General features: G+C 43.4%; 5 protein-coding genes across 6 annotated transcripts; 2 read left to right on the forward strand and 3 right to left on the reverse strand.

Annotated features, from left to right (window-relative positions):
- Positions 1–5897: 5897 nt before the first annotated feature.
- Positions 5898–7559, reverse strand: LOC120110831 (fasciclin-like arabinogalactan protein 8). Its single transcript, XM_039126655.1, has one exon. The coding sequence runs from the start codon at positions 7423–7425 to the stop codon at positions 6160–6162; it is 1266 nt and encodes a 421-aa protein (XP_038982583.1). The 5' UTR covers positions 7426–7559; the 3' UTR covers positions 5898–6159.
- Positions 7560–21500: 13941 nt separating this feature from the next.
- Positions 21501–23627, forward strand: LOC120103910 (growth-regulating factor 10-like). Of its 2 annotated transcripts, none has more exons than XM_039126657.1 (3): positions 21501–21864; positions 21973–22211; positions 22807–23627. In XM_039126657.1, the coding sequence occupies exons 2-3, from the start codon at positions 21995–21997 to the stop codon at positions 23262–23264; spliced, it is 675 nt and encodes a 224-aa protein (XP_038982585.1). In that variant the 5' UTR covers positions 21501–21864; positions 21973–21994; the 3' UTR covers positions 23265–23627. The 2 variants fall into 2 exon arrangements, with proteins under 2 accessions (XP_038982585.1, XP_038982584.1); XM_039126656.1 differs by having other exon boundaries at positions 21984–22211.
- Positions 23628–33399: 9772 nt separating this feature from the next.
- Positions 33400–38736, forward strand: LOC103716889 (probable aminotransferase ACS12). Its single transcript, XM_008805078.4, has 4 exons — positions 33400–34029; positions 34110–34244; positions 36989–37149; positions 37239–38736. The coding sequence occupies exons 1-4, from the start codon at positions 33568–33570 to the stop codon at positions 38092–38094; spliced, it is 1614 nt and encodes a 537-aa protein (XP_008803300.2). The 5' UTR covers positions 33400–33567; the 3' UTR covers positions 38095–38736.
- Positions 38737–39600: 864 nt separating this feature from the next.
- On the reverse strand, positions 39601–42929 carry LOC120110832 (probable LRR receptor-like serine/threonine-protein kinase At1g12460). Its single transcript, XM_039126658.1, has 2 exons — positions 41296–42929; positions 39601–41194 (listed from the first exon to the last, which is right to left on the reverse strand). The coding sequence occupies exons 1-2, from the start codon at positions 42480–42482 to the stop codon at positions 39715–39717; spliced, it is 2667 nt and encodes an 888-aa protein (XP_038982586.1). The 5' UTR covers positions 42483–42929; the 3' UTR covers positions 39601–39714.
- Positions 42930–48540: 5611 nt separating this feature from the next.
- LOC103716892 (TVP38/TMEM64 family membrane protein slr0305-like) lies at positions 48541–59417 on the reverse strand. Its single transcript, XM_008805080.4, has 4 exons — positions 58872–59417; positions 54351–54587; positions 54034–54251; positions 48541–49102 (listed from the first exon to the last, which is right to left on the reverse strand). The coding sequence occupies exons 1-4, from the start codon at positions 59121–59123 to the stop codon at positions 48928–48930; spliced, it is 882 nt and encodes a 293-aa protein (XP_008803302.2). The 5' UTR covers positions 59124–59417; the 3' UTR covers positions 48541–48927.
- Between the last annotated feature and the right edge of the window lie 11345 nt (positions 59418–70762).

The following is a 70762-nucleotide window of genomic DNA, read 5'->3' on the forward strand; positions in this document are numbered from 1 at the left end:
CTCCCCCTCCTTCTGTTTGATGTCCAGGAGGGAGTCTGACGTCTGTCGTTGGCGTCGGCTGGCAGCAAAGTTGGTGGCAAACTGCCTGCCGAGCTGCTCAAAAGAGGATACCGTGTTCGGCTTCAGTCCAGAGAACCAAAGCCGAGCGGCCCCTCGGAGGGTTGCTGGGAAGGCCTTGCAAAATATGGCCTCCGAGGACCCTTGTAGGGCCATAAGGGCCCTATAACTCTCCAAGTGGTCGAGAGGGTCGGTGATTCCGCTGTAGGGTTCCACCTGAGGCATTTTGAACCTTGCGGGAACCGGCTCATCCTCGATCTGGCGGGAGAAGGGGGACTTGATAGTGAACTCAAAATCCCTCTCTTGTCTTGCCTTCTTGCTGTGGAGTGCCGCAATCTGGCGCTCCAAATGCTCAACTTTTCGGTCGAGCTCCCCCACCCATGGGATCGTCGCTGTGGTTTGCGTCGGCTCACGGTGGCCTGGGGCTGATTCTGCTTCAGAAGGCTGGAGCCTCCGGTCGAAGTCTTCCCCCGGGAGCTCCCTCCGGGGAGAAGCTCGTTCTCCGTTGTTGGCTCTGGAGGAGCCATGCAGGTTCTGGCTTGGGAAGGCCGGGCCGTTGGGGAGGCACTCCGGCGGGACCTGGGCCCGCGGGGGAAGCGTAGGTAAGGCCTCCTCGCACCGTAGGCCTTGAACGGCGGCGGCCAGGGCCTGGACTTGCTGTACCAGGGCATCGAACTGTTCCGGCTGGACCTGAGGAATCGGGTCAGCCGGAGTTGGAGAATTCTGGACGGAGCGTCCAGGGCTTTGCGGGGGGCGCCGGGAGACGTTGGAGGCTCCCTTACTTCTCAACTTCATGATCGCTACTCGGGCCCTTCCTCTAGCGCCAACTGTTGCTGGAAATTGGACCCGGGGGCAATCTTCGGTCGAGGAGAGGGAGTGGCGAGGGGTCACCACGGCGGGACGGCGACCGGTCGGCGGGACGGCGACCGGTCGGCGGGCGGCGCCCTCCTTCTGGGGCGGTCGGAGAGAGGGAGCAGCAAGTCCACACGGCGGGGCGGCAATCCGTCGGCGAGCGGCGTCCTCCGTCTAGGGTGCCTGCAAACAAGCCGGTGGCCGGGTCTTCCGGCGCCGGCCCTCCGACGCTCAAGTCAGGGAGGGGGCAAATTATGTTGAAGAGGAGCCAAAGTGTTTTTAGAGTATCTAATTTTTCCAACCCCCCGCCTGAGAAGCCAAGGTTCCCTTTTATAGGCGGGGGTCGGTGTACCTGTGATGTAACGGGGCGAGGCCGTAGTACGGCTCGGCATGCTGTCCAGGTCGGCGCACGATCAGGCGAATTATTGCGTCGGTGTCGGAGGTATGGCCGAGATCAGAGACTTATCACAGTCGACTAGACTCTGCTGGGCTAATTTGCCGTGGAGAGCTGAGAATCCGTAGATGACAGGAGCCATGCGCATTAAATGTGGAGTAAGCCGGAGATCCGCATTAATTGTGGAGTAAGCCGGGGATCCGCATTAATTGTGGAGTAAGCCGGGGATCCGCATTAATTGTGGAGTAAGCCGGAGATCCGCATTAATTGTGGAGTGAACCGGAGGGTTACAGTAGCCATACGCAATAAATGCCGGAGGGGCGTCAGGGTATGGTCCTCGGCCGGACCTCAGGGGGGTATGACCGTAGTAGGTGGCTGCCAAGAGTAGATTTTGAATATCAAGGTTTTCCCAGACCGGAGTCCTCGAGGTCGGCCGTCTTGAGGTCGGGCGTTCCGAGGTCGGACGCCGACTTCGGCTGTCCAGGGTCGGTGATTATGTGGCTTCTTAGGGGCATTTGTGTCATTTGGAGAAAAATCTTATTCCCCCAACAGATGCATTAATATCTTTTTCTTTATTAAGAAAATAACAAATATTTTATATAATTTTTTTAGAAAATAAATGCTCAACCAATTATAAGCAATTCTAAAATGTGCCATTTTCTCATAATCCACCAAAAATTACAAAATTACTTTCTTAGATATCATCTATTCAGACATCAATTTTTTTAAAAAAGATATTTTAATTAAAAAAATCTTCCTCTAGCATCCAAAGCATGCCGATTTCATTATTCCTTCTTGTGCCGTAGCTTAAAGTGGGTATACTACTGCAGTGGTTCTAGTATGAAAGAATGTGAGAATAAATCCCAACCCTCTCAAGACAGCTAAGGATTCACAAAGCGATGGATTATGCGCAAGAGCCAAGGCGACGAGAATCGTGGCTCCACAGGCTGGTGTTTGTCGTGACTCATGGACGCATCAGACCATAAAATCGCATCCAACGCATACTGGACCCACCATCAGTTTATCATCCGACAACGCGTTTTTCTGCGGAGGGCCGCAAAGGTTGAAACCACCACTCATCCTAAAAACTTAAACTAATAAAATAAAATAAATTTATTTATATTTTTTTATTTTTTATGCTTTAATATTTTATTAAAATTACTACTTATTTCAAAAGCTTAGCTCAGCATCGATCTCCTACGGCTATAGCATGACCGGTCTCAAGTGGAAGAGGGGCCTCAGTAACTAGCCTCTCATCATGGCAGGCCAAAATCCGTTCAGGGTCCGGTTGGGATGGCCTCAAGAGAATGCTTGCAAGTTTTATTAGCTGACGAATTGTTGGGTTGGCTTCTCTACATGATGACATAATCCTGCTTCAAAAGTCTTTTATGCTCTCAAGCACAACTCTAAACAAGTGTTGATGGAGCTTGGGCATGAAGGAAATTGACAAGCAGTGAGATTAACTATCTTGTTATGAGATTGACTGATTTAAATTTTATTTTTTTCTCAATATAATTGATTCAGTATTATAAATAAAGAAAGAGGATTAAGAAATCTCTAGCTGATATCTTGACATATGTCGAATTATATTGTTTAAGCTAAACAAAGGCCAAGATGTCAATTATATTATGCATGGTCTACCATATTGTCTGAATCGGATGATATGGAACGTATCATATCGTACCAGTTTGGTATAGTATAAGACATACTGATAATCGGTACGTCAAAAAAATTTCATATTGTACTATACCAAAACAATACTAATATGGCACTGGTGTTGAAATGACGAAGTTTGATATTATGTAAGTATCCAATGACCATACAAACCGTAACGAGGGAGGCGGAAACTAAGAGAAACCGTAAGCCCAGACACCTACACGGCTGCAGTAAGGTCTCAGGTTGAGTTTCTCTCTTTGTTCTGGTTTTCTACCCCGTAAGAAGAAAAGGGTGAACATAGAGTGATTTTACTGATGAACCAAATCATGTCTCCGGAACGTCCCAAATTTAGCTGGACTTGTCAGTTTGTTATTCTTCTCGCTTCCTCTAACTTCTTTTCTTTTTTGTTTCCTTGCATATTCCTAATGCTCTCTCTCTTCACTCAACCTTAAAAAATAAATAAACAAAGTCTAAATCTAGCCTCAGGCTTGGAAATTAATCCCTTCAGTCAGGTCTACATTTGAGCTTGTTCCAGGCTGAGCCTGGACTCCAAGAGTCTCCGTTTTTAGCCTTGGCCAATTTAATTCCCAGAGAGCGGTTGGGGCGTTCGGAAAGGCTAATGTTTCCGCGGATTGCGCCAGGAATGGAACAAAAGTTTGTATTAAGGACTGGAGGCTCTTCACGTAATATTAGGCTATCTTCATTGATTGTCTGGAATTTTGAGGGAATCTTAGATGATACACTTTAGATCCATGGATTTCTTAATCCCGACACATAATTAGACAACAATGCATTGATGAGGAATTACTGGATGCTTGGTGGGATTAACTTTAGTCATCGAAAGGCAGCCCTAGCATGTACACAAATAAATAATTGAATCTGGTCTGATGCAAAAGTTTCTTGATCTAAGCAGTTGCATGAAGATCGTCCTCTTTATTGCATATATTGATGGCTTTCTTTTAAATAGTTTTATTTCAAAATGCACTGAGATATACATATATTGATATTTTCATTCTTCATTCTTTTTTTAATATTTTAAACTTTTGGTTAAATCTTCGACTATTCTCCAAAAATTTTAATTCTATATCTCTTGCCAAATTTTCTGAATGTGAAGCTTGTGACCATGCTCATAGCCAATATAATCACAACATCGCTGGAGGAGAATAAGAGTATGATGCTTACTGTCCATCTTTAATGCATTTAAAGAGTGTCATTCCTTTTTCCATTATTAAAACGACTGATGAGTTGACAAATCAAAAGGTAGGGATTTGATAAATAATTATGATTGCGTGAATGAGTGGTGCAACATTTTACCTTTTCCTTACAGCCCTCAATTCTACCGTTGTTTAGCATTGAGCTCCTAGCCAAATTTCTTATTGAAGAAATCTCCTTCATTTCTTAGTAACCGACAGCGGCGTATTACCATCGAATAATTAGCAATCCATGTAAAAAAAATGTTAATAAGCTTAGTTGAATACTACATGGACTTATTTGGTTAACCATAAATAATTTTTGTCATCAAAATATTTTTTTTCTAAAAAAATAATTTTTGAAAATAATACATTTTAAAACGGCTTAGTATCTATTTTTTAAAAAATATAAATATTTATTATATTTTTTTAAAAAAAATATTTTATTTATAAATTTTTATAATTCAAAAATAATTTAAACAGAAATCTCAAATATCAACATGAAATGATATATCCCAAAACAATAAAACGAGAGCGCGGGAGACATAAAGATCAAATCAAGACGAAGCGCTTCGCGAGCCGGAGCCACGTGGGAAGAAAAGAGAGGGGAGACCAAAAGCGAATGATATCCACAGACCATGATTCTTCCCCCGCCCCATCCTCCTCAAAACACGACAAAATCTAACACCAAATCGAACCAAACCACGGTAAAACCCGCATTATTGAAATAAAAGGCCAGTATTATTAAAATTAAAGAAAAAGGGTTTTTCTATAGTCCTTCAAATCCATATACAGGATAATCTTTCAAATTCCTGGCCCGTTAGAGAAGCGACTAAGCGAGTGGGCCCACCCCGTCTAGGCACGCACATGGCCTCCTGAGAGATCCCGCCGCTGCTGTCTCACGTGCAGCTGCACTCCCCGGTCCCTTCATATCCACAAAGCTTCCAATCCTTTTTATTTCTTCAAAAACCCATTTATCATAAAAACCAAAATAAATTACGCACATCCCCCCTCCCAACGTCACTTAAAAAAAAAAAATTACGGGCTGCATGAGCAGATCTTCGATATATAGGCCAGCCCTATCATTATGAAAAATAACTCGACCACATTAACAAAATACATTTAGAGAAACCCAGGTGGATTGGAAGGACTATCCGTGATTCAAGATATATAAATGATGAAAAAAAATGAAGAAGTCTTCTAGACCAAACATGTATTCTGCACGTGCGCGCATATATATATATATATATATATATATATATATATATATAATTTTTATATAAATATTTTTTTAAATATTAAATTTTATATAAATATTTTTTCAAAAATAATGTTTACATGTATAGCTTATAAAAAACTTATTTTACTATTATATTTTTTTATTTTTATTTTTTATATATATTCATATAAAAATTAATAATTTTAAATTAAAATAACTAAAATATCCTTGATAGCTAAATATGTAAATAAATCATAATCCTAATAACAAAAAAAAAATTAAAATTTTACTTTATTTTTAATTAATATAGATATAATTTTTCGTAGAACAACCGTTATACCGTTATATTATGGGCATTTTACCGTTATATTATGGGCATTTGTTATTTATATACGAAGACATGTAATATTATTATATAAAAGCACAATAATTATCAGTCGTCTTCCATTATCTCCGTGGAAAAAGTAGTAAAACGAAGAGTGATAAGACGTAGAAGAAGAAACGGTGCCTTTCAGCTAGCAACATCATGGATTAAAATAGACAGCTCTCATAATGAGAAATCCAAATATAAATGAAGACAAAGAACAAGATAACAAATTCATGAACATGCCAAGTGCGAGACAAAACCAGGAACAGCATCATCTCTCGACTAACAAAAAAAAAAAAAAAATCAGCTAACCAGAGAGAACACAGATGGAGTTGAAGAGTGAGTGAGAAAGAAAGCGATGATGAACTGCTCTTCGCTCACTCGCTCCACTCAAATCCACTTAAGATTCCATTAAAAGCTCGGCTTACAAGACGGAAGCCAGCGCCACCAACGTGGAGACCGCCGCGGCTGCCGACAGTGTCCCCAGCAGCCTCACCGCATCCGACTTCTCGTCCGCTACCTTGTCCGCGGCCGACTGCGGAGATCCCACCGGCGACCCCTCGGAGGCGGACGTCGGCGGGGCCGGCGGGGACCGATGCCTATGCTTGGGCGCCTTGGCCTTCGGGGTCGGTGCCGGTGCCTCCTTGGCCGGGAGGGGAGACGGGGACGGCGTCAGCGCCGCGGGCCCCGGCGCCGGGGCCGGCGCTCTGCCGAATAGCTCGGAGGGGAGGAGGAGGTTGTCGACGGTGAGGACGCAGACAGGCGTGTCGTCGAGTACGGTGCTGGCGACGCGGGAGGTGTCGACGCCGGTGTCGAGGGAGACATCGTCGCCGCGGGAGACGACGGAGAAGTCGTACTTGCCGGCGCCAGTGGAGGCCATGGTGGCGATCCGGCCCTTGGCGCTTTTGAGCGAAGATTTGGGGGTGTAGGTGGGGAGGGCGTGGTACTGGAGGAGGGTGACGAGCTCGGCGCTGGAGAGAGAGTGGAGATCGGGGACGCCGGAGGCCTTGAAGGCCTCGTCGTTGGGGGCGAAGAGGGTGAGGCCTTTATCCATGGCGGACTGGAAGATCTTAAGGACGCCAGACGAGGCGAGGAGGGAGGCGAAGGTCTTGCAGCCGGCCTTCTCGAGAAGGGCGGTGAGGTTGGAGGAGGCGGCGGAGGGGGCGTCGAGGAGGCCAGGGAAGACGATGGGCGCAGATATCTCAAGGACAGAGAGGTTGTAGGGGACCTCGCGGACGGTCTTGGTGTAGGAGGAGTCGAGCTTGGAGCCATGGGCGGCGGCAGAGAAGGCGACGCGGCCGCCCCGGAGGTTGGTGATGTTGACGAAGCCGGAGTTGCCGGGGGCGTTGCCGGTGGTCTGGTAGAGGGTGGTGGTGAGGGTGGAGCCGTGGGGGATATCATGGAGCTTCTGGGGGTCGAAATAGTCGAGGAGGGTGAGGAGGCGGAGGGCGTTCTTGATGCCGGCCAGGGATTGCTTGGCGGCGAGGGCGGACATTGCGGCGTTAGGGAGGACCAGAGACGTCACCGTCTCCCGGGAGTTGATCTCGTCGCACACCTTCGTCCGGCTCAGGTAGCTGTTGTACACCGAGTACTCCGGAAACCCGTCCAAAATCGCCGTTATGTTGTGCCCCTCCGCCGGGGCCAACCAAACCATGAAGGCGAACAGCAGAGGGAGGTGGAGAGAAGCCATTGAGGGGCTCTCTCTCTTTCTCTCTCTACTGCTACTTTTTTTTCTATACTACACTCTCACTACCTATCTACAGTGGTTGGGCTGTGAGTTGATAGGGGCGGTGAGGCTGGAGAATAGGGAATGGGGAATGGGGAACAGCGAGACGATAGAGACGATAAAAGGAAGGAGTGTGGGCTTAAAGTAACCATGGTGGGTTAACATAACCAGGGTTTGGATACGGGCTTCGCAGCTGCAGCAGCAGCAGCAGCAGCAGTACTCGGAGTAGGCACGTGCCGTCGCTGAATGAGGAGTAGGGGGCGACCAAGGCGATCGAGCCGTTGGGAGAGATATATCCCGTTCAGGGCGCGTGTATGTGAATTTATATGCGGATGCGCAAACTGTCTCCTCGTACGCTAATCAGGCGGCTGATTCTGTTCCCGTATAGATGTGTCCGTGAGTCTCATCGTACCTCCATGTGGGGGGGAAGGCGTCGGTTGGTCACAGCTGGGATTTCTTTTTGGGTGGGGTGGGTTTCTCGGGGTATGGTGTTCTCCAAGCAGTCGGTGGGACGGGTGCTTGGGTGAGAGAAACGTGGGACTGAATGATGTTTGAGATTACATGATATGGGTTACAGAAGGACGGCTGCATGTTTTTGTGGTGCCTAAAGTCTAAAGTTTGTAATTTATGAACAGTTTCTATTAAAAATCTACAAGTAATTCTTTGTAATGGAAGTTAGATTTTTTTCTTTCAGGAAATAGTAATAAGTGAGAATCGTATCATTCTCTCTTCTTTTTAATCTCTCTGTATTATTCTTTTATTTTCTTAGAAAAAACCATGGGAGTGTGACGATCCATGCCTTATTGTCATCACAGTAAATGTTGTTAACGTAGCTCTGATATGACGCGGGAATGCGAAGAATCGTGGCAGAAAGAGGAAAAGATGCGTGTGATCTGTGGACCATCGGAGAAGTTTGGTTTCCGAAGCAGCACGTCTAATTTTCTATGCTATAGTTAGAGAGACAAATAGAAGATGGATGCACACGTAATTGGCTAGAAAGTAGAATGTGAGGTGGGTGGCCACCCAGCTAGGCGTGAGCATCTCATGCATGTGGAACTTTGAAGAGCAAGCCTCGTCAGACCCAATTTGTGTAATCATGGTGTTATGCCTTTTAGAATTCTAATTTCTATAAGAGCATAAGAGCGGACCTTGGCGATCGAAAAATTATACCAATATGGTCATCCACCACGCCAATCATCTCGTTTTCTTATTGTGGGTCAATCATTGAGATAAATATATAATAAATGGAGTCTATAGAAAGAAGATGAGATTATTGATGTGGTACATGGCCATGTAGTGCATATGGTATAATGCATGACCGTGCCACGTATCAACTCAGAAAGAGAATATAGAGCACGACAATAAGTTGGGAGCCAGATTGTCCACGCATGATCATCCTCGCCATGCAAAGCCACGTACAAGTACATACTTGATAGTTGGAGGTAGTTTCTAATCCTTTAAATCATTTGTGCTTGCAATCCGCTGTATATTTTCAATCAAAATATTTAATCGGTGTAGTTTCAACACATGATAGCTAATGACTCGCGGGACCCGATATGCTATGATAAGTGACTACTAACTAGTGTGTTGGAGTTGGAATGGGGCTGTCTAGCCTAACTTGATCTAGAGTGGGTGTTAAACAATACAAAGTGATAAATCATGGAAATTTTAACAGGTCGAAATCAATAGTTGTGTGATATTTCTGCTGCTCTGAATAGTTTAGAAAGCAAACATGATTAAGCAAAGATAGCCCACCTATTATATTATTTGAGATGTACCGTGCTTCATTTATTAACAACGTTGGCTTGATCATCAAGCCTTTCACCATTATGTGTGGGGCAAGCCCTAGACTGTTTGTTCCTAGAGTGATTAGCTTGCTTATTATACAGCCTTCTTTACAGTGGGGTATCCTATCTCAACCTTCCAGAGAGAGACATACAGGAAAAGATACGTTGAAGCAGAGTTCAAATGTAAAAGAAGTCGCTCCTTGAAATTGCAAGCTTTGGCTCAAGTTGAGAAAGCCAACCTAGGTTCAATTGAGTCGTAAAAAATAGCCAAGACAGTGCTCTTCGTAACCATTAATACATCCAGTTGCAGAACTAAAAGCCACTCCAACTCCAAATATTCGACCCAAGCATATAATGTGGGTTGGGTTAGATTGGTTCAATCAATGTCTAGGTTAGGGTTGGGTGGGGGCTTAATTGTGAATATAATTACGATATACAACTTTGGTTCAGGTTTGTTGTATTTCCCAAACTTTCGGCCTAAGTCCAACATGACCTAAAATCAGTTGACATTTTTAAAACCAAAAGCCAGCCCAGATTACATAAACCATGGCCCAGGCCAATGCAAAATACTTGTTGGCTTGGGATGAGACTTTGTTTAATCCGGCCTAATTTGAACTTCTCTATTCATGTCTGGAGAAAATTTGAGCACCTTTGATATACATTCCCTTTTATTTTTCAAGTCACATAATTGATACATTAAGGAAGGAACTTAATTCTCCAAAATTGTGAACTCTATTAGTTCTCAAATGTAGGACCTTCTTAAAACGACAGGTGCAGAGGCTTGTTGAATTACAAAATTCTAATTTTGTATTTTACTTGCTTAGCAGCAAGTTGAGGTCCTGACGTAAGAATCCAAGTCTTGTGACTACATACTGCAAAATTCTTTTTGTTAAACCTTGTGTGCAAAATTCTTTGTGTATATATATATATATATATATATATATATATATATATATATATATATATATATATATATATATATATATATATATATATATATCTTAGTTTCTTGGAATGACCTTTAAGATTTGACATTTAAGTATATAAAGAATTGCAAATTCAAAAGATCTTGTCACATCTCCTTAAACCACGGAGGTCTCATTGAATTACATTAAAAATATTACAAAAGAAATTTGCACGAGTTACACCTTGTCTTATTATTACATGATGGATATTACTATTATTTTTTAATATCGAGATGAGATGTATATTAACTTTTTTTTTTTCTTTTTTTTTTTTAATGGCTACGCATTTCATATAACTTTAACGTGAGTACAACCTGCTAAATCGTGGGAAAGTAAAAAATGCAAATAAGGGTGAACGTCAGAGACAGACGTCCAAGTAAAATCCCCAGAATGCCGAGCAACATAAGAGGCAACCCAGTCTGCAGCCCTGTTCGCCTCCCTGAACACGTGTCCTATCTGAACATCGCCCAACAACTGCACCACCCTACGGGTCTCCCGGATGAGGGGGTGACCATCCCCAAACCGATCCGCCCCTCGGAGCCAGTCGATAACCACAGATGAATCTCCCTCAAGGCAGACCCGTTCCACACCAAGTACCTGCCACGCATAGAATATACCCTCCCAGGCAGCCTGCAGCTCTGCCCCGACCACTGTGAGTCCTGGCGTGCGCCGCCCACCTGTTGCTATCAACCTGCCAAGGTGGTCCCTAATTACAAATCCAACCCCTCCAGCCATACCATCTACTGACCGACTATCGTCGAAATTTACTTTGAGATAGCCAAGAGGTGGGGGTACCCAAGAAACAAGGGCAAACCGGGGCGCTGAAGCAGCGTTGAGAGTACCCCAGGTGTCCCTGACTATCCCAGAAGAAAATCGAACGGTAGCCACTAGGACCTCCCTCGCATATAGCGTCGCTCTATCCACCACCTTCTTCGGGGACAACCTCCTCCCCTCAAATAGGTTGGCATTCATGTCCAACCAAATGTGGTAAAACAAGTATGCCATCAAAATCCCTACCTCTGTGGATCGGGGGCTCTGCGTGGAAGCTCTCAGCATCTGAATCATATCCTTCGCAGAGACTATCGAGTCGGGTAGAAGGACCGGTGACCTCCTCCATATCTCTCTGGCTCTAGGGCACTGCAGAAGGACATGCTCAGTCGTCTCCTCAATATCTGCACACTCCTTACAGTACTAAGAGACCGCCATGCCACGCCGGGCTAACAAGCTCCTCGTAGGAAGGCAGCCCCAGGCCACCTTCCAGATGAATAACGCCACTCGCGGGTGAATCCGCAACCTCCATATCCAACCATCCTCAATCTGACGAGCTGGCTCCCTATCGATCAATGCATGGAGATCACTGGCACGCACCCGCGTCCGTCCCGTCGGGACCCATACTAGCCTATCGGCCCCCCCACCACCGGGAACCGGAAGAGACAGAACCGACTCCGCCAGCTGCTCCCCAAAGACCTCCCGGACCATCTCCTTCCTCCATCGACCCCCCTCTGAGGTCAACAGCTCGCTAACTCTGCAACCATCTAATCTCGACGAATACACCATGGTCGGCATGCGACAAATCGGCAGCTTGGTCACCCAGCTATCCTCCAGCACATCAATAGACCGGCCGTCCCCTATGATCCATCTAATCTCTGGAAGCACCACTCCTGCTCTAGTGCAAATCTTCCTCCAGATCGGTGAGTGGTGACGACCAGCTCGCACCCCAATAGCCAAGGCACCATACTTGGCCCTCATCAGTGAGGACCACATACTCTCGGGCTCAAGCACAAATCTAACTGCATGTCTAGCCGACAAATCGGCAGCTCGGTCACCCAGCTATATTAACTCTCTTGGAATCAATCTATTAACTAATGTATTTAATTTGTTTTTTCAAACAATAAGATGAAATAGATGCTTACCCAATAGTAAGTTGAAGCCAGTAATTGTCTCTGGAACCACATATACCAAATCAAAACCAAACCAAACTTCTCATTCTGATAACTTATATTGAAATAAATGTAAATTTTACTGAACCTACCAACCCATAGACACACATAGCGGGCCAAAGACAGTTATGTGTTCCAAGCTTAAAATTCTTTTAAACACAATTTCAAACTTCTGAGAATTTCCAACCAAGTCAGGATTGAAGTGGGTTTGGTGGGGCTCAATCCAACTAGCACTTTGAACACGAAAGCCCACCCTTGAATCCATATCCAACTAGCGCCCGCCTCTCCTCTCTCCCTTCCTCCTCTCTTCGCAATGCTTCCCTCAAATCCCTAAATCCCCTCGCTCTCCTCCCGCCGAAGGGTACATAGGATCAAATTGAAGTCCACCAAAGTATATGCCATACATAAGGATCTCTGACCTCTAATAAGGAACATAAGATGGTGCAATAGAGATTCTTTGATATCTATTCACCTGCTGCCAGTTGTTTGGCTTGTTTAGCAACATAACAGATCCTTCAATTTTTTTTCATCCTGTTAAATCTAAGAAAAGATGCAATGGTTCTTTAATCCCCATTCAGCTTCTGACTGTTGTTTGCATTGCTCAGCAACCAGATCCATTGTCAAGGATTCCTAGTTTTGTTATTTTCTTCACTTTTATGTTTTATTGCTTATACATGTCCTTCTGTCCTCTGAGCTTCTTCAATTCAGCTTGACAACACTATCTAAAGTTAATATTGCACTAAGTTTGCAGACAAATGAGCCCTATCTTTTAGCCTCGGTGGCTTTTGAATATCATGCGGCAAATTGTATGCATCTGTTACTAGTTCTTGTTGAGCATTAAACCAGACCTATGGATGATCGTTGGTGCATAACATTAAAACCTCTTAGTGGTCCTCTCATTGACTTGATGGCACCTTGACAATGTGAATAAAATTGCTTTGACTTCATAGGTTCTGATCTCTGTTTGACGGCAAACACTGAGCAACAAGGAGAATGAAATAAGTTGTTGTGAAGTGAATTAATGGCGAAGTAAATCAATGTGAAAAATTCTCATGAACTCTTGTCTTGCCACTAAAGTAATTCACCAAAGCTTCCTGAATCAATCTGAGCCTTAGAATAATTCAGCTTGTCTGAAGCATGCTGATTTGGGGCAACTTGTATAGAATTAATTTGTCAGATGTTCATTGTGTAGAGTTTCAGTCAACACGATAAACGATATAAAATTACTGTACTAACATGAATGCTTGAGTAAATTTTTCCTGAAGTTATCTCCTGGAGAACCTTCCTACTTCCAGAGTATTTTCATTCTCTGTAACTTTACTCCAATACATGCAAACGGCTTCACATCGCATATGGCTTTTCAAACCTACTTGCACCTTTAACAGTTAGCACTAGAGGCCAATCAAAACATAAAACACCAATCAAGTTATTGTCAGTTCTAGTATTTGACATGTAAATAAAATTTCATATCAATGGTTCAGTTCTCAAGCCAACCCTTTCATGTTCGATGGATTAGGTGAGTTCAGTTGATTGAGACTCATGAGAGAAGAGAGAGGAAGAAGGCGGATGCTTCATGCTTGAGAAGAGGGTAATAATAAAAGACTATGGAGTATTAATTTAGCTATCAGTTTCGTTGTTGCATAGAGGATAAACACTTGTCTCCTAGCTCATTCTGCCCTCGCTATTTCCTTTTGAGGTTATAAACTGCTTCAAGCCCATGGCGATGATTCTAGGCTATTTCGATGGTGAATATTTTGTCAACTTGCATATATTTTCGCTCCAAATAATTTATTTTTGTTGTTTTGGATTTTGCTGGAATCTTATTACATTCTTTGTTGTGCTTTTAGTCTCACGTCCCTGTACTTTATTCCAAATGTCACACTTTTAGCCTTTTTTCCCCTGTTTAACTAATTAAAGCTTTTCTTTTTCTGTTTTAGAATACAAACCTGATAGTCCACAAGCTATATCATCTATCAAATCTGGGAATACCTAGATTTTAAACCCTAAGAAGGAGGAGCTCCATCATGCTAAATCTTCACAAGGACTTTAGGAACATGAAATCCACAACACAGAAGGAAGGCAATAACTTGTTAATCTTCATCCCAAATGTCTCCAGATTTCAGAACTGAATACTCCAGTCGTGTATCCTGTTTATGCTTTAAATGCTTTCCAAGCTTTCTTACTATGAACACAACCCCAATGAACCTAAGAGATAGTTACTTCTTGAGCATAAACTGCAGCATAACCTCTTCAATTGATGTCGTTTTTACTTTGTTTTGTTGGACAAACTCATTAAGCTGAAGGATTTCCAGACAGCAAGCAAAACAAAATATCTTCTTTTCTACCTTTGTAATGCAGAGCTTGTTAAAGCCTGGCAGTTGTTATGATTATTCCCTCCTGGTGTATTTTCCATGATAAATTCACTCAGTGCAGTGATAAGTTAGGCCTAGGTCTTGAGTTGGGGTCATTTGTTGCAGGAGTCAAGATATCGACCACTGACTCTGCACAGGATACTTTCGAACAGGTGAGCTTCTCCTTCGTGTATTATGTCAAATTATACCATTCAGATTTGATCTATCTTTAAGATTCTTTATACTTATTACAGTATGATATTTGTTGTTCATCTTTTTTTAAGCTATTTCATTCTACACATTGTTGATTTATTTGCAAGCTGTATAGGAGCACATCCACATTTCAGGACACGATTAAATTATTTTCACACTTCTCTTTCATTAACTCATAAAAAGGCCAAAAGATGGAACTAAAAGGGCATGTTTGGTGTTGCTTCTGTTTTTTCAAAAAGCTCTTGCAAGCGAAGAAGCTAGAAACTAGGTTCTCTAGCTTTGACTAAAAGTATTTTTTTGAATTTTTCTTGTAGAAGCACTTCAGGGATAATATTACCAAATTCCTTTTTGTTTTTTTTGAGAAAGTACATTTTTGCTTGAAAAGCTATAAAACACTTTTTTAAACAAAGCCAAACAGACTGGAAAAATCAGACTCTAGGAAGTAATTGTTTCAATATTCTCATTATGCACCTTCTTATTAAATCCAGATGCCATAATCTTCTGCAGAAAAACTAAAGGCTGGGGACAGTAAAAGAAATGTAGCAGTACCACTTCTAGAGCTCCCCTTGGTATAAAACTACCTCAACCTTGGGAGAAGAGGGTGCCAGAATATTGATGTCATTAATTACCACTGTAGTATAGCCCAACTAGATTTTCTAATTCATCAATAATTTACAGATGCTCCTTGATCATAATCAAGCGAGAGAGAAGAAGAGGGGTCTTCACTCCATCCTCTGGGGTTGCCATAGAAATCTTTGTTATGAAATTCAGAGTTTACAATATGTTACTGATGAAAATACTGGCCTATAATGGATGTTTTCGTTGATGCAATTTGTTAACTCCTGTCTACTTGTAGATTTTGACTTGCCTTCTTGAAAAAGGTAGGTGTCAACTATGACATCACTCGATTTTCTTTATTCAACTCACACAAGAATAATTGAAGCATGCTGATCATAAATATGATATTATCAGAGTTTGAGTTATACATTTTGAGCTTAGTTAAAGTGAATTTTTCATATTTAGGGCTGATTGACAATACTTGTGAGGACTCGTGCGGGCGTATGTTTAGTCCTATATCGGTTATTTGCTGGGTAGATCATAGGTACTTATACAGGATTAAAAGATCCAAATAATACATTCCAACTAGCCATTTTGGATGAAATCCTGGATTGTTACAAATGGTATCAGAGCCAATCCGACCCATAGCCTATGTGGGCTAGGGGACACTATAGCACGGGTCCATTGGGGCTGGCCACGGGCCGATCATGGTATTTGTGATTCAATTTGAATGGATTTGAATATTTAGCCTGACGAGAACGTCAGGACTTAAACGAGGGAGGTATGCGAGGACCCGTGTGGACATGTGTTTAGTCCCACATCGGTTATTTGCTGGATAGATCTTGGGTACTTATATAGGATCAAGAAACTCAAATAATACCTTCCGACTAGCCATTTTGGATGAGGTCTTAGGTTGTTACAGTACTAGTTCATTTTTTGAACTGCAAGTTTATTATTTGGGTAAGCAGATTGATTGCTTTACGCTCGAACATTTTATTATACTTATGCCAGGTGTATGATACAATATAACTGATTAGATTTTTATTGCTTTCCTGCTTTCAAGGTGAGAGCAATCCATAGCCTCTTTGCAGCGCTATTCCTTGCTTGCATTGGCATTCTCATACATGTGCACTTTCTTTGGAACCATGTCGATCGCATCTGCCATACTGGTTGTGATGGTTAAAACAGTTGCGGTAACCATGGTGATCAAGGCTTTTGGATTCAAAACCAGAACATCATTTCTTGTGAGTATTGCTGATAGCACTATTTGATTGAACTAATAATTGTTGATCATGTAATGATTAAGCATCCCTTTTATGATGCCCTTCACTTTGTTTTGCATTTGTTCTCTTGAGCAGTGCCTCAAAGCTTCATCTCGTGGAGGTAACTTCTCTCACCCTCAAATGATTATGCATCTGCGAGATACTAGATTATTCTTTTTGTGCGATTTACTGCTATATTTTTTTTTTGATACAGTACTATATTTTTTTTTAATAATAGATAGTTAGGTAGTGAAGTGCAAATATAATATTTTATTTATTTTGAAACTAATCCTTAACATTCATCAACAGAATTTTGTAATGCTGTACCTAGACATCCTTAATATGCAAAAGGTGGACTTGGCAGCAAAATATTTAAGTAACTATTGCTGATGAAAATCTGTCCTAAAGGCCTATATTTATATGGTTATGTAGGGTATGTTTGGACAACGAAATCACGTAATTCCATGATCTGCATGTTTTTTGAAATTAAGTCCTGATTTTCTGATATTGGGAGTTTAAGTTGTTTAATGAGATCATGCAAGAACGCCCAAAAAATTACAAAGTTGAAATTTTCTATTTTCAGTATAAATTTTTAGTTCATGTTTCTTCTGTCATTATCATCTGATAGTTCTATTTTTGGATCTTTTATTTATTTAAAACTAACAGCCTTTTAGAACATGTCAAGACTATACCCAACAAAAATAAAAAAAACAAGATTTAAAAATTAAAATTTATTATCATGGAAAAGAACAAAATCATGATTTTGAAATTACAAACCTCCAAATATAGCTCTAGTCCTCGTCTGGTTTTGAGCCCCCTAGATTTGTCATCTCAACATTGCAATACATGTTTGAAATATCATGTGCTTGACGGATAACATATTTGAGCTGCTGTAATTATCAGTTTTGTTTATGAAGAAGGGTTCTATGAGCTTGTGTTTTCTGATTTTATTGGGTGTATTCGTAAATGCATTGTATGATGAATCTACCAAAAAAAAAAAAAAAACCAAAGGTTCTATGTGGTCTTATTATAAGATTTATGCACAATCCCTCCCTGGTCACTTTGATATTAGTCTTGCTTTGGTAGTTTCTCATTTGTTTAAGCTCTTGCATTCTCCTCTTATGCACGTTTTCTATATAGTCCCTGTTAGGTCTTTCAGACTGGTAGCGTACTTATCAGAGTCTTCATACTTCTGGGAACGACAGCTCTTAGTTTGATAAGCTTTTTTCCGACATCAATTCCCCTATCTGATCAAAGCCTTTTGTTTTCAAGGTTTATATTTATTTACTGTCTTCCATTTGCTGTAGGTAACCACTTCTCTCATGTTCAAATTAATCCCTGCTGTGATGCACCTTGGCATTCTCATGCACTGGTTTCCTGCAGAAAGCAACTTTGTAGAATGAGGTGCGTTCACTTGTTATATTATTTTGTGGCCAGTAAACTATCAAGTTACTGATCTAAAACCAAAACTTGGTTGTTTGCATTACCTTCGTATGGAACTTTTTTAAATGGTCTGGTAGGAAATGGATAATAACAATCACTTCATGCATTTGATTATTATCCATAGTATTCATATTTACATGCTTCTTTTAGATTTGATGCTGCCTAATAGGTTGTGTGCTGCGAATTGAGCTTTTGTAAGTATTGACATATAGAACTTTATATTCTCCTTTCAGGAACAGGTTTTGAAAAACTTGGTTGTCACTGCAAGATACTGAACAAATTATGTATTTGCCTAACAGCGATTCATTTCCAAACTTGCCTTGTTTCTTCCTCATGTTTTCAGGATAAAGCTACAATGCTTGTTGAAGCATACAACAGAGCACTCTGATGTCAGTTCCTTGCACTAATTATATCTCATTCAACTGAAGCCTTTATTATCCAATTCTCGATCTCTGCATTCAGACACCAGAAATTGTGGCTTTCCTCATGGATCCAAGTAAATTCTTTAATGCATAGGTAAAAGAAGATTCAACTGCCTGATGGAATCTAAGCATGGTAAAGAAGATCTGTGAACTAGAAGTACCTGCCACATATTTTAATTGTAAATATGCCGAATGGATTCATATAATGGCAAAATGATGGTCTCTAATTTTATTTGAATTGGTAGAGGAGGGATTCGAAGGGAAATATGGGTTTGTCATAATCCATTGAGAACAGGTAGTGTATCAAGCCATCGAATTCCTTGCACGATGTTATGAACGCATGCGATCAAATAGTGATGATCCATAAAAGAGCCATGTCGCAGTTGATGCAGCAGGGGACACTCTTTTTATGATATTTTTTTCATGTTAATGTTGTAGGACACTTGTACATGTTAACATAACAAATCTCATTTTCATTCATTCATGATCAGATATCCTCTGTCATAATATTTTGTTTTTTAGAGTGAGGCTTTGAAGTTTGGCTCTTAGTTCAACTTTTTTTGGTTCAAGAAGCTCTTTATTTTATGAGTCGGACTGCATGCTTTATTTCAAGCATTTGAAAGAAAATATTTAATGATTGAAAATCAATAATAGATCATTCAAATTGTAAGCATAAATTTTGAAAGATAATATATACTCTAAAGAATAACTTAAATTAAAAATTTATGTATTTGATTCTCTAATAAAAAACCAAGTAGATTAAAACTAAGTGGCCTTGTTATGATATTATATCTTACTAGAATCTATAGCATTGAAATCTAATAAATTTAAATGTATCAATATCTTAACACAGGTAGATCATGATTAATAAAGTGGTTTTTTTAATTTATGAACACTATCATGTGCTTTATTATACTAGTCCAATCTATATCATTCATTTATACTCGTTTAAATGAGTTGCAATTAAGATCTTCAGCATTAGGATCTACAATTTATATAACCTATCGTTGATTTTATAATGTTAATCTTTTTTAATTAGAAAGTTAAAAGATTTGACATACAATCTAATCCTTGTTTTATTTATATCATGAAAGTTGCTGCTGCCATAAATGGATTATTAATAGCAAAGTTATTATAATAAAAAAATACGGACTCGTAACGACAAAGTTATTATAAGAGTAAGACGGCTGATAACGGTTTAAGCCAGGGGCTTCTCGTCGCGAAAACCTTGGATCCCAATTCCCACGATGGAAGACGAAAGACTTAATTAAAAACCATAAAAAAATAAAAATAAAAAAAACTGCAGAACCCAGAAGAAAGAGGGCCCACTCTTCGGTAACTCCCCACTTGCCACGTGATCACAAGAATAAATAAATACACGTTGACTCGGTCAGCTCATTTACTTACTACGTATACGGTCTCTCGTTTGAATCTACTACGAAACTCACCTGACTCTACGTATAACCTCATCTCGCGGATAAAAAATTCTATACGCCTTACAATGATCTGCCATTAGTTGTGTTAATGAAGCATCACCGACCATAGATCGTTCTTCTGCATAGAAGTTTTTATGCGTACGATTGCAAAGATAGAAATCGTCCAAGCCCGGTGTGGGTGATGGCATGTAGCTTTATTTTTTTACCACGAGTGCTATTATGACCATGCGTGGCAGCTGGCAGGTGTCAGAAAGTGGGCCCCACGCGGGTTCTTCCTTTTTTTTTTTCTTTTTTTCTTTGCCTTCGCCAACCGCTCACCACCATCCCTCCAGCTGTGGCCCGTGGGCTGCCGTGGGTCCGTTCACGTGATCGAGCGTCCATGTAGCTGGACCCCACCTCACCCGGGCCCACCTACGTGGGTTCACACGGGGCTGACGTGGATGTGGTACCATGTGGGTGTCTTTTCCGGGGCGTGCCGCGGGGAACATTGGAATAGAAGGAGGATATGCGTACCTCTCCCCTCCCCTTTTTTTTTCGTGGGGGGAGTCGTTATTCCACTAATGGCTTCAGGAGATCTACTTTGTTAACCTGTTCCGCCATCCGTAGTAGCAGGACTGGGTTAACGGTTGATCGATATGCTATGTGATTAATAGAATCGTGCAGGACTAGGTTAGTTAAAATGATGTGAAGAAGCAGGAGAAGTATGAAGGACCTCAGCTTTGGGCTCTCAGGTCAAGGAGGGAGCCCCGGATGTGCAATCCTAATAGAATACGGAAATCTTTTGGCAGCACCAACAGCGGCAGCGCGACGACAGACGGTGGAGGCGATAGAGAGAGAAAGGCTGACACATGTCAGACGACTTTCGCGGCTCCACCGTACACACATGGCTCGCCCCACCGCACCCCGCGCGCCCCACTCCCATTTGGATCCTTACCGCCGTTGTCACGGTAGTCGTTTCAATTTAATGAACCACATTCTTGCCGTTATGCAACGGCTAGTAAAAATATTGTTTAAAACGCAGCCAAGTTAGACTTAGCAATCTTATTAAGCTTGGTCCCTTCTAGATGGGGCTCTACAGTCTACCTTGAGATATTTTTACAGTTAGTTAGGTCTGTGATTAGTGAAAAAAATTGTGACTAATGCTGGTCTTAGAAACTGGGTTGTTTCAGCAAATGACAGTGCACATATTTTAATCGTGTGCATGGTCTAGTTTGCTTATATGATGATATTGGACAAGTGTAAATAACGTTATATTTGCATTCTAATATCCTGGATATAAGGAATAAAACATGAATCACAAAGTTCACCACCCGGATAGGACAGGGACTTCCGTTGTCAGGAGACCCTGGCACTGCAAGGCGGTGTGGTTTACCTGGCTGTGTCCGTGACTAGGCCATCCTGTAGCTGATATGTAAGGCCAAGAGGACACAAGTATCGCATCCTATGTCTCGTGATCCGTGAGGTAAAACCGCGTTTACGTTCTAGTTACCTCAGCAGTATTTCCAAAAATAATAATAAGAATAATAATAATTCCTTCTAACAGACTGTTCTGGCTGCAGTAACACATTGTTGATAGTCCTAGGGCAAGAAAAACGTTCCACTTAAATAACGGCGTTATATAAACCTCTCCTCAGCCCTTACCCATAATTAGTTCCCTGAGTCCCTACTCCCCGCTGCTTTATCTGACAACAATCTATCCCGTAAATCTCAGACGACCCTCTCTCGGGTCCTGTCACCAACACCAGTTTGGTTTTGGGCCAAGAAAAAGTGTTCTTGCCTTCGGACTTGGGAGAAGAGCAGAGAAGAGAAGAAAGAAGCGTTCTCTCCGCTCTCCGATCTGAGCGAACCAGTTGGGGCTGCCTTGTCGACTTAAAACCATCCTTTTCAACGCGTGTGGATGTCCAGAGGATGGCCGAGGAACAGAACCCACCACCAGCACCACCCCAAGAAGAGCAGCAGCAGCGGCAGCGGCGGAGCCTACTCCCACCGCTCTCCAAAATCCCTCGCCTTTCATCAGATGCCTCGGGTAGTACTTTGCTCCCTTTTGAATATTACTCCACTCTCTTTGCTATATCTATATTATCTCCCTCTCTTTTTTGTTGCTGTTGGGTTGAGTTGATGATGGGATTATAAGTTTTTTTGTAGGGGCGGTGACGATGGCGGCTCCATCGCCACTGGGGTTGGGGCTGAGACTGGGGCTGGGAGGTGGTTACAGCAGGCCGGCTTTCACATTTATGCAGCTGCAAGAGCTGGAGCACCAGGCGCTCATCTACAAATACATGGTCGCGGGCGTCCCCGTCCCGCTCCACCTCGTCCTCCCCATCTGGAAGAGCGTCGCTGCCTCCTCCTACGGCCCGCACCACTGCCCCTCGTGTATGCACTCCTTCTTCTTTCCTCTCTCTCTCTCTCTCAAACCTTTTTTTTTCCATCCTTTTTACTGTTGGCTTATTTAGTTTGATTGGGTTCATGTCGTGCATCATTTGATTCTGTGGTGGTCCTTGTTTTGGGGTTTTTAATGTTGAGCTCCTAGCTCCTCGTGGAACATCTTTCTTGGAATAAAAAACACAGGACGAGGACGATTGATCCGTCATTTTCCTTCGTATGTAGCTCTTTTCATTTTCTCAATTATGCTGATGGGGTGACCATTAAAGAGAAAAAAGAGAACGCCAGTTTGAAGTTTATTTTCTTACCAAAAAAATATTATCTTCGTTGCTCTCTTTCTTTGCATACGATTAATCATTACAATTGTGCTCAGCAACTCAGTTCTTGTGTTCTACACTTTTATTTCGAACATCCAACTGTTTTAATCAAGTCCTTGGGGTTTTATATGGTTTTTAGAGTCTGTTATACTCTTTACGCATAAACTACTTGCTTTTGAACATAAGAGAACTGCTTTTTTCTTCGCGTTCAAGTGTTAAAAAATTTAGAGTCCTTGGGGTTTGACTCTCCTGGGTTGGTTTAACAACAGTCATGGGGTACGGGAGCTTGTGCTTAGACTACAGGAATAGCATGGAGCCGGAGCCCGGGCGGTGCCGAAGAACCGACGGCAAGAAGTGGCGGTGCTCCCGGGATGTCGTCCCCGACCAGAAATACTGCGAGCGCCACATGCACCGCGGCCGCAACCGTTCAAGAAAGCCTGTGGAAGCAGGAGCTGGAGCAGCCGCCGCCGCCTCGACGGCCACTGCCACTCCGGCCGCCACCACATTGCAAGTCGAAGCCAACAACAATGGTAGCAACACCACCACCACCACCACCACCTATCTCTCCATTGCCATCCCATCTGGCGGTGGGCTCCATTTGATGCCCACCACCAACTCCAGCAGCAGCAGCAGCGGCGGCAGCAACAACGTGTCGCCTCCCAGGCTTGGCTTCTCACCCACCAGCGTCCTCCAGGGCGGCACCGCTTGCAAAGCCGGACCTTCTTGAGAGTTGGGACCCCTCTCTCTCTCTTTCTCTCGTTTGTCTTTTCTTCTTTTTTTTATCCTGATGTGAGTGTTGGAGGAGGACACCGAGGTTTGCTGTTGTGTCTTTTGGGAGAGAGAACCCCAGGGGCTGCGACCCTACCGGCCTCCCATCCCATGAGCCTCCTCTTCTATTCTCTGTCTTAGTATGGCCAAAGACTGGTGTGACTGTTTTGAAGCTTCTGGTCTCTTATCCTGTCTCAAGTCATTGAGCTCAATTAGCTACCAGGTAAAGGTAGTGCAGCTTTTTCACCTTAGAATGAAAAGTATATGATACGAATGTGGTGAATGGTAAAGAGACCAAATAGTGGGAGTTATTATTCTTGGGTCGACTTACCTGTCGCTTGTGAGTTTAAAAATATAGATACAAGACTGACTATATATGGTAAAGATGCTCTCGTAGTTTGAGAGATTCCATGTCGGGGGAGGATAAAGGCTGTTCTTTTTACCCGATTGTGTTCCCTGTTGGTGGCGTTGGAGCTTACAGTTCCCGCGTGGTGGATGCCTTATGGTCTGTGGACAGACGAGCAAGGTCTGTCCTTGAAAGCTTCGAGCCTCGCAATTGCCACGAATCCTCCCCGGTCTAGATGCTAGGTGGGACTTAATTGGAGGCTTTTGTGAGACGTGTGCCTTAGGGCATTCTTTAGCTCTGGAATCCACTGATTAAAAGGATGAGACCGTACGTAAGGAGGAGGCAAGATGACGCGCGCCGACCGGGAAAACAACTAGCGCATGAGAACCTATGTTTAGGTACTTTGGGGTTGGTGAAAGTTTCAGGCCCTGTAAATCTTGAGTCATTAGTATGGTCTTGCTTGCCTAGAATTGCAAACTAATCCTCGGAGCTCCAGTCTCCGTATATCTGCTCTGATTTCAGGGTTATCCTAATTTGAACGTATTTTCAAACATTTATTCGGTAATTAGTTTGGTAGCTGGCTACACTGCCAGGGTTTGGTGTGACATTGCAGTTGGAAATTGGTCTGGTGCTTTCCATTGCGTCGTCCTCCCCAAACTGCATGTAGATTGAGATCCAGATTGATCGAGGGAATTGGCTACGCGTCTCGATTGACTGCTCAAAAAATTACTTGGGCGTCATAGATGTATCTTTTGAAGGATTAATGTGAGTCAGTTGCATGACGTGTCTGAATGATGCAATCCAGATGGAAAGTTAAAAGAGCCGGCCACAGCATGCAAAAGACTAATGTCGCGGTTGGAGACCATGTCGACGCATGTAGTGCCTATTACCTCATCCCAAAAAGCTAGCTTCCTCCCATGTGTATCTAAACACACGCCCGCACGGGTCCTCACTTACTTTCTCCATTCCAATCAGCTTCTATGAATCTGTACTGCAGTGTCTCATAGTCCACATAAGCTATAAGCCGAGTTCGTTCTGATATCATTTATCACAATTCAGGATCTCATTTCAAAAAACTAGCTGCAAGGTATTATTTAGATTTCTTAGTCCTTTATAAGTATCTAAGATCTTCTCGACGAATAACTGTGGGACTAAATACACGTCTGCATGGTCCTCACATACTCTCTCGATGCGAGACTAAACACACATCCGCACGGATCTTTACATATTTAAGGTCTTCTGCATAGCACCACAATTCAAGAAATGTGTATATAGCCTGAGTGAGATCCTCAAAATGCCATGCTGCGAGAACACAACTCAGTAAATCCTTTGGTAATATATTGCTTCTATAAATAAGAATTATTCATTAGCCTGCCACTTATGTGCAAGGGACTTTATCCCTTGTGGATCATACTCATAATTGAGGTCCACTGGGCCATCATACACTCGTCAATCATTAGATGTTAGATGGCTCTGGTGAATTAACAACTCATTAACTTTCTTAGCAAGCTAAGCTACATGTGCAACAAATGACCTGATGATATGGCATGTAAAATGATCATCTGATATGATGTCGCACGTGCGATGATATAGAGAGAGATGAAAAAGGTGTGGATGATTGCTGGCTATACCAGGATCATTTCTTGATCAAGGAACCTTTTGCGTCGTAGCAAGAACTGGAGTCAATGCACGGCCCTCTACAGTAGCAATCTTTTCTCGACTGAAGTTCTCTCTTCTCTTAACTGGCTTCGCTTATGTTAAACATATAGTTAGTTTGCAAAGCTCTCTCTTCTCTCCTACTTTGTCTCTTTTTTTTTCATAACTTATAGTATTAAACCCCCAAATTTTGATCAAATGAGGATTATTACTAACCTAAAAATAAGTAAATAAGTGTAAGTTACCAAGGGTAAAAGATAATTATTCCTGGTTAGCTGACCTACATTCAAATCCAACCTTATTATTTGTAGTAAAAATTTATGCTTAAGTTTCCTTCTTCTTCCTTTTTTTTGTACAACGGCGACTCACGCACAACGGGTATGGATGTAGCCCATAAGATCAAGAAGGATGACAGAGTACAATGGAGATGGAAGTGAGAAAGGGTCGTCCTAGATGAAGCCTCTAAAATGCTTGGCCACAAAGGATGCCACATAGTCTGCCGCACTATTTGCCTTCCTGTAGGTATGAGTAATTCAATGGGAGACGCACTCACTCAAGAGACGCCAGGTATCATGGATCAAGAATTTGAGGGATCAAGAATGGAAGAGGGCTACCTCCCATCTATAGCACATTATCCACAGGCTCTTCTATTCAAAGGGACAAAAGAAATGATGATGAGTTAATGGCAAAGAAAAATGTTGCAGCAGAACTAGTTTAAGAAAAAGCAAAATATTTGTAATTTGGAAAGAACCATCATTTTGGCAATTAGGGAATAGTATATTTGGAGGCGGCCTTTCCCTGTCTCATTTTAAATAGGAAACATCGCATCTTTAATCATTAAATCTTTCATTAAAAATAATAATTTAAAGAGTCTCTGCACAGTGAACAAAAATCAAGCCCTGATCACCAACTGGAATAATCCTCAGTTTATACAAAACTGATGCTAGGATGCATATACTGTGACTTAAGATCAGGGAAGGCCAGCAATGACAAAAATTTGCTGGCTATTCCGAATACTTAGCAGTTGGATGAGAGAAGAATCTCTTACAGCAAAGTGTACCACTTAAGGATCTCCGGATGCCCAAGCATTTTTTATCTCTAGTATCTCACCAAGGCAGCAATAAGCTGCTCATCAAATTATTCTAGTGAGATCTCCAAAGCATTTACCACATATAATAGAAGATAAAAGATCTAGAAACCATCATGATTACGTTTCCTATGCCCTAAGAAATAAGGAATGAGATGAGAAAGCAACACGTTTAAGGCTTGATATCACCATGAAACTCATGGGACACTAAACAACCTCTAGTGCTACTGTAAGAATGTTAATGAAAAGAGACGAAAAGAAGGCCCACGTAGAAGAGAATGAAATAATAAAACTATAATATATGAACAGGTGAAAGTGGTAGTATTTGGTCATCATAAAGAGTGCCACGCGACATTAATCACAACGGGCCATCATGAATTTTAAAACCTACATTCTACCATAGACTGTAATAATGAATATTGGGATGTTTGAAATCATTGGAATGTAATAATACTATTCGGTAGTGTTTCCAAGATGCACATTAAATCATTGGGATGTTTGCAATCAAGAGTGTCGTTATGAAGCAATGAAGCACTGATAAGTTGGCATTTAACTGCTATGAGACACTTTCACAAGATTATGATGGCAACTTTAGATTTTAATATTTTTAGTTTCACAGTAAAAATAAAAATAACTTAATTGACATTATTCACTTTGAATACATGTTCATCCAATTCTCAGATATACTGGAAAGGTATTAAGGTGCCAAGACTGAAAGGGTCAGAGCATTTAATAGCTATCAAAGTGTCCCTCCTCACCCCGCACTTCCGCATTCACCTCCTTAAATTCAGACTCTTCACCGATGTTGATGTGGCCTCCGCACTCATAACTATGCCTTATCCTATCTGTTCGACGAAATTCCCAACCGAAACGTAAAAACCGTGCTCGTCTGCCACTTGAAGCGCTGCCGCCTCAGCGATGCCTGCTTGTTTTTTTTTTTTTTTTCGGGTACAGTCCATTGAAAATGATCTCGGCCATGTCAGCCATGACTAACAAATGAGTAAGTTGAGGGAGCGTGGAAGAAAACCGAAAGATTACGTTTGCTGGCAGACTTAGCAAGATGATCAGCTGGTTCAACTCCAAAACACAACAAATGATATCAGCTAATAAAAGGCGTAGGGTTCTCAGAGTTGTCATCAAATTCTTTCTTTCACAATTCTTGTCTCCTCTCCCACCCTCGAATTTTCTCAAAGTCAACTTCTACAGATGTGTGATAGATGGTAGCAGAAGAGGTAGAGCGGGCTTTACGATCAAAGGTTCAAATTTATAGCCACTGGCGAAAGCTCGATCTTTGAGATCTCGGTTCTAGGAATGGAGTTATGGGTCGTCTGGGCTAGCCTAAATCATACTCGGCGCATTTTGGGGGTCAACGATATTTTGATGGAGGATGACTCAGCCACGGTAATTAGCTGGATTGAGTGACAAACTAAGAAGACGTGCATGCACCCCCTGTTCTAGGACATCTGGAGTTTGGCGAGAGGATGCGCATCTTTTGGGGCAAGGTATATCTAGGGAGAGGCCAATGGGATAGCAGATTGGTTGACTTCCTTTGTGGCCGATCACTCCGGTAAAATATTTTGTACCAATGAAGAAAAGATGCCAAGAGCTTTTGGGGATATGTTATTTTTTGATTTTTTTGAATATTTTCACACCATAGTGGTATGGAACACCCGCCTTAGCGCAAGAAGAAGAAGAAGAGAGAGAGAGAGAGAGAGAGAGAGAGAATGGGGATACTGGTGAGATGACTTATGGTCCCAAGCCCACACGTTGGAGTTCTTTTCACCTTCTTTTTGTTTCTCAATTCTAGTAGAGAAGGCTTCCATGCAATTCGCTGCGTAACAGGATTTCAGACTTCCACAGGTACCTTGGTACATTCATAGCATGCGTACATTGGAGGTACCTTTCCCCTTAAATAAATATAAAAAGAAGGCATCTATGACCGTTATAACTATTGTCAAAATATTGCCATAGCCATGTAAGTAGGATGGGACAAAGAACCCTTCATGAGTAGGCTTGGAAATGGGCTTTGGCGAACCCAAGAGCCATCAGGCTGGGCTTGCTTTGGATTGGATCTCGGATGAAGCCGAAACATGCTCACGTCATGCTCGGGCCTAAAAGTAGCTGATACTTGATCTGCATTGGTCCGTCCAGAAGCCCAAACCTGACTCCGGTCCAAATCTCGAGCCTGGAGCTTAGCTCGAAATCTCGAATTCATAATGAGGATCCTCTGTCCCTTTGACCGGCCTTTCGGCCCTGACGGGCTTTTCGGGTCAAGCCTGATTGGCTTTTGAGCTGGGCCAACTCAGACAGAGATTTGCAAAGAAATTTTGGATCTAAGCTTGGGCCGAAGCCCGAAAAATATTTAGGCCAAGTTTGGGCAGACATGTGGCCCGGCTCGATCTAGCTCGATTCCAACTCTATGCACCAGGAACTTTTGTCGAAGTAAACTACTACATGTGCAATGCATTTGGCTAATAAAAAATTGATGCAAAATTGACTATCAAAATAAAATAAGTATGAACATGCACACGTACAAATTTTGCTAGTAAATAAAATAATGTTTTTTCATTTGTTATATAAACATCATACCAAATTACCAATTAGAAAATAATTAATACAACAATTAAAAGCAATTTGCTTAATGTAATCTCATCGGTGCGGAGAAATCTTCATCATGCTGTTATTTTGCTCTTACGCATCAATGAATAATTTAAGTTGTTTCTCCTGTGTACATTTATGCAAACACCATAGATTGGTTCATCTCTGCATAGGCCTCTACAGATCATTATAAATATCATTAAAATAATCATTGTCTTATTGAAAAGAAAAAAAAAAGAAATGAATTATAGAAAAGTTTTATAAAAAGTCTTCGCATGACATCTGACTTTTGCGGGCTGGGATGAACATTTGTATTGCCTGAAACTATTGAAAGCTCTGGTTATTGCAAAATGATTCAAGAAAACGACATCAGATAATTGAACAACGGACAGACTATTCCGTGGTGGCATTATAGGCCAATAATGCACCAAGGACATGATGATCCATAATTACTTTATTCGATTGCATAAGCTCTCTACCTCAAACACATTGTTTTACTTCTTTTTTACGAAGATATTTGCAAATATTTATCGCAATTCTTTTAAAACAAAGGTGTTAATTGGTCAAGTTAGCCCAATGATCGGCTTCAGGAACCCGAACTCAAGCTCAAAATATGAAGTCTAAAAAAGTTTAGGACGGTGAACGGGAATGGCGAGAATGGAGACTAGATCTTTTGCGGAGCGGGCTAAGGCAATGAGATTCTCTTTTTTCATATCTTTTTGTTCTTGCTATCCATCCCCTATGTATTCTCAACTGTGCCACAACGGCTAAAATTTTAAATGGCATGGTAATTACTAGATATGTCGAAGGACGAAGATTTTATAATATATAGACGACACTCTGGTATTTACTTTGGCTAGGAAGGAGCATATGGCTGCTTTGAAGATCATTCTCTACTATTTTGAAATAATATCTAGGTTTGTTATCAACTATCATAAAAGCTCCCTCTTGGCTATGGGACAGGACAACATAGCTACGATAGGACACACAGGTTGGCTAAATTGTTGTTGCTGATCTCTTCCAATCAAATACCTTGGGCTTCCTTTATATGGAGGTAAACATATTAAAGTTAATTGGATGGTCGTAATCCAAAGAGTTGAAGCTAGATTGGCAATATGGAACATCAAATTCTTGTCTTTTGTGGGGAAGGTTAATGTTAATCAACTCCGTACTCACATCTCTCCGTATCTACTTTATGTCAATTTACAAGCTTCTAGCATGGGTGATCAAGATGATTGATAAATATTGAAGATATTTCCTATGGTCAAGCTCTTCAAGTTATCATGGAGTATTATGTAAGGTTAATTGGAGTACAGTTTATCTTTCAAAAAGAGGAGAAAGTTTGGGAGTCAAGGATTTGGCTTAATTTAATATGTCTCTATTATCAAAATGGGGATGGAGGTATATTTCAAATAACTCAAAAATTTGAAGAAAATAAGTACAATTTGCCTACTATAGAAAAGTTAAATTATCTATAAGTTAGAAACCTATTAGAAGGTGTTCTAATATTTGGCGTGATGTCATTAACACTCTCCTTGCCTTTTGGAATAGAGCTCAGTTTAAAATTGGCAATGGGCAAAATACATTGTTTTGGAAAGATGCTTGGGTTTGTGATGCACCCCTCCAATTTATATTTCTAACTTTATATAATCTTAGCAGGAGAAAAAATAGCACGGTCACCGATCATTATAACCTACATTATATATCTTAGAGGCTGAAAAGGCCATCCTTTGCCTCCTTGGAAGCTTGAACCCAGTTCACTAATCTTTCATCTCTCTTGATTTCGGTCACTCTTAATCAGGTAAAAGATCAAATATGTTGGAAATTGAGTAGCAATGGATCCTTCTTCACAAAATCGCTTTTACCATTTTTTGAACACCAGGTGTATATCTAATGTAGATTTGCTCACTCATTGTGAAAGCTCTCGATACAACTTAAAATCAAATGCTTTCTTTGGTTGTGTTTGAAAAGAAAACTTAATACTAGAAGACAACCTTACAAAAAAATGGGTAGCATCTTGGCAATTGTGTTCTGTGCTATGATACAAATGAGACTATTGATCATCTTTTCTGCACCTATAAGTTTTTTTTCACTATATGGAAGATCATTTGTTCTTCTCTTGAGATGTTTCATCCTCAACTAGGTTTTCAAAATCTATGCATTAATTGGAGGCTGAACCATTTCACAAAATATGCTCAGTCCACCATTCTCATACTGATTACTGCTATATGTTGGACCTGCTGGAAGGAGCAGAACTTTAGAATTTTTTTAAATAAAAGATCTTCAATTGCTTTAAGTGCTGCAAAGGGACTTAGATGTTTCAGTGACTGGTCAGGGTTATGCGATCCTAATATATAGATGGAGCTGGGAAGATCTAGTCCAAAGTAACGAATGTTGCCTCTAAGCTTGTGGATGACTAATAAAGTTGAACAGAGTAGTAGATGAATTTCAGATTATTTGGATTTTTGTGCTAATTTTTTCTATGAAATGCTCTCATTGCAGATTGTTCAAACAGAGGGCCCCGTTTTCTCTTATCATCATGGTTCTGCCTTGGTTGCATACGATAGAAGTTCGAGTCAGCTGCATCTCCTATAAGTTATTCTCTTGTAAATCAAATATAATTAGAGCATATTATGTTGTGACTGCTATTCAACTAGCAAGTTTTAACTTTACAACTTCAAATAACTTTTTACTCCTCTCTCCACTGTTTATATTTCCTTACGATGTACACCCCCTCTTTCTCAATAAAATCTGGGTGCTCTTTTTTTGGGCCTCCCTTATCATCAAAAAAAGAAGAAGAAGGGGATAGAGCAAGTTCACTCGAGGATGGCAAAATTTGATCATAAGTTAAACATTAACAAACTAGATCATTTTTTAGTCAAGTTTAGGTTTGAAGTCTGGATAAAAACTTTTGATCCGGACTTCAAACGGAAAATGGTCCAAGCTTTGGCCTTAATGTACGGATTATAAAAATTCTCAGTCACTTTTCAGTATTAATTTTCCAATTCAACTCGAGTTTAATTGACCAAGTGCTGTAAGGTCACGTCAAGCAGCACAGACACTGTTGGCTACTAGTTAACTTGGGATATTGTGACAGGGGCCAAGACGGACGGCTCCGAGCGCAGGTAGGAGGAGACAATGGAATGGGCCCTGGGCTCTTGTTCCAAGGAAAAAGATGCGGTGGGCCCCCGGATTGATTGGTGCCGAAGGGGTTCGATGCCCGTGTGGCGGGACGCGAGGAGGCTTTGGATTCGAGTGCTGGGGGGGGCGCATGGCAAAGAAGTGGACGGATTCTTCGCAGTGGAGAAGATCCCCTGCGATCTGGGAGCATTCACAGCAGCCCGCACCTGGCTCCATCGGCTCCCCACGGGATGGGCCCGATGCTAGTTCTTTCCCGCCGCTAGCTTAATTTGGAGGGACGCCGGAGTGGTCGAGGTCCAGATTGTCCAATTTGAATTACCTTTACCTTTGCATCACAGCTAAGCGGGACGCGGCTTAGAACAGTTTCCAAACTCGCTTCTGGTTCCAGGTGATGCCCTAACCCTATGCGTAGCTATATAGTACTTATTAACTTTTTTAAAAAATAAATAATTAAATTAATATGCTATTAATTTGATTTATTATCTATTTAGTAATATTTTTGATTTTATGATTATAAAATTTAATTATCCAACTTATATCCGTATTTTCGGTATCCGATTTATATTGTTTAAAATAAATATGGATATATATTTTTGCATCCGACTAATATTCGTACCTGTATCTCTACTTGTCAAACAAAATAAATACGGATATGGATATACTAGTATTCGATCCATATCTTATCCGCTTTTAGCCTTAAATGCGAAAGCATGTCATAATGTTTGTTCCAAAATAATGGTAGAATTCCAATTGTGCCATACATACTAGCGAGAATAATTATGAGAGGATGAGATAGAAGCAGAAAAATCAATAGTTTAGCTGAAATCTCATCAACAACAAATTATGAAAATAATAGTTTTCCATGTATTTTGTCTCTCTCTCTCTCATCCATACGGTGGCGAATCAGGATGGTAATAATGTTTGACCATAAATATTTTGCAAAAAATTAGATAATTTGTGGACACCATGTACATGTGATTCCAACACATCGTGTATATAGAGGTAATCCAGTTTATCCGACCCAGCGACTAGCAGTTAATAATACAAAAGCAATGCAAAAGGCAACCCATCAACACCCAAGTTCTCATCCATCCATAATTTGTTACAGTGAATTTCCTCTCTTTTTTTTTGGGGGGGGGGGGGGCGGGGGGATGCAAAATTGACCAGGCTCATTAGTAATTTCGCTAAGGAGCAAGGACGTTCTGGTAAATCCATCAATCTTCCCCACTCCCCCAAAAAAATCCAAATACCACAAGACCAGAGGATGCGCCCAGCCCGGCAAAATTGTCTTCCTCCTTCCCTCTCCCCCGCTCTCTCCGATGGACCGAGCTTTATTAAACCCACCAAACTCTTACCAAATTTAAAGTTCAATAAAAAGCGGCCGTCAGACCCAAAGGAAAGCCACTCGTAAACCCTCCTCGTCGCCCTCCCCCAATGACCCGAACCCCCTCCCCGGAGTCCGCCGGCGAGGAGGAGAAGACCGCCGAAACCTGGCCGTCCGGCGGAGGGGGCACGGCGATGCGGCTCGTGGTCCCACTCCAGGGCGTGGTCCAGGGCCGGGGGGGCCTCGTCCTCGGCTCCCTCCTCCCCTGCGCCCTCTTCTACGTCCTCCAGCTCTACCTCAAGCGCAAGAACCGCTCCTCCTCCTCCTCCTCCGCGGCTTCCGCAGCCGCCAGCGTCTCTGAGCTCCCCAATGGTATTCCCCGGACCACCTCCCGGGGTATCCTCTCTTCGAAAACCTCCGTCGGCCCGGCACCGATCTCCTCCCGGGCCTCCTCCGTCGCCGGACCCAGTGATTCCCCGTACTATGTTGGCTATAAGAAGTGCCTGGAGGACCCCTACCATCCCGCTTCCAATTCCGATGGCGTCATGCAGCTCGGATTGGCCGAGAACCAGGTATTCTCTTAGCTCTCTTTTCTTATTTTTGATCTGTTTTGGATGTGGAGATTTAGGTCAGCTTGTTGGTTTTAGAGCAGTTGTCGCTGGATTTGCTCCGCGATTGGCTTGCTGAGAATTTGAAGGATCTGGCGCTGGATGGCGAGGAGGGAAATTTGAGTATCAGTGGCTTGGCAACTTATCAGCCGTTTGATGGATTGATGGAATTGAAGATGGTAAGCAAAGGGATGGATTTCGTTCTCTCTCTTTCACTTAGGTCCTCGCTTTTCCTTTTTGCTTATTTTTGTCTGCGAGCTTTGTTCTTCTTTCTTTCTTTCACTCATTAATTCATTCTTTTCTTTAACATTTCTCGTACCATTTATGTATTTGGTGTAACTCAAGAAACTTCACATTAGATGCTTTGTGATACATAGAGCAAATTAAATAGTTAGTTACTATGTTTTCTCGAATGGCAGTCCTTCCATTTGATTCAATGACAGTTAGTTTCTTATAAAAAAACCTAGATACAGATATGCAAGTCCATACGAAACATAAAATTTCTGTGCAAGTTGTAAAGGTATATAAGGAGTAAATTTTTTTAAAAAATTCTGAAAGCTATATATTCAAAGCTCTCAAAATCAAACAATATATTTGCTTTTAAACTGTCACCAGAATGATAAACTGGAGCGAAATAAATAACAAATTAGTAATCAAATATTGATTGGCATATTTGTTTTTTTATTTTGATAATTTGATTAATAAATGAACACAGAATTAAGTAGAAAATTCATGAAGTCAAGATACTCATTTATCAAGAAAATTCCCCACTTATACTATATTTGTGCGAGCAAGCCGTCTGTTGGTAGTATTTGCAAGAATGTAGGTGAGCATATTTGAATATTCAGGGACATATTTAACGATTGGCAAGGTCTATATTTGTAGAAATATTACAAAAAACCTTCTGGCCTTCATCTTCCTTAGGTCAAAGGGTCAATTCATCTCACCTAGGGTATCTTGTACCCTATGTCGATAAACCCTTGCAACTGTTGTCTCATAATGCAGGGTATCCAAATCTGTGTTTTGAATGCATGCCAACAAATAGCCTCCTTGTCTAGCCTGCAACTCCTAATAGATATGGTTGTTAAAAACTAAGAATGGAAGATTGAGCTGGAAGGTTGATTGTTAGGAGTTGGAGGGTTTTGACAACCATGACTTTTCAATGATGATACACTCATGAATTGAACATCGCAGTACACTCCTTGGTATGAGAATTGGTGCTTGACAACATCAACTATGATGACTACCATCGATAGAAGTGGAAGACTGTAACTATTAGAGTTCTCCTTTGGTCTATTCATGAGTATAGCATAACCTAGAATTTACCATCCTTAGCAAGATCTCAGAGATTCGCTTCTCGTCATTGTTTGTGGAGGTGTCAACAACACCCTATTTGCAACTGCACCATCGCCTTCTCTGCTTTAAATATTTCTTATATGAAAGAAAATGATTGCTAGTCATTGGTGCATCCTTGATATACCTGAAATATTTAACTTATTTGCTACACAGTATTATGGATTAGAGAGGTTTGGTCCAAGTTAATGAAAAACCTAAGTTGGAAGATGAGTCGATGACATTCATGAGGTTATTAAAAGATTGGGTTAGTTCCAATTCATGTAAGTCAACAACCAATGCAGAAGAACATATCCTTAGCTTTGTCTGGCCAAACACAAGCCGTCACTAGGTCAAAGCTGCTCATTCCCTAGTACTTTCTTGGGGTTACAACCAAAACTTAAAACTTACCTGCTATAACCTGCCTCAAGCTTTTGACAAAAGCAACCTAAGCAAACCCAAATATATGCTACTAAAACTATTTAAAAAAAAAAAAGAAGTCTGAACCAAGAAAGTTGAAAAACTGGAGTGAAGATCTTAATTTCCTCATATCTTTTATTTGGATTTTGCTGTTAATATATCAAAATTTTGACTTGAATGCTTGAGATCTATTGTGAGTTAGACTTTACGAAAGAATTTTCCACTGATAAATTTAGCTTTATCAGCTTTTGTTAGGTAATATTGACAACCACGGTCTCTTTTGTTTCTCAATATCTTCCTCCAGTGCTTCGAAGTTTACCTTAACATCCACTGATTAAAAGTTGCTATTGGAGGATGTGCAACTTCTAGAACTTGCTAGTTGTTTTGGTTTTGAAGTTTGAAGTTAGCTTTGGGATGTGTTCTTGACCCTCCTTTACCTAGACCTGTGTTCCATGGAGTCAAGCATGAGTTTCAGGTCTAGATGCAAGTTTAAATGTCCAATCCTTTTATTAAGTATTTCAACTTGCGAGCATGATACAGGAAATGCTCATGGACCAATTCCCAAATCAGACCGATCAAAGTAGGCCTTATGCTGCATCTCACATGGCTACCTCCTTTCCTCTCCATCATGGGGCATCAGGATACATATCCAAGTGTCAAACTCAAATCCATGTTGAACGATCAGTTGCGCGTACTTTGCAGTAATAGCAATGGTCTGGGTAACATGGCCCTAAATTTCCTTGCTATTCAAAGTCATCTATATTGGAGTGCTGTGCCTTGAATTGTAAATATAAGATCCATGCCTGGTCTAGCCTGAAACTGAGAGTAAATATGGATTTCTTGATGAGCTAGGCTGTTCTCAAAATGAATCCAGTTCATCTTTAACCAAAAACTTAAGCCCAACCTGGCTTAAACTCGTTTGAGCTTCAAAGATTCGGTCCTAGGCTGGGTCTTTGGTTACTTGTGCCAGCATGGCTCATCGACAGCATAGCTCATCGACAGCATAGCCCTAGTTATGACTATACTAACCAATTATGAGCTAGTATCTGTAAAGTCACAGCAAATAGGTAGGAAAAGGCATGTAATATATAGTGTTTTTGTTTGTTTATTGCGACTCCTGGCTAAGCTAGAAATGCTTGTCGATTAACAATTTTGTACTTTTTTTTTACAGGCTGTGGCTGGATTTATGAGTCATGTCATGCAACGATCAGTCTCAGTTAATCCATCAAGAATCATATTGGCAGCAGGTGCAACTCCTGCAATTGAGACCCTCAGTTTCTGTCTTGCAGACCCTGGAGATGCGTTCCTTGTACCTTCACCATATTATCCAGGGTGATTTTTCTTCTTGTAACAAATTATTCCTTTTTGATCTGTGATACCAAGACATCCATTTCATATTCTTACAGTATTGATGTGTGCAGATTTGATAGGGATATAAAGTGGCGAACTGGCATAGATCTAATACCTGTACCGTGCCGAAGCATTGACAACTTTAGTTTGAATATCGCCACTCTTGAAAGAGCATATAATCAGGCAAAGAAGCGAGGCATAAAGGTCCGTGCTGTTCTTGTTTCAAACCCCTCCAACCCTGTGGGCAATCTACTGAATAGGGAAACACTCTATGATCTTCTTGACTTTGCCACTGCAAAGAATATCCATCTGATTTCTGATGAAGTATATGCCGGATCAATCCACGGAAATGTAGAATTTGTTAGCATTGCAGAGGTTCTTCAGACACAAGATTTTGACAGGAGCAGGGTTCATATAATATATGGGCTGTCAAAAGATCTCTCTCTTCCGGGCTTCAGAGTGGGAGTCATCTATTCCTTTAATGAACATGTACTGGCAGCTGCTTCAAAATTTGCAAGATTCTCGTCCATTTCAGCTCCCACTCAGCACTTGCTGGTCTCAATGCTTGCAGATTCAAAATTTATTACTAGGTATATCATGCAAAACAAAACGAGGCTTCAGAAAATGTATGCTTTGTTTGTGAATGCGCTCAAACAGTTAGGTATTGAGTGTGTAAAAAGCAGTGGTGGATTTTACTGTTGGGCAGACATGAGCAAGTTCATTCGACCATACAGCGAGAAAGGGGAGCTCGAGCTGTGGGATAAACTGCTTAATGTAGCTAAGATTAATATAACACCTGGATCATCATGCCACTGTATCGAACCTGGATGGTTTAGGTGTTGTTTTACAACATTGTCGGAGGGTGATATACCTGTAGTTATCCAACGCATGATGATAGTTATTAATAGCCATAACAATCGTCGTTGAAATGCTAGAAGGTGACTTCCATGATACATCAATTAGGTCTGTGATTTTTTATTATTCTGACTCAGCAAGATTTCTGCCATAGATAGCAGGGGTGATGGTAATTATCTCTCAATACTGCCATCTATTTTGCCAATCCTAGAAATAGGCAGGTGAATATGTTGTTGAGCTCTCAGCTCTGGAATCACTACATGGAAGCATACAGGTTGAGGTGCAGGGTGAGATATAACTAATCTTAGATGATCCTTGAGTAGGTCCTGTGGTGATCAATCTCCTGCTTTGACAGTTGCTGATAAATACATTGTTTTTGTTGCTGCTGGTGCTGAATGGAAAGCATATAGGCAGAATCTTCTTTATGAATACCTGCAACGGTGGGAGGAATCATGAGCAGTCTCTATATTTCTACTGTATGAGCAACCAGTCCAGAAGTTCTCTGCTGTATGCGGAATATATGATGCTTAAGGGAAATATAAAAATCGATTGTCTCCAGATAGATTGCAGTTCAAATTCTCTGATATGATATGTGCTGACATTCGTACTTCAAGCAGCTACTAGTGATAGACCAAGTCCATTCAACAGGGCTACAGACCCAGACATTTTATAGTGGCTGAGCTGAGCTCCTAATCTATGAACTTTCTTTGGCTAGCTTGCTGGTGTCTAGTCACTCTAGTGTAGTTAAAGCAACCTGGTTGACTATTAACTAATCAGACCTGATCCCGGATATAATCCATTTAAAAGGTCTTAAGGGCCTGGAGCTGAGTGGATTTGTAGTCTCTTAAATTGGCTCCTCATCTACCAGTCTTCCATTAGCTAGATTGCTGGTGTCTACTTTAGTCAAGCAAGCAGGTTGAATATTACCAGCAAGACCTGATCCTGGAGTCTGAATACGGTAGTGTCATTTTTGGTTTTTTTGGTTGAAGATTCAGGTAAATCAAAGGCAGCTGCCGTAATAGCAGGAACCATATATCGTTTCAGATGCATGCATCAAAGTGTATAAAATATCTGTTAATGGATACTTCTCAAAGTAAAATTTAATGTGCAGTGGTTTAAAAAAAACAAAACCAAATAGCTGTAGTCTGAGAAATTACCATCGAGTGGCTTTTTGTCTTAACACCAACTGGCTTCATTTTAGAGTTCAATTTGCGGCTCAACAATATGGCTTGTCCCAGAACATTCTCGGCATGGCACTCAAAACTGAGGAACAGTTATTGCCATATGTAATCTCTGGGCTGCAGTTCTGGGCGTACATAACAAATTCCAATAAACAAAAAAAAATTAAACATCTAAATAAATAAAAACTTTAGAAAACCGCACCAACAATCAAGAAAACAGACATCTAAATCAAGAAAATACTAAAATTAAATCAAGAAACCAGTTATTATCCGTGGGCTGCAGTTATTGTTATCTTAGAAAGAAGCGACAGATATTGCAATAAATCAACTTTTATTTCAATAAACATCTAAATTGCACATAACAAATTCCAATAAATACGGTGACCAATGAAAAGAATGAAGGAAAGAATGTAATTTTCTTTTTCTTTTTTGTTTCTCTGTTCTAAACACTTGCATTAGCCACCAACAATCCCACCAAACCCAAGCGTCCATCACCTCTTTGCCACGAACATCATGAATTGGTTTTGATCGACTCCAAAAACTGCACCACTTCCGCCATACTCGGCCGCCTCAAAGGATCCTCGGAAGTGCAAATCAACCCCATCTTGAGGACCTGAATCAATTCAGTCTCCACGAAGCCCCTTAGATTTCGATCGAAACAATCGGATGCGGTGCCATCCTCCAACGCCCCTCTCACGTAGTCACGTAGCACCACCACCTCCGCCGCCCCCGGGCTGTCCACCGGTTTCCGCCCGGTCGCCAGCTCCAGCAAAATCACCCCAAAGCTGTAGACGTCGCACCTGTCGCTGTATCTTAAGCTCTGGGACGCCAACTCCGGCGCCACATATCCTACGGCGGTATGAAACTTGGTCAAGACATGGCCGCCCAGGATCGGCAGCAACTTCCCCAGCCCGTAATCAGCTAACTTAGCCTCAAACCCTTCATCCAACAGGATGTTCGTGGACTTGATGTTGAGGTGCAGGATTTGGGGCCTGCAGTCATGGTGAAGATAAGCGAGAGCCCTCGCTGTTCCAAGAGCTATGTCGAATCTCCTGGACCAGAACAGCTCTCCCCTGCCGCCGCTGCTGCTGCTGGCAGAATAAGTAATGCGAGAACCATGGAGGTGGTCATAGAGGCTGCCGTTGGGGATGAATTCGGATAGAATCAGCTGCATTGTGGATGACCAGTAGTAGCCCTGGAATGCCACCAGATTGGGGTGGCGGAGGCCACCAAGCCGGCCCATCTCCTGCTCGAACTCGTCCTGGTTCCTTATTCTCCCGAGTGTCTCCAGCTTCTTCACAGCAATGAGGACGCCGCCCTCGAAGCTGGCTCTGTAGACTGTTCCGATCGATCCACCTCCAACCAGGCAGTCCTTGTCGAGCAATGCCTTGGTCCCCGCCTCCCAGTCTTCGTACTTGGAAGGTAGACTCTTGCTGAAAAGAACCAGCTTTCCGATGATCACACCTGAACCGGTGGAAGCTGGAGGGGTGCTCTCAGAAACCGGAATCTCTTCTTCCTCCCGTCTCTTCTTCCTATATGCCCGGATGTTCATCGCAGTTACCACGCAGACGCCGATGAGAATCACGGCGGCGGCGACAATGACCACTATGGTAGACGTACTCAACTGCCTTGGTCGCCGGGAAGGACCGCCCGAGCAGGAATTATCTAAAGGAGGGCCGCAGAGAAATGGATTGTGAGAGAAGGCCGATGGACCGAAATGTTGGATGGTGGGAGAGGAAGGGATAGCGCCGCTGAGGTTGTTGTAGGAGACATTGAAATAGGTCAGTAGTGTTAGATCCCCCAGCGAGTCGGGGATGGTTCCTGTCAGTGAATTCTCCGAGAGGTCGAGGAATTTGAGCTTGGTGAGGTTGCCAAGTATCGTCGGGATGCTCCCATCGAGCCGGTTTCGATGGAGGTCGAGGTATAGGAGGTACGTGATGTTGTAGAGAGTGTCAGGGATTTCTCCCTGCAAGCGATTTCCTGATAAATCCCTGCAAAACCACAATTCTGTGAATCCTTCAATCAAATTCCTGAAAGAAATGATCCTTTTGAAGGTTTGTGGATTTAAGTTTTAACTGTGGCAAGGACTCACAGCTCGAGAAGGAAGCGACATTGGCTCAGGGCATTTGGAATCTCGCCAGAGAGTTGAAGGTTTTCGACGTCCAGAACCAGAAGCAGCTCCGCGCCTGCAAGCTCCGGCGGAATTGAGCCTCCAATGGCGGCATTGTTCCCTAACCTGAGAACATTGAGAGACTTCAAGCTCCCAATCTCGGCCGGAATTCCTCCACTGAGATCATTGGAGCCTAAATCCAAATACTTCAGGCCTCGGCAATTTGCGATGCTGGAAGGGATTTCGCCATCCAATTTATTGCCAGAGACATCAAAATGCCCTAACCTCTCGCTGCAAGTCTTGATCGCCGGGATTTGCCCCTGGAATTTATTAGAAGATACATTGAAGTAGGTGAGGTTTTGGAGGGCCAGGAGATCGAAAGGCACCGATCCGGAGAAGGAGTTGCTCCCGAGATCAAAAAGGTCCAAGCTGTGGCACCTAGAGACCTTATCGGCGACGGTTCCCGTAAGCAAATTGTTCCTCAGCGAGACATAGTTGATGGCCGGCGGCTCGCAGATCTCGGGCAAGAATTCGCCGGTGAGACTGTTGAAGGAGAAGTCGAACCCGACGAGGTTCGAGCAGTTGGCGATGGAGGACGGGATCGGGCCGGAGAGATTGTTGTGGGAGAGGGAAACGAAGCGGGTCTTGAAGCAGTTCTTGAAGAGGTTCTCGGGGATCTCGCCGGAGAAGGAGTTCATGGAGAGATCAAGGAGCCGGAGGCCGGGGAAGTCGCCGAGGAAGGGCGGGACGGGGCCGGAGAGCTCGTTTTTGCTGAGGTTCAGCTTGTGGAGGGTGGTGAGGGCGGCGAACTCCGGCGGGATGCCGCCGGAGAAGCGGTTGCCGAAGAGGGAGATGATCTGGAGGGAGGGGAGGCCAGCGAGGGCGGCGGAGAGGGTGCCGGCGAGAGAGGCGCTGTGAATGAGAACCTTCTCGACGTCGCCGGAGGGACCACACGTGACGCCGGCGAAATCGCTGCAGGGGTCGCGGCCGGGAGCGGCGTACCAGGAGGCGAGGGCGCGGCCGGGGTCGGCGGTGACGTTGCCCTTGAACTCGAGGAGAAGCTCCTCCTCCTCCTCTGTCGCAGGCGTGACCGGAGACAGGCGGAGGAGGAGAAGGAGGAGGAGGAGCGCGGAAGCGGCGGGAAGGAGGAAAGGGCGGCGGCTTGTCATCCTGGCCGGCCGTTAATCGAGGGTGGTGCGGTCACCGCCCTCGGCATCCCCGCTAGAAAGCGAGTAGAAGGTAGAGAGCAGTAGGTGTGGGCTTCAAGTGACTGGTTCTAATGGGGCTGGGGAATTCCTCCGGTGAGCGGTAAAAAAAAGGGCCGAAGCACGTGCTCGGTCGTGGGGAAATTGGCATTTAATGGGGAAAGGAAGGAGCTCATGGTGTTTTGGTGGTGGCAGCGATAAAATTCTTCTTTTTTATTATTATTGGAAGAATAATTGAATTTTTCTGCTTCCAACCATCAGAGAGAAGAAAGATGTAGGAATTGAAAGAATGAGAAACCGCGTGGGAGAAGTCTTAGCTGTTTCTATTCAGATTAAAAGGAAAATAAAGCTTGGAAATTTGATTATTTTCTTTTTATCAGGAGGGAAAGGGAGAGGAGGGGATTGTTGTTTCCTGGACCACTTTATGGGAGCGGAGAGAGTACGGACCAGAAAATAAACAGAGAGAAGAAGAGATGGGAGCAAGGAAATATAAGCGGAAAAGGTTGTTGCTTTGGGAAAGAGAGAAGAAAGTGAGGGAGCGGGTCAGCTGTATAGACTTCGGACAAAGAAATAGCTATGGCATTTGATGTGGCAGATTAATAAATCACATTAAAGATCTGGAAAACTATTCTAGAATTGAAGAATGGTCTGAAAATTTATTACAATTAGTTCATTTGTAGCTTTGCTATTTATTCCTCCTGGGTTTACCAATCTATGAAAATTTGATTTTTTTTTTAAAAAAATTATTGATGGGTTAAATATAGCAGGCATTTTTTATTAATATATTATTTGTTGGATTTTCCCCACCTCCATAGCTAATCTCATTAAGATTGTTTTATCATGTAGATCACCTAGAATTTACTTATTTAAACTTTTCAGTAAGATATATGCTGCACATAATAGGTGACTTTTTCATGCAAGAAATATGTAGATAACATTGCTAGCAGAATCAATTCATGAAACAAAAAAATATAACAACTAGCATATATCAGCGCCATTGTGAAGGTAAAAAGAAGATTAAAAAAAATGGGAATATTATTTCTTTTAAAAGAAAAAAGCTATGCAGCCCCACCATATTACTTGTTTCAATTATCCATCAAATGGCAACCCATGAATGGTCCCATCCATATATAAAAAAATGCCACAATTCTCTCCCATTACATCAAACAAACTACTAAGCAGCGCAAAACAGCATTGCATGGCATCAGCCTGTGGGTCAACCATTTGACACATAATTCCATGCTCTGAGTGCCATAGCTTCATAGCCAGGTTGTCTAAGCATTTGAAGATGAGTAGGAGACCAAACTTTTGTAATCATGGATTCATACCTTAAACAACAATCCCTGAGGTAGTATTATATAAATACGACATGTGGATTCACAGTTATTTTTTGATCCTCCCTCTTGCTGTGCGTGATGAACAGGAAATGCAGTACCATTTTTGTCTTGGTTCCATACTTCCAAGCACCAAAGGAGATGACAGGGAGAAGGAGACTGCTTTGTCCCTGATTACTAAACTTAAAAGAGGCGATGTTGAGGAAAAGATAAAGAAAGAGTAGGCGAAGTTAGTTGGGATAGTTTATGTTTGGAAAAGGGAGATTTGTGATGACAGACATCACCATGCCTGGGCACTATCTGCTACTTTATTTTTGTGGTTGGAATTAAATAGGAGGGAATGGAAAGCTTTTGCCTGAAGGGGAGCACAACAAACTCAGAGCTTGGAAGTTGGAATGGAAAGGCCCATGCCTTTTTTCTAGGACAATCATTAAGAAAGCCTGTTTCAGTTGAAGAAGAATTTAAAAATTGTTGTTGGCTATGGATATCAGAAATTAAACACCCATAATTCAATTACAATTGATATATGGCATACCAAAAAATTGGAGAGAGAGAGAGAGAGAGGCAGAGATTAGAAAATGAAAAATACCTAGTTAATCGACAACTCCGCAGCCAACTCTAATAAGATGCATCAATCCTTGCTATATGGTAAGAGAATTGATCGTGTAGTACTATTAGAAAATCTTATTCTCTGGCATCCTTAGAGATAAGGTGGAGAGAAGTGTGTGCATGAGCAGACTGCTCTCCAATTTGGATGGTAATGTACCACTAAAATGGTATAAAGCCAGCACCTCTCCAAAGGCAAGCCCTTGAGAGAGGAACAGTTGTTGACCTTTATGTGTTTGGTATTGAGAGTTCACTTTAGATCACTTATTATTTGTATATTGTGCAATGACCAAGTATTTGGACAAAAATGTACATTGCTACACTTCCTCTTGTGTCCCATTGTTAGAATGAACATGGGGTGATTGATTGGACATTTGAGCTTATTTACACTTATTAAAGGTACATAAAACTTTCTTATATGTATCGCAGGGGTTTAATAAAATTGTACAATCGTACAGGCATCTTTTGTGCATACGACTCTACAGTTTAATTTATTTATTTTTCTATTCTATTGGAGAAAGAAATAAAATCCATCCAATCTAGATCGTTGAATGATCCATTTACCACCACATTTCTGAAAAAAAATTCTATCACTTCCACTTATGGAGTCTTGTAAAGAGTCATGGATGATTGTGGTTAATCATAGTTTATTATGAAACGGAGGCTTGCAAGTCATTTCTCTTCCTCTGTATCTTTTTTAGCCCCGATGTTAATGCCCTGCTAATTGTAGAATCTTTCTTTTTTATTCTAGATATCTCTGAGTTCATATATTCTTTTCCCTAATTTAAATATCTAAATCAATGTTCCTCGTTGCATTAATAGTAGGATCATGTAGAGAAAAGAGCTTTCTTTAAAGAGAGGTTAGCTCGGGTGTTTCTCCTTGTTACAAGGGAACTTGAAAGGCCAGTTTCAGCTTTGACAACAGGATCCTATTGATGTCACTCTCATCTTTGTTAATCTATTTATCATAATGTGCAGTGGCAAGCTCTCAACAATTCCGATCTCCATGGGGATCTCCCAATCAAATGTCCATGTTAAGAAATAACTATGGTCAAAGGAGCAGAGGTGCAAAAAATAATCTTTACTTTTGTAACTATAACTCTGGGATGTGCATCTCCACTGATCATTCTACTTTTTCCTTGGATCTCGATAGATTTTATTATTTTTCTATTTCTCGCTTTTGTTTGATTCTGCACTTTTACAGGTAGCCTTTATAGCCTACATCTATTTCAATAACTTCATCAAGAAAACTGCTTCCTTGCGGACCCGTATGACTATTTTTCCTCTTGCTCTCTGTTTTCATTTTCAAAATTTCAAAAAAAATGAACCAAATTGAAGGGCATATATGACAAAACCTTTTTATTTTATCAAACTGTTCCAATGATGTTTAAAGTTTTTAGAAGCGATGATGTATTAGTTTGAAATTAAAGTGAAATAAAAACAAAAAGTAGTAGAAATTTTATGCAAATACTTAAGCATGGAGATGCTACTATGCTAGCTAGAAAATTTATGTATTCTTTTGATGGTCATATCAAAAATCTAAACTTGGCTCATATCTATATAAGTAATCTCAATATCTTGAGCTTCACCTACCAAGATAAAGAATTTAACTTTTAAAAATAATGGAGCGGAGAAACAGAGCGCAGTAGGCAGGGAAGGGCTCCAGGGCTCGTACGATAATTTTGTTTTTAATAATTAGATAAGTCTAAGCAACGTCCAAGCAACGGCGTGCATGCAAGACAAGTTGGCTTTGCCTTTAAAAAGAAAAGTAATAAAGGAAGAGGTGTCGTTGGTACAGTTATATGAAGCTACGTCAAACTGAGCGATAAATCCAGGGGGATTCATATGATCATGTTCCCAATGAAAATTATTTTATTAAGTCAGCTACAGGCAATGAAACTTTGACACAACCCGTGGTTATGATTTCGTTTTTTCCGTGATTCCATTGCGTTCTTACTTTTTTAAACTTTTGGTACAAATCCATCACATTCGACATGACCCAAACCAAGTAATGCGGAGAGAAATTACAAGGCTGGATGGGTCCGAATCCCCATCTGCCATCAACGTTGGTCTCCGTTGTGACCATGATTGGACCACATCTTGACGCTCAGTTGCCAATAAAGCAGAAGAATTGGAGAGGTGGAGAAGAATCTGCTTTGTTTTTTCATTATTCAGTATTAAAAAAATAAATGGAAAGAAAAATAAAGAGAAAGCGAGGGTTTTCCATTTATTGAGAGCCAGTTCTTTTTCCTTGAAATAGAGAAAAATTAATTTCTAGTTGTCTAATTTGGTAATTTTATAAAACTTTATTCTAGAAAACAAAAGGTCAAATTCCAATCATGCAAAATGGTTTTTTTTATTTTTTTTCTTTTTTTCTTTAATCCCATACAAACAACAAGAAGAAAGGAATTTTTTTTGGAGAACACTATTTTTCTATATCTTTATCTTGCAATTAAATAGTTAAATTTTGTATTTGTCAAAATAAAAAAAATAAATATGTTCCTTCTGCCTTTGACTTATTTCTTTTATTTTTTTATTTTCTTAACAATTAATCATAACCTAGAGCCCCATCAGCATGGCTTCACTGTTATTATTAGTAAAGATGTAATTTTAATATCTTATTTACTTGCGCAAGATATGTCCGATGCACATAATTTATTTAAAAGTATACATTTGATGAAGATCCCACAATCAAGATTATACTTAAATATTATATTAAATTTTTATTGTAAAAAAGTTAAATATTCAAAGTCAGTGATATACTATCTAATTGAAAATCTAAACCTAAAAAATCATGTGTGGTCTCTCTTTTAGTTTGTATAGTTACTTATTATTCGTAATCAATTATGAACGATTGTCCTGAGTACATATACATATATATACATACGTATACATTGTGATTAGACCTAAAAGAGATTATTGGCATCCATGGTCTGGTGGCTTTAGTTTTTAAGGCCCTATTTGGATCTGGTATAAAGATGGTTTATTCCTATTTAAACCCATAATAATAACCAAACATAGCGAGTTGTCTCAATGGTTTAGCTTATTCCCCATTTTTTGTTAATACAAGCTTATCCCAGCTAAACCGAGTGCAGTCTGTACCTAAGGTGGCCTGATGCAGCATTACATCAGGTATAAGTGCAGTGATTTAGCCTGCGATGATGAGTTGCGGCGAAGCTGGCCATTTATGTTTTATATAATTTTTTTTGTATCATCCATGGCCCGAGACATTATATGTCAATGTACATGCAGCCTCCTCGTGGACAACATTCCTCTCCTCTTGTCTCGTCTGCCCTAAGCGATCTATGTAATTAATATAGAATCTATCATATATTTCAACTTTCATTGATAATCCTAAAGCAATTTCATCACCTTACAATGTCATCAAAATACATATACCAATTTAATGAATCTAGAATAATGGGAACTGAAAGAGCAAACTTCCAAATAAAATTCAACCTTATCCACAGGTAAAATCCAAACATCAATTTGTTATATTTTGGTGATTGGATCCTGTAAGAGTCCAAGATCTCTTAAGGATACAATCCATATTTACGTACTCTCCAGTGGGAATCCTGGTATTCTTGCTAGTCCAAGGATGCCAGGTTGGCTGATGGTCACGGGAGGAATTCCGGATGCTTTGACATCAATGCAACGCCGTAACAAGCCACCCACAGATTTGACCTTTAATAATAGCAGGTAAAGTTTTTTTTTTCATTTTTTAAAATAAATCAGGTGCAGGTAGGATTTGAAACAATATCATGAGTTCCAAGTTCTGAAACCCAGTGACTTTCCCAGCACCCAGTAACTTAACCGAGTAAGTCAGCACCCTAAAAGAAAAGGAAATTGTTTCTGTAAAGGTTGACTGGAAAACACAAAGGTTTCTGCAGTTATGATTAAAAAGGACGCCTCTGAGAGCCTTTAGGTTTGAAAGACTAAAAGGCCCAAGGGATCCAAATTTGCTCTGACAAGTCTAACTTGATGACCTGGCATCCAGTGTCTACATCCAGTCATTCTTGAAGAACAGCTTTATTTATGTTATTGATCAATGATGCAGTAAATGTCATGTTAACAACTTTGACAACTTGGAAGATGGCATTTACAAGCAATGGTTAGATAGATAGCATTCATAACTTTTTGTTTCAAACTAGGCAAAAAGAAGAAAAAAAAAGAAGAAAGAAAGTATAACTTAACAAATTTTCTTCCCTGTCTGAAAAAAACAATAAGTACATACAGTCACAGTTTCTTTCCAGCATCTGCTACTAATTGCAAAGCTTTATAAAGCAACATCAACTCCCCTTCCTTATAACACTGGCCCCAAGGTATAGTGTACAAGTAAATTGTTCGCAAAGCAGAATGTCTGTGGGTGTATAGCAGCAAAGAAGAAAACAGAAGAGAGCGCTCCATGAATACACAGCTGCAAACATCAACTACTGTGGTCCATGCCTAGGTTGATGAATTGCCTGGAGCTAACTGAGCTCCTCCTCAGCTTGGAGTGTTTGAAGAGTTCTCTTGGCATAGACCGTGATGGCTGCAGTGGCAGCTATCGCAGCAAAGAAGCCGAGAGCATCATAAATGATCTGCTCCACTGAAAGGAAGCCACCTCTATTGGTAGCGTCTGCCAAGGCCTGGAGCAGTTTCCCACTGTTCTCGCAAGTGATATACACCCAAAAGAAAAATAGATCAGGTTGCTGCTTGCAAATAGAGACAGTATCTTCACTACTCAAAAGCAAGTATATATCATAAAGCTTCCACAAGGGTCAGGAAAAAGAGAGTGATTGATTGTGTTGATTTTTCACACACAGCCCAGGTTTACTTTTATTTATCTGCTTCAGAAGCCTGTGTGCCCTTGTGTCACTAAAACAAGAAATGAAAATGCTTCTTGGCAGCTTCCCACAAGACACCTGAGCAAAAGTTTCAGTGGCCTCTGTAATATGCCAGAAACTCCCTTTTGAAATTTCATTCAACAAAGACCAGAAGGAATACTACCCCAAAGATTCTTCTTGTAATAAACATTAACTATTTATGATTCCTTCACCATGCAGGGGAACAAAGAAAGATTCAAACAAAGCTATATGATTTCGATGGATTGAACTGCGACACTGTTGGTTAACACCGTGAGCTTCACCAACTTTACCATCCAATTCCAAGAACAAGGGCCCTGATCCAAATCAACAACAGATCCATTTCCAATGTGAACCCGCAACCTGGTCAGTAATCAGAGATCTCTTTTCCTTAAATCTGTAGCCTACATTTTTAGGACTAAGAAATCATTATACAAACAGTGTGCTAAAGAAATTATACTGACACATCAAAGCCTGTTTAATTTAAGAATTAACTCTCTCCAGCTCAAGGAATCAGATGGTGGGGCACTGCAGGAGAGAGAACAAAGCAGGCTGCCAAACCTAACATGATGGATCAAAGAGCCACTAACCCCTGCTCCTATTATTATTGAGAATGAGATAAGATGCCCTCAGATCATTTCTTATTAGTCCTCCATATAATTTCTTTTATACCTATCATAATCTCTTCATCTTGCATTCAAAACCTCTTGGCCCCTCCTAAATAGGGTTATCTGTGAAAAGCGGCATTGTTCATACAGTTTTCCTTCGAATCCTTAAATCTACTTTGTGCCCATCAGGCCCTTTTCACAGATCAACATTTTAATGGATATCAAGGCGGTTCTGCAATGCATCTAACCGATATAATTTGTTTGAACATCCAATCCATCCAGCCCTTTAGGTCATAAAATAAAACAGCAGGTGAAAAAAAATTATTGGGCAATCGTTTTTAGTCACCTGTTATTGCGTAAAACACCATCCATTTCTCCATTGTGCTTAATTTACTCTGTGCTTTTGCATCATACAGGGCCAGCATTTATACATTAATTCCCAAGAAGATGTAGCATATACCAAACTTAAGGTTGACTGGTTCCTTAATCTAATTAACTAATGTTTTGTAATCTGCAAACAATATGAACGGACAAGCCACCTCTGGAGATCACCTTTTAGTGCCAATTGGAGCTCCCTTGCCTTCTATAAGATTTCAAAAAACAGGAGAACTATCCAGGAAAGCGTGCAATAGACACTGCCAGTACTCCTATTCATTGCCCGAGTACTATAAGTACTTTACCTGCCTGAGTTTCTAGGACCACCATGGAATGCCGTACCGGTCCGTACCGGCCGGTACGGGCCGGTACGTACCGGTCCGGCCGTGGACCGGTACCGGAACGGATAAAAAACCGGTATTTCCCGGTTTTTTATCCGAACCGGCCGGTACGGGTGCGTACCGGCCGGTTCGGGCCCGTACCGGCCGGTTCGGAGCCCGTACCGGCCGGTTCGCACCTCGTACCGGTGCGAACCGGCCGGTTCGCACCGGTACAATTTTTTTTTTTTTTTTTAGAACCACAGCGCCGCGCGCTGTGGTTTTTGAAACCACCGTGTACCGGCCGGTACGGGACCGGTACCAGCCGGTACGTACCGGACCGGACCGGTACCGTACCGATCCGGCCGGCCACCGGTACGCCGACCGGTACCGGTACGGCGGACCTTGAGGACCACCCTCTTTCATAGCCTCATATATGGCTTTAAAGGTTTGATTAGGAAGTAATTTGTAAAGTACAATAGGCCTCCTTCTTCTGATGTGCTCGTACCATTTGAAATTCTCATGGTATGTTGAGCACGCGAACATTGGGTTATATGAGCTTGGTTGGGAGTAATTTGTGAAGTACAATGAATCCCTTTCTTCGGATGTGCTTGTACCATTTGGCATGTTAAGCAAGCCTGCCTTGGTTTGTTCTGTTACTCTCCATATTTTTAATTATGTCACATCTAATTTTAAAGCCTGTTTTCTCCACAGTCACTAAAACCACACAAATTTAACTTTTGGTAAAGCTTTCTCTTTTTTAACAAATTAAAGTCATCCTTATGTAAGGCTCTTTCCCATCATTTCTCCTAGAATGATTCTCATTCAACCAGCTTAGGAAGCATCCATTTTGTTTTTCTCTGATCTGGCTCTATATTCCCACCGCACCTTCACAGTGATTGTGATTCAAATTTCAACTTTCACATCTCTTGCACATGCATTACAGACATTCCTCCATGCTTGTGCTCGCAAACCCCTCTCCATAATGATACTGTCATGCACAAACACACATACACACACTTGGGACTTCAACGGTAAAATGTGAGAGTTCAAGATATGTATACATCTCTTCACACCACATTCTAGATATGTATATACTACTGAAAACAAGAACATCTGCTAGTTTTTCCTCATCCCTTTTCCTGGTAAGCCCCTAACATTAAAATGACTGAAGCATTCTCCATTGCATTAACTCACTCATTTAATTGATTAATGTTTACGTGCCTCTATACAATAAATTTTTAGTAACTGCAAGTTGCACTTGAACTGAGCCAAGGGTTGCCCACATACAACCAAAAGTTATTTGGGCCTCAAGTTTTAAGCAGTGTCCAACTCGGACCAATAAAATTCAAGCCCAAAGCATTCCAACTTGGCCCAGTACGATGGGCCTCAAGGCAGCCTAGTCCCATTTCCAACCCTAAATCAATTAAAGAACTATCCAGAATATTATGCCAAACTACTTATAAAGCATCATTTTGCATTAGTTGTATCACATGATTTATTCATGGAATTACATTCCAAATCTGATGGATATTTTTCATATATACAGATGATGTGTGTATCTGGATGTCCGTATAGTGATGCATGCATAATAGCAAATCAAGTAAATATTACATATAAAAATGGATTGACATGAGCCAAGTCCTTCAGCCAATCTTTCTTCATGACTCCAATATAACTTAGAACCTAGTGATGAGTAAATAATGTTTTAGCTCCTACTTGGATTAATATTATAAAAAAGAAATATATCCAAAGGGTCGCGAGGCCTTTTGAAGACAAATTATGAGGTGGAGAAAGAACTCTGCATGTGCTATTAGCACTATTTCTTTTCAACCCTTTCCAAGAAAGTTAATCGAACAACACAACCATGACTACAATATTGATGCATAATGCCATGTCTGCACAAGCATGTTAGCAGGTTTAACGATCATATTGAACATCTTCTATTAGTACAAAACAAGCTCAGTTAAATGGACAAGAGTTCATTGAATCATGCAATAGTTCATACTTCATAGGCTTAAGTAGTTTCTGAACAAAACTGTATCTTAATAGTGTATTTGAGACTGCCATGTTGCAAATTTAGCAAATTTATCTTAATACATATATGTATATATATATATCTATATATATATATCTAACCCTAGGTGGCGACCTAGGGAGGAAATTATGATTGTCCTTCTCACAATGTAAGGCATTACAAAAACTGAGGGTGAGCCTTTGCACAACAATAAAATTATTTCATTGTGGCTTGGACGTTATGGTTCAAAACACGAAAACAGCCTCGCAGTAAGACTATGTACATCTAACCCTCCACAAACCCCGCAATGGCGAAAGCCTCATGCACTCGGCTGCCATTTTTTATGGCATCATGAAATCTTTTTCACACTTAAAAAGTCCAAGATCAAAATGTACAAGATAAAGAAGAAGGATAATAGAATTACTGCCATTGCAGTGACCATCAAGCTATATAGGCCATAGCTAGGGCCGCAAAAAGCCAACACCCAGCATGAAGTAGAAGAAGAGGGAAGAAGAGGATCGTAGGGAAGTAGAACCCAATAGACTGGAGGGTCATAGCAAACACCCATCAACAAGAAGAAGACAAGGAGGTGGCGTTCAGAACAAAGTTTAGCAAACAAGATGAAGGCAAAAATATGAAAAGTAGGGGAAGCATGGCCAAGTGAAAAAGATGCAATTGTAGGAGAAAGGAAAATCAATGATGGAGAAGAAGAAAAAGACAAAGAAGATGCTGAAGATTGGTCTAGAGAAAGAACAGAACAAAGAAAGGAAGAAAAGCGAAAAATATATAGCCATCATCGCTGCAACTCATCACCACCGGCTGATCCAGCAAAAAAAAAGCTATTGACCAGCCTACCAACAGCTAGCGGGTGGTGGTAGCCTCCATTAATGTCCCATATGGGGTTCAAATAGGGAAGAAAAGGGAAAAAAGAAACCACTAATGAAGTAAACCCTACAGTGGGCCTAGGCAGCCTGTCTCAATTTGGCATCATCGCTGCAACTCATCACCACTGGCTGATCCAGCAAAAGTTACTGACCAGCCTACCAGCAGCTAGTGGTTGGTGGCAGCCTCCATTACCCTCCAAAAGGTCCCATATGGGGTTCAAATAGGGAGGAAAAGGGAAAAAAGAAACCATTAATGAAGTAAAGCCTACAGTGGGCTTGGCCTAGGCAGCCTGGCTCAATTTGGCACCTAAGCAGCTGCCTTTAACAACATTGATATATATATGCATGCAGCATGCTTATATGAAACTTAAACACATATAACTAAACTAGATGTGTCAGACAATAAGCAAAAAAAGAAAATATATTGTAAATAGATTTATAATGGCAGCTTTACAACTACTGTACTTAAAAATAAAAATTTAAAGAAAAACAAAAAACAGAGGCACACATAGTATGAGGGGAATTCCAACCTGTAAATCGTTAGGAAATTCTCAGGCACTGTTCCTATGAGTGAACCACATATGTATGGACCATACTTGACATTTGTTGCCACAGATGAATAATTAAAAATGAGATATGGAAATGGAGAAATCCTCAATAGAGTTACAGCCCTAAATTGATGAAACCAATCTCCTTCACCAGCTATTCTTACTATAGCTGCTTTCTTGGGCCAATTTTCCAACCACCTCTGCAAAAGAATTAAAAGAAGAATCCACTATAGCATTAAACAAATGCAACAAATTTAGAAAACAAACATAGACAAGAAGGGAGGGAAGTAGAGACTAACATGTATTCTATGACGAAAATGAGAACCAATTAAAAATGGCAATGACATGCCTATGCTTGTCCCTGCCATAATTAACAGATAGCCGTAACCATAGCCAAATGTCATCCCAGCTATCCACATACAAGGAGAAGAGGGCACCAATAGAGCAGGAAATAATGCAATAGCAGTAAAAAGTAACAGTCCGAGAACTGGTCTGCTAAAAGTGGTCATTTCCCAGTCCAAAATTGGTACAACCACCTGCCAAAATAACAAATTTAACCCAATGAAGTCAAATGAATGAGAAAAATGGCTAAAGGTTGAGGTATTACCATCATTGTGACATCATTTAATAAAAACAAGCTTCTAGTTTATTTCAATTAATGCTGCCAATTCAATTTAGTTTATGGTTTATAATTTGTGCCTCAAAGGTAAAAACAGTTCTCTACATCAAAACTTGTCTTCTTCCCTCATCCTCTAGATTCTTTCCAAGTTAGAGAACTTTGGATGGTTGCTTCCCAATAGCATGACCTTTAAATATGTAACCAATAAGATGCATAGTAACTACAAAATAGTCTTGCAGGCTCCATGGCAAGATTGTCTATCGTTCATAATTTAGCTACAAATTTAGCACCAATTCAGAATGTTGAAATGAGGCTGAGAGTGGATGGATTAAGGTTGCTCCTTGGTTGGTATTCTAGCTGCATTTGCATGAGGAGATAAGAAAAACAAATTTTTAAAAAAAAACACGTGCTGGATTGTGTGGTCTACAAATTCTGTAGTCCCTCATATAGCTTTAATGTTTGAACAGAAGATTAAAGCTCAAACTTATATTCTGGCAAAGGTATGTTCTTGTGGACTAGCATTAGCCACAGATTCATTATCTCATTTGCACACTGATAAGGAAATTTAAATTAATGACATTTTCATGTTATGAATACAGCTTGAAACCTCTACATAACCATTCAGATGAACTTAGAAGTTGCTGTTGGAAGATTCATTTTCAATCCGAATGAAAGTCTCAAGGCAACTAAAGTGAATTGATTATCTAGGCAACAGAAGGTAATCCATATGGAGCAAAAGTAATATCTGCATGACTTAAGCACAAGGCCTTTACTTAATTTTGAATTTTAGTGTTGTTGCAATTCAGTCAGTATATATTTTATCACTTCTTGTAAGCTCTGTGAGTCAGACATATGGAGTTTCCGGATGGTGCCTTGGATGGCTTAAGAGTTTCTTTGTGCGATGTAATTAATCTAATTCAAAGGAGTCACTTAGTCGTTACTACATCAATACTTCCAATTTGATTGTTCTGTAGATACATTTTTTGTTAAAGACCTATTACAAAAACACACAAATGACAAGTTATTAATGCACCATGCTTATATCACACGGGCAAGATGAACTTACAATTTTGCAGCACATCAAATGAAAAGAAAAAAGAAACCTTTTTTTTCTGAAAAAAAGAAACAGTTGTCCAATTCATTTTGGGTTTATTTGGTTGCAAGGGGAAATATCCTAAAAGAACTAGTTTTCTTCTAGAATAACACATTTTCTAGCTGTTTGTTTTTTACGTGAAAACAAAGAAAAAAGAAAGAAAAATAATATATATTTATTGGAAAGTTTCACTTTTGCTTCCCAGAAAAAAAAAAGTGCTGTAAAATGAAGAAGTCCAACTTCTCCAGATCCAGAGTATAGAGGGAAGCTTTTCCCCCCTCCAAATCATCAAATTTAGTAGCCAACCAATCAAATGCAAAAATAAAAGATTCCTTTCCCATGTAAAAAAAAATAAAAAAAAAATCCTTTCCACAGGTTTACTTACAACCAAACAGTTGCTTATAGAACCATATTAGTTAAAACTTCCAAAATTCCTGTTAATAAGCCATAGTGATTCTGACCATCATTTTACAGATAAACAGCCAATGACTAGATTTTGAAGCATTCTGATTTCTGACAGGGTCAACCATTCCCTAACCTCATAGATTTGGCTACCCAAGCTGCAGGAAATGAAACACCCAATAATCTAGAGGAATACATTGAAAGTTCTCTGATCCAAATACTTTTGAAAAAAAAATCCCTATTTATAAATCATTCCCAACCATGTATCTCAACTTCTCCCAAACCTCCTCCCCTCATAAGTCTCTGAACCCATCTTTTTGGCCTTCGGAAACAACCACACTGTGTTTGTAAGTCTAGAAAACAAGTGATATATGTACTTCAGAAGTGAAAGGACAATGTACTTCAGGAGTGAAAGGTTTTTCATGATAAAGGCAAAAATTGAATACTAGGTTGAAAGAATCCAATTTCAGTTCATTCCACTCATTTCACCATCTTAAATATACAATTTTTCTTTATGAAGCAATTTGTAAGTTTATGGCTTGCACATCTATGAGATGCATATCTTCACACATGATCCACATGCATTAAGGACACACACAGTGAAGAAATTTTAGCTGCATCTCAATCTCCAGAAGCAAAATTGGATATCCAAAGATGCAGAAATCATGCATAACTACTATTTATAGTTCTTTTCGACGAACAAAGTAATATCATGGCACCAATATTATTCCTCTCTACAGCTCCTAACGCTTCCAATTAGAATTATTTTGAACATTGAGTGATACAAAAGTAACAAAACCTATCATTATAAAATATTAAATTTAGAGATGGAGAATAAACAGATCTGTATATAACAAACATATCATACAATATTAGTTTCTTGGAATGAAAAGTAGAGGATTGCAATTTTATGAAGCAAATACGACGTTATATAAATTAATTTACTAATATCAAAGAAAAGCATTAATTTGCAAGCTTTCTAAGCAATCCCCTACAATGTTGCACACAAAACATTCAAATCTATAAAGTGTTCCTATAAATATTTGCCCGTTGCCTTGGTAACAAAAGAATAAAAATTAAAACCAGACTTCTCTCCTATATGGTTTCTCTCTCCTTTGTGGCCCAAAAGACATTTAGAAAACAAGAATTCAGTTGTTTCTCAAAAATTCAGAATTTTATGTGCAAAATAAAGAATATCGCACAAGATGTCCCGTATTGATGATCCAAAAGCTATCCTGTATAAATGGATTGTTATTCATGATTCATAGATCTACAATTCTGTTACCCAAATATATTAGGTCACCAGAAACCAACCACAGTGATTCCATGGACATTCAAATTATCAGGTTTACTAAGATATTAAGAATGACTACTGTTGGTTACTTCCTTTCTTTCTTGACTACTTTTTTATTTTTCGTGAAGTGGATATATACCATATCATGGTTAAAAATGGCCGACTATAACTTAGTTGAGCGATGACTTGTTTGATGTAGCTATAAAATGAAATTATGTTAGCTATTACAGTAGACATGAAATAAAGGCATTGGACAAGGTATTTTGATCCTAATGGACAATCTTGACAGTATACATTTCCTCTAAAACAATTTTCAGCTATGGAAAGAACATAAAATAAGTAGGAGTTGAAACAAAAAACCATGGTCCCCTCTCAGTGACTCATACATCTTCCAAGTGATGCTATAATCCCTATAAGAAAACAATATAGATAGACTGGGTTTTTTTCTTTTTTAATAAAAAAGGACTAACAATTCCTCCTAATGTGCAACTTGGATCTCCCAAGTTAGGCTCCACATGCTTGAGAGCAATCCTTAAGCTTCCCATCTAAATCTCAGCTTGAAAAAAGATCTTGGAAAACATCTCAAGCCATAATTTGGCACATTAAACACCATCTATGAAAAGGAATTCAAATTTATTGAATCCAATCACAAACCTAAAAGCATGATAGAGCATCGCATTGCCAGCAACTAGGGTATTTCGCATCTTCAACACTTCTCAACGTAAAAACAGGAGACTTATCCAGTTAACCCTCAATAATTCATTTTGTACTTCTTTGATTCCATGCATCGAATAATTTCTTGACCGCACAGCTATGCTCGATATGCTTCCAACTCCCAGAATTAGCTTTTATATGTGCTTGAGAGGCATGAAGGAGACAGTGTGGTTTTTCTTGATAGGTAAGAAAAGCAATGAAAAAAAATTATTACCATAATGAGTTCCCAAATCTTGCCCTTTATAGAATGTTAGCCTGTTTTAAGTCAATACCCACTTTTTTTTCTTCAAAATGAAAGTTCTTTTTTTTTTAAGTGCAAGCAATAAAATATTTCTCCGTGCCTGTGTGTGTGAGAGAGAGGGAGAGAGATTGTTCCATCAAGTTAAATTAATTCGATTTCATTATTTAATGAACAATTAGCTGGTTGTTGCAATGAAACAAGTAATGGTTGATAACAAGATCAAATTCTACCGACAAATATAAGCTCTAAAAATAGCTTCTTCTCTTCAAGAAAATATAGCAATTTTAGAATATCAAAGCAACGAAATCTATTTTGCAATCAATGCCAACTTTTTTACTACATCTCAGTGCAAAGCGGTAATTGATTCCAAAAAAATACCTCAAGAAAAAAGAAAATGATCACGAAGCAAAATACTGTACAGAGGAAAAAAGAAAGAACGAATGAATAAAGGAGAGACCTTTTTGATGATAACGGGGCCAACGCAGAGAATGACAGCCGCAGTGCCTGCCAGCAAGCCAAGGGACAACAAAACCACCTTCATCCACCACCAGAGAGAATTCCATTTCTTCGGATGACATTGCCCCGGTACCCCTACAAACCTCCCTGCCTCCAAATCACCCAATTTCACATAATCCCCACTCCCGTCCCCAATTCCCATCTTCTGTCCCAAAACCACGATATCATCCTCGGATTGTACCCCATAAGTCATCGCCCGCAAATATATCAAACCACCATCAAAACCCCTCAATCAAACACCTAAAAAACGCCAATTTCTTCCCAGGAACAGGGGGGAACAATAAACTGGGTATATTTCGTTTAAAAAAAGAAACTTGGAAGAAAAGGGGGGTCAAACCAAAGGCTTTGCCTCCCAGCTTCTCGCTTGCAGAAGCGTAAAGGCTCAGCCTTTGAGAAGTGTGGAGTTGGTTTCAGAGGAGCAGTGGCTTCGCTCTCGGCGGAGGAAAACCTAAATACCCGGACGAAGACGGATTGGTTAAAAAAACAGAAGGTGATAGGCTTTGGCGTCATGTTCGGATTTTTTTTTTAATTAAAGTCCGACACTTTTTTATTTTGTTGAATTAATTTACGAAAATGACCTCAGGGATGGGAGGCGCGGGCGGCATTGGGCGCCACGTGGCCGTGGATTGTGAGTGGACTCGGTCACGGCGGTGGAGCGCGGTCAGTTATCTGGCATCCGACGCGTGGAGAGGTCGAAGCGGAGAGTCCAAGCCAGTGGAGCGCTTTGCTCAAAAGCAAATTAGCCAGCCAAAGCAATTATAGACTTTATTGCCGAGGGCATCAAGAATAGAAGAATATTAATATATTATGGATAAGATTTGCTGCTGGGCTTTGCAATGGCGAGCTGGAATTTTGGTACAATATTTGTCCATGCGAGTTGAACATGGCAAGCTTGGGAGAGACAGGAGATATTGCTCAATTATTAGCCTGATTCTTTATTTTGTCCTTTAAGAATTGATCGTGGCATATATAGTCTAGGATTGGCATGTTTATGGCTTGGTGACAATGGCGAACCTCGTGTTAATGGGATATGGGTACAACCTTGTGCAATTAGGATCCTTTGCTATATGATTGAACTGTTAATCTTCAAGATACTGGGGTGAGTGCAGGATCATCTAAGTATTTTGTTTAGCACAAAATTTCTCTCTTCCTCTCTTCCTCTCTTCCTTCCTGTTGCTGGAAATCGGACCCGGGGGCAATCTTCGGTCGAGGAGAGGGAGCGGCGAGTCACCACGGCGGGGCGGCGACCAGTCGGCGGGCGGCGTCCTCCGTTTGGGGTGGCCGGGGAGAGGGAGCAGGAGGTCTTCACGGCGGGGCAGCGATCCGTCAGCGGGCGGCGTCCTCCGTCTGGGTGCCTGCAGACAAACCGGTGGCCGGGTTTTCCGGCGCCGGCCCTCCGACGCTCAAGTCAGGGAGGGGGCAGATAGTGTAAGGAGGAGATGAACAGTGTTTGTAGGGCACGGAATTTCCCAACCCCCCTTCCTGAGAAGCTAAGGCTCCCTTTTATAGGTGGGGGTCGGTTTACCTGTGATGTAACAGGGCGGGGCCATAGCGCGGCTCGGCATGTGGCTCAGGTCGGCGCACGGTCAGGCGAATCATTGTGCTGATGTCGGCGGTGAGGGCGTCGTACGACCCGAACCGGTACGCTACCAGGCGAATTATTGCATTAGTGTTGGAGGTACGGCCGGGATCAGAGACTTATCAGGATTGACCAGACTCTGATGGGCTAACTTGCCGTGGAGAGTTGAGAGTCCGTAGATGACAGGATCCATACGCATTAAATGTGGAGTAAGCCGGAGATCCGCATTAATTGTGAAGTAAGCCGGAGATCCGCATCGATTGTTGAGTGAACTGGAGGTTTACAGTGGCCATGCGCAATAAATGCTGAAGCAGTGGCAGGGTATGGTCCTCAGTTGGACCTCGGAGGAGTACGGCCGTAGTAGGTGGCTGACAAGGGTAGACCTTGAGCATCAAGATTTTCCTAGGTCGGAAGTCTCGAGGTCGGATGTCTTGGGGTCGGGCATTCCGAGGTCGGACGCCGACTTCGGCTGTTCAGGGTCGGCGATTGTGCGGCTTCTTGGGGGCATTCGTGTCACTTGGGGAAAAATCTTATTCCCCCAACACTACCCCCCGACTTCCGAGTTCGAGCGGCTTGCGGGCTCGGACGTGGGAAGTAAAGTCTACCATTAGAGTTGGGGGGCGAATCTCGTCCGCGCCCTCGAGTTTCTCGGAGTGTTTATGGCGAGACCCGCGCCCTTGGGCGTTTCGAGGTTGCTTTATTCAGCGAACTTATGGTGGAGCTCGTGTCTTTACGTTTCTCGGAGCGGATGTAACGGGAGTGGCGTCTCTTGGATCGCCAAGATTGCTTCGTGCGGCGGACCCATGATGAGGGTCCTCGGGCTCGACGAGGCGACGCCTCGATCCCGTAATCGAGACTCCCCGCTTATGAATGAGTGTGCCGTTACGGGGTTCAAAACGGACACGCGGCATGACCTAGGATCGGATGCTCCCGATCTCGTATTACTGGATCATGGATCCGGCGAGGTGAAGGCTACGTCGGGGCTCCACGTGCCCCAGGGCCTTATTAAATGAGGGGAGCGGAGGTGCCGTCTGTTCGTTCTTCAAGGCGATTCGATTCTGCGGACCCATAATGAGGCCCCGAGATCCGATGGGACAGGGCTTCGATTTCGTACCCGATTTATTGATCCGGAGCGAATACGGTGCCTCGGTCTCCGAGGCCGACACGTGGCGCAATCCGGTCAGAAGATGGGAACCGACCCTGCCGATCTGGACCGTCAAGGGGGTCTATATAAACCCCTCGAGTTTGCCCTAAAGGTTTTATTTGGCTGCCTCTTATTTTTGTTGTCTTTCTCCCTTGCTTCCTTCCTCAACCGAACCTCGCCGTCGGTGCCCGGAGCGATTTCCGGCGATGTCCAGTAGGTCCCTACCCTGTGATTGCTAGGGTTCCTCTTCTCTTTTCCTCCCAGTTATCATCCCCTGCTTTTAATTTTATTTCGCTCTCCTGTGAAATGGGTCTTGGTCCGGAGGAGGTGGGGTCAAGTCTATCAGGGGAGGAGTTGGAGTTAATCCGCTCCCGGTTTTTCTTCCAGCCCGGGTTTCGTCTCGAAATTGCGGGGCCGGAAGATAGGGTGACGCAGCCGCCCCCAGGTCGGATCGCGGTTTACCGCGAGACGCTTTGGGCCGGCCTACGGTTCCCTATTCACGAGTTCGTGAGCAACCTGCTGGTCGAGTATCAGCTCGTCCCGGCACAGTTGGCTCCGAACTCGTGGAGAACCATAATCGGGTTCCTATCCCTGTGTCTCGGGCATGGGATCCCGATCTCAGTGAGTATTTTCCGCCGGTGTTTTCTGTTGAAGAAGAACCCGGCGGACGCGGAGTGGCTATACTTTGCCTTCCGAGGCGGTATGTCGCTCTTCCGCGGGGCCCCTTCCTCTATACACGAGTGGAAGGGGAAATTTTTCTTCCTCGCGTCCGAGGCGCCGTGGGGGTTCAATCCGAGGTGGGGACACCCTCGGTTGAAGGCCCTCAACAAGCTCTCCGAGCCCTCGGGGAGGGAGCAGAGGACCCTGGACTCTCTCCGAGCCCTCGGGAAGGGCTACGACCTGACCGAGCTCCTACGGGAGGACGCCCTGGCGAGCGTGGGTCTGAGCTCGGCGCGCCCCGAGGGTAAGGGTAGTTGCATTACTTTCTTCCCTTGTCCTTTGTTTTTACTGCTACTGGTCTGACACTTGGTGATATTTTTGATTTCAGATATTCCCCATATGCCGACCAGCAACACATCGCTTTTTTCCCGCCTGAGGAAGCGAGAGGCCGAGGCCGGGGGAGCTATGCCCCAGCCTCGGAAGAAGGCGAGGTTGGCCGGCGCTTCCACGTCGGCCGAGACGAGCGGCCCCGAGGCGGGGGCCTCCACAGCCGACCCGAGGCGGGCGCGGGTCGTCGACGATGCGGGCCCCTCGGCCCCTCCTTGCCCTGCCCCCATCGCCCAGCAGGGGGAGCCGTCCATGATCCGGCCGCAGCGACCAGGATCCGAGCTGACTCGAGGCCCCGAAGCGAGCGACTCCAGGACCTCGGGCTCGGGCATGCCGGGCTCTTCCCGAGCTTTCCGGGAGGAGTCAGTCGAGCCGGACTCCCCTATTCTCGAGGGGAGCTCGGCCATCCATGACGCCGAGGTCGCACGCTCCGTGTTTCGGCGTGCGATGCTTCCAGCGGACCGGGCCGAGTTCCGGAACATTCCGCTGGAGGTGGTCGTTGACAGTGCTTACTGCAATACCGCCCGGGTAAGTTTCCTTCTTAATCTCCTTAAAGTAACTAGTGAATTTGTATGCTTTTCAACTCACGACCATTTTGTCTCTTTCTTTACAGCATATTCACGAGCTCGACACCCTGGTGTTCATCGCCCAGGGATGTCAGGAAGAGACCCGGCGGGTCAGCCGGGAGTTGGAGCCGGCCAAGAAAAGGGTCGCCGAGCTGGAGGCGGCACTGGCCGAGGCCGAGGCTCGGAGGGCGGCCACCGAGGCCGAGCGCCTCGCTATGGCGGAGGGGCTCAAGGAGGAGAAGGCTGCTCACGCCCTAACCAGGTCGGCCTTGCGCGCCTCGGAGGCGCGCTTGGGGGAGGTCCAATCCGAGGTTGCGGGCCTCAAGTATGAGGACGGGGTTTCCCGCCTCCGAATCGAGCAGCTCGAGGCCTGAGAGAGGAGGGCACTCGAGCGAGCTGATCATGCCGTGGAGCTCTTCAAGGAGTCGCAGGAGTTCCGCGACATGTTGGAGGAGGAGACAATCGACGGGTTTCTCCGGGGTTTCGAGAACTTCCGGCTACAGATGGCCCGGTACTGCCCCCAGTACGACCTCTCGACAGTCCGTCCGAGGATGGACTTGGGCTACGGGTCCGACACGGAAGACCTTCCTGCCATTTTGACATCCGAGGCAGGATTGTACGAACAAGACCCCGCCGAGCCTCCGACGAGGGCGGCCGAGACGGACGGCGTCCCGGAGGCGGCACCGGCGACGTCCCGGAGGCCGAGACGGACGACGTCCCGGAGGCGGCACCCGAGGCCCCTGCCCCCGATCCCGAGCCTGTGCCGGCTGAAGATTCCGAGGTCATCACAGTGCCAGACGATCCCCCGGATGTAGCTGCCGCCGCTTAAGGCTTGGTGCATTTTTTCATGTCAGCGGACGAGATTGTGGAGGCACAGGTGGAGAAGATGGATCCTTCCCTGATAGAGATGCTAAAGAAGCGTGGGCAAAACAAGTCAGGGAGAAAGGTGCTGACTTGAAACGGGAAGGGGGATGGCATGATCTGGGAAGTGCTAAGCCAGTTGGAGAAGACCCCGAGCCTGTGCCGGCTGAAGGTCCCGAGGCCATCACTGTGGATGACCCCGCGGATGTTGCTGCCGCCGCTTAAGACTTGGCGTATTTCTTCTTTTTCACTGTATCCGGGGTCGGCTCTTGAATGGCCGACCTCCAATTTTGTAATTGGCCTTCCGGCCCTTTGTCAATGAAAAAATACTTTTGTCATTCCGTGCTCGTCTTTCTCTTTCTCGTTGTGAATGAGGCTAGAGCCTTAGCTAACCGCCTCGACGACCTCTAACTTTGCATTTTAGTTTTCGGGCTACTTAACGAAGTTGCCCTTTTTCCTGAGTTATACCTTGGCCTTCTCGGATCTTAGTCATTCCGAGCAAAGGGAGCTCCGAGCTTAGGTTTCCAGAAAATTTTTCTAAGTCCTATAACTCGGATCTTAGAATTGCGAAAGTCGTTACGTTCGGCCTTTAAGAAAATCCCAAGGCATTGAGGTCGGGCCTTAGCCCTTCGAGTAGGATCGGGCTAGGTCTGTTCGTGCCGCTATTCGGGGAGTCCAGTCGGGTTTCCGAACTTGACTTCCGGGTCCTTTGTAGGGAGCGCGGGCTAATAGTCGAATTATCGCCGAAGGTTTCCATGGTTATCGTTCTCGGGATTTACCGAGGTTTCGGTGAGTAAGGCTGGAATCTCTAAAGATTGCCTTAGTATCTGTGTTCGGCTGGTACACTCGCGGCCGGGACCACTTTCTCAGCTAGACGTCGGAGTCTATGTATGGGGGCCGAGTTGGGCCCTAATTTATGAAGACTTTGTACCAGTTGAGACTTGACGAATGAAGACTTGTCGAACGGAGCATGCATAATGTAGTTAGGAGATCGGTCTTAAGCCGATCCATTGGAGTAGCCCGACTTTGGGGCGAGATAGGACTCCAACGTTGGATGATTAGCAGTATGTAGATAAAATTTGATAAGGAGGGCGTCGAGTTAGATGTACCTCTTGCATTCTCAGAGTCGTGCTTCATATGGCGAAGTAGGTTACTTCCCTTCCTCGTCAACCTCCGGAGTCATTTTTGGCTTGTAAGAGGGGGGCTCGGGCTTCTCACGGACCCGACGGCACCCGCCGAAGTTGAGAGGATCCGGGGAGGCTTTATTGATTTGTAGCTCTTTTCGAGGTCGAGGGAGCTTGAGACCCTATGGTCGGACCTCGGGGCGCCCCAACCTTGGTCGAGGGATCTTGCGTCAGGTCGGCGGGTCTGTGGGCGCTCTACCGAAGTAGGATGCACGCTAGCTCAGTGGCAGAGCTCTGCTTCAGAAAGTATTGTCCGCTCCGGGGATCGGGGATCGTCGACCGCTCCCGGGGGTCTACTTTGTGGCGCCCCGGGTGGAACCACCCTTTCCACCCCTCACGGCTTCGTCCCGAGGTCGAGGGAGTTTGGGACTCTACGGTCGAGCCTCGAGGCATCCCGATTTTGGCCGGAGAATCTGAGGATCACAGGCGACCCGTTATTAGAAGAGAATTACAGTCATCAAGATGAGAGAATTATTTGCGAAAAGGAAGCTGAGTCCACTGTCCTGATTGTCTTGAACCTCTAGGGGTTTCATTGGTGGTACATTCGTAGATTCTCGGAGTTCCAGCTTCGCGGGATCAGAGTCCCCTCCAGGGACTTCAATTTGTATGCCCCTGGTCGTTGTACCCAGGCGATTTGATACGGCCCTTCCCAATTCGGGGCGAGCTTTCCTTGCTCGGTCGGTTGAGAAGCCTCGGCTCTCCTGAGAACGAGGTCCCCTATTTTGAAAAGCTTGGGCTTGACTCTGGAGTTGTAGTATTGGGCCGTTCGCTGTTGGTATCTTGCCATACGAACCCGGGCGACCTCTCGTGTCTCTTCAACGAGGTCCAAATTGCTTCTGAGCTGGGAGGAATTGGTGTCAGGGTCGTAGTGCTCCACCCTCGGAGAAGGAAGGCCGATCTCTAGCGGGATGACGGCTTCAGTGCCGTATGCTAGGTTGAAGGGGGTCTCTCCCGTGGGCAGTCGGAAAGTAGTCCGGTACGCCCAAAGGACATTGTACAAGTCCTCGACCCATTGTCCTTTGGACCGATCAAGCCTAGCCTTGAGTCCCTGCAAAATGGTACGGTTAGTTACCTCAGTCTTTCCGTTTGTCTGGGGATGGGCAACCGAGGTAAAACGGTGATCAATGCCGAGCTCAGAGCAAAATTCTCTGAAATGGACATTATCGAATTGCCGGCCATTGTCGGATATAAGGATATGGGGTAGTCCGAATCTGCAAATTATGGATTTCCACACGAAGTCCCGCATCTTTTGTTCAGTGATCCGGGCGACAGGTTCGGCCTCGACCCATTTAGTGAAGTAGTCGATGGAGACGACCAGGAACCTTCTTTGTCCGGAGGCTAGGGGAAAGGGCCCCAGGATGTCGATCCCCCATTGGGCAAACGGCCAGGGGGCGATGATGGAAGTCAGCAGGGCCGAAGGTCGACGCTGGATATTGGCGTTTCGTTGACACCGATCGCACTTCCGGACGAAATCCGTCGCATCCTTCTGGAGTGTGGGCCAGTAATATCCTTGCCGCAGGATCTTATGGGCCAGTGCCCGACCCCCCAGGTGATTCCCGCAGATCCCTTCATGGACCTCTCGGAGGGCATAGTCCGCCTCGGAGGGGCGGAGGCATCTGAGAAGGGGAGACGTAAATGATCGTCGATAGAGCCTATTCTCGTACAAGACATACCGGGGGGCTTGGCGCTTGATTCGGCGAGCCTCCGTCTCGTCATGAGGTAGGGTCCCGTCTTGGAGGTAGCAGACGAGCCCATCGATCCAGCTTGGCTCGGAATCGATGCACATGGTGGGCTCGGGTTCCTCCGTGCTGGGGATCTGAAGATACTCGAGCGTTGTTCCCTTGGGAAGCTCGCTCATGCGGGAGGTTGCCAATTTGGACAGCTGGTCTGCCCTGAAGTTTTCCGCCCTGGGAATGTACTGAATATTGAAAGAATTCAGGGCAGACGTGAGTTTCCGCACCTTTTGGAGATACTTTTGCATGGATGGCTCTTTAGCTTCAAAGTCTCCTTGGATCTGGTTCACCACCAGCTGGGAGTCGCTGAAGGCCGTCAGATCTTCCACTTTCAGTTCTTTCGCCAGCTTGAGCCCGGCGATGAGAGCCTCATACTCGGCCTCGTTGTTCGAGGCCGGGAATTCGAGGCGCAAGGCTTGTTCGGCCACCACTCCGTCTGGACTGGTGAGAATGAGTCCGGCTCCGCTACCCCTCGAGGTTGAAGACCCGTCCGAGTGCAGGACCCATGGCTGCCTCGGGGCTTCCTCCGCGGATACGGGTGGCAACTCGGGGTCGTCCGGCAGGGTACACTCCACGATGAAGTCGGCGAGTATCTGGGCCTTGATAGCCGGCCTGGGCCGATATTCGAGGTCGAATTCCCCGAGCTCGACCGCCCATTTGGCGATCCTCCCCGCACGATCCGACCTTTGCAATATTTGCTTCATAGGCTGGTCGGTCAATATAGCTATTGTGTGGGCTTGAAAGTAGGGCCTGAGTCTCCGAGCCGAGATGATGAGAGCGAAGATGGTCTTCTCAAGTTTAGAATATCGGGTCTCAGCATCCCTGAGAACCCGGCTGGTGTAATAGACCGGCTTTTGGAGCTTGTCCTCTTCCCGGACGAGGACTGAGCTCACTGCAGCTGGGGAGACGGCCAGGTATAAATAAAGGACCTCGCCCTTCTGGGGCTTGGTGAGCAGCGGGGGAGAGGCCAGAAGGCTCCGGAGCTCTTCAAAGGCTCACTGGCATTCTTCTGACCACCGGAAGTCTTTCGGCCGTTTGAGGCTCTTGAAGAAAGGGAGGCAGCGCTCGGCTGACCGAGAGACGAACCTTCCCAAGGCGGCGACTCGCCCTGCGAGCCGCTGCACCTCCTTAACCGTCTTCGGAGGCGACATCTCTTGCAGTGCCCGGATTTTCTCCGGGTTGGCTTCAATTCCGCGCTGGGTCACTATGAAACCCAGGAACTTGTCCGAGGTGACCCCGAACGCACACTTCGCCGGGTTGAGCTTCATTTGGTATCTCCTGAGCTTGGTGAATGTCTCGTTGAGATCGGCTATGTGGTGTTCCGCCGCTCGGCTTTTTACCAGCATGTCGTCCACGTAGACTTCCATATTTCGGCCGATCTGATCTTTGAAAATTTGGCTGACCAGCCTCTGATAGGTGGCTCCAGCATTCTTCAGGCCGAAGGGCATCACCTTGTAGCAGTAGGTGCCCTTGTCGGTGATGAAAGCCGTCTTCTCCTCATCTTCCGGTGCCATTCGGATTTGATTATACCCTGAAAAGGCGTCCATAAAAGTTAGCAGTTGATGCCCTGAAGTGGAGTCGACGAGCTGGTCGATGCTTGGGAGGGGGAAGCTGTCTTTTGGGCAAGCCTTGTTCAGGTCGGTGTAGTCCACACACATGCGCCATTTCCCATTGGCCTTCTTGACGAGGACTACGTTGGCGAGCCAGTCCGGGTAGGAGACCTCCCGGATGAAGCCGGCTCCGAGGAGTTTGTCCACCTCCTCGGCCGCAGCTCGTTGCCGTTCCGGAGCGGAGCCTCTTTTCTTCTGCTTTACAGGCCTGCTAGTTGGTTTCACCTGGAGTCGGTGGACCATGACCTCGGGGTCAATTCCCGGCACGTCCGCGGGCGACCAGGCGAAGACATCAGCATTGTCCCGCAGGAAGCTGACGAGGCGATCCCTCTCGCGGGCGCTCAGGCCGGAGCCGACCTGCACAGTTAGCTCGGAGAGATTTTGTTGTAGTGGAACTTGAATAAGAAGCTCACCGGGCTCTACTTGCTTCTTCCAGAGGGTGTCCCTCGCATCGAGGGTTTCTATGGGCAATGAGAGGCCCGTTGGCTGAATTATCGCCTCGGTCGGTTGCTTTACTCCGTGGGCCGCCGTGTAGCATTGCTTGGCGACCAGCTGGTCTCCGCGGACCTCGCCTACTCCTTGGCCGGTGGGGAACCGCATGAGCAGATGGCGGGTTGAAACCACGGCTCGAAGGGCGTTTAGCCCTGGCCGCCCAAGGATGGCGTTGTAGACCGAGGGCAGACGGACCACCAGGAAGTCCGTCCTCACAGTGCTCTCTCGGGGAGCGAGGCCAACTGTGACAAGGAAGCTGGCCTCACCTTCAACCGGGACCGAATCTCCGGTGAACCTGACCAGCGGGGCGTTGATTCTCCGGAGATGTCCTTCTGTCAACCTCATTTTTTGGTAGGCATGATAATACAAAATGTTGGCTGAGCTTCCATTGTCAACTAGGACACGCTTTACATCAAACCTATTTACAATCATTGAGATGACCACAGCGTCATCGTGAGGGGTCTCAACCCCTTCTAAGTCCTCGTCCGAGAACGAGATGACTTCATCAGTGCGTAGGCGCTTCGGGGGTGCTCTCTGGGCGGCCGTTCCTGCCGAGGCCCTCCCAATCATGTTGATGGTGCCGGCAATGGGCCTGTTGTCGTCCGAATTTTCAGACGGTATGGTATTCTCCGCCGGCCTCCTTTCTTCACGTCGGTTCCTCACGAACCGGTTGAGTACTCCCCGACGGATGAGCGCTTCTATCTCGTCCCTGAGCTGGAAGCAGTCCTCCGTGTCGTGCCCACGGTCTCGGTGGAAGCGACAATACTTTCTGGGATTACGGGGAATTCCCGTGTCTCGCATAGGAGGCGGGGGTCGGAAAAAGTCCCGACCCTCGATTTCCATCAGGATCTCGGCCCGGGGAGCATTGATGGGTGTGTAGTTCTCGTACCTCCCTGGGTACGTCCGAGGCCGTAGCGGGGACCTCGGTCGGGGAGGTGTCCTCTGCTGAGGTCGCCCCTGCTGACGGGGCGGGCTCCTTAATCGGGGGAGATTCTTTTCATGGCGGGGGGATCGGCTCCTCTGTCGGCCGCGCTCCTCGCGGCGTTTCTTCTGCTTCTTTGAGGCGGGCTCAATTGCTCCCCGCCTAGAGGCGACTGCCTTCTCGGCCTTGGCATACTTCCGGGCCCGGGCCAACATCTCAGTGAAGTCGGCCGGGAAGCTCTTCTCGATAGAGAAGAGGAATCGGTAGGAGCGAACCCCAGTCTTCAGAGCCGACATGGCTATCGACTGGTCTAGCTCGCGAACCTCCCATGTGGCGGCGGTGAAGCGGTCCAGGTACTCCTTGAGGGACTCCCCCTCTTTCTGTTTGATGTCGAGGAGGGAGTCTGACGTCCGTCGCTGGCGCCGGCTGGCGGCAAAGTTGGTGGCGAACTGCCTGCCGAGTTGCTCAAAAGAGGACACCGTGTTCGGCTTCAGTCCAAAAAACCAAAGTCGAGCGGTCCCTCGGAGGGTTGCTGGGAAGGCCTTGCAAAGTATGGCCTCCGAGGACCCCTGTAGGGCCATGAGGGCCCGATAGCTCTCCAAGTGGTCGAGAGGGTCGGTGATTCCGCTGTAGGGCTCCACCTGAGGCATTTTGAACCTCGCGGGAACCGGCTCATCCTCGATCTGGCAGGAAA

This window comes from Phoenix dactylifera, chromosome 5 (genome assembly GCF_009389715.1).
Source record: "Phoenix dactylifera cultivar Barhee BC4 chromosome 5, palm_55x_up_171113_PBpolish2nd_filt_p, whole genome shotgun sequence".
Lineage (NCBI taxonomy): Eukaryota > Viridiplantae > Streptophyta > Magnoliopsida > Arecales > Arecaceae > Phoenix > Phoenix dactylifera.

Bases quoted from the DNA above. Each gene is read 5' to 3' on its own strand.
- LOC120110831 (XM_039126655.1), bottom strand. From the start codon at position 7,425: ATGGCTTCTCTCCACCTCCCTCTGCTGTTCGCCTTCATGGTTTGGTTG.
- LOC120103910 (XM_039126656.1), top strand. From the start codon at position 21,747: ATGGCCGAGGAACAGAACCCACCACCAGCACCACCCCAAGAAGAGCAG. The intron at 21,865-21,983 runs GTAGTACTTTGC...GTTTTTTTGTAG, and splicing joins CCTTTCATCAGATGCCTCGG to GGGCGGTGACGATGGCGGCT. The intron at 22,212-22,806 runs GTATGCACTCCT...GTTTAACAACAG, and splicing joins CCCGCACCACTGCCCCTCGT to TCATGGGGTACGGGAGCTTG.
- LOC103716889 (XM_008805078.4), top strand. From the start codon at position 33,568: ATGACCCGAACCCCCTCCCCGGAGTCCGCCGGCGAGGAGGAGAAGACC. The intron at 34,245-36,988 runs GTAAGCAAAGGG...TTTTTTTTACAG, and splicing joins GATTGATGGAATTGAAGATG to GCTGTGGCTGGATTTATGAG. The intron at 37,150-37,238 runs GTGATTTTTCTT...TGATGTGTGCAG, and splicing joins CCTTCACCATATTATCCAGG to ATTTGATAGGGATATAAAGT.
- LOC120110832 (XM_039126658.1), bottom strand. From the start codon at position 42,482: ATGACAAGCCGCCGCCCTTTCCTCCTTCCCGCCGCTTCCGCGCTCCTC. The intron at 41,195-41,295 runs GTGAGTCCTTGC...GTGGTTTTGCAG, and splicing joins TGTCGCTTCCTTCTCGAGCT to GGATTTATCAGGAAATCGCT.
- LOC103716892 (XM_008805080.4), bottom strand. From the start codon at position 59,123: ATGACTTATGGGGTACAATCCGAGGATGATATCGTGGTTTTGGGACAG. The intron at 54,252-54,350 runs GTTAGTCTCTAC...ATTCTTTTGCAG, and splicing joins ATTTTCGTCATAGAATACAT to AGGTGGTTGGAAAATTGGCC. The intron at 49,103-54,033 runs GTTGGAATTCCC...TTGCGAGAACAG, and splicing joins AATTTCCTAACGATTTACAG to TGGGAAACTGCTCCAGGCCT.